Source organism: Solanum verrucosum, unplaced genomic scaffold, assembly GCF_900185275.1.
Source record: "Solanum verrucosum unplaced genomic scaffold, falcon-dt-bn FXZP01000124.1, whole genome shotgun sequence".
NCBI lineage: Eukaryota > Viridiplantae > Streptophyta > Magnoliopsida > Solanales > Solanaceae > Solanum > Solanum verrucosum.
Window position 1 is genome coordinate 89,934 of NW_026020142.1, and position 72,089 is coordinate 162,022.

General features: G+C 35.6%; 3 pseudogenes; 2 read left to right on the forward strand and 1 right to left on the reverse strand.

Moving 5' to 3' along the window:
- The first annotated feature begins 38,168 nt into the window (after nt 1-38,168).
- Nucleotides 38,169-38,670, forward strand: LOC125827527 (glycine-rich protein 2-like; annotated as a pseudogene).
- Nucleotides 38,671-49,858: 11,188 nt separating this feature from the next.
- LOC125827528 (glycine-rich protein 2-like) lies at nt 49,859-53,987 on the forward strand (annotated as a pseudogene).
- A 40-nt stretch (nt 53,988-54,027) lies between these two features.
- LOC125827529 (glycine-rich protein 2-like) lies at nt 54,028-58,273 on the reverse strand (annotated as a pseudogene).
- Nucleotides 58,274-72,089: the final 13,816 nt, after the last annotated feature.

Consider the following 72,089-nt stretch of genomic DNA (forward strand, 5'->3'; position numbering starts at 1 on the left):
GTCCGTCGCTTTTTGGTCAAAATATCTAGTCAAACATTTTAAAAAGCGACGGACAGCGTCTCTTAGTCCGTCGCTTTTTAATTAATTTTTTTTAAAATTAATTTTTGTTAAAAACGACGGACGGCATCGCTTAGTCCGTCACTTTTTTCGGGTATTTTTGCTAATTAATTATTTTATATAGATAGTGACGAAGTCCGTTGGTTTTTATTAAAAATAATTATTTATTATTTTAAAAAAAGTCAAGCCGTCCATCGCTTTTTATTAATTTTAATTGTTTAATTATTTTTTAAATTAGCGACGGACAACATCTTTATGTCCGTCGCTTCTTGGTCAAAATAGCTGGTCAAATATTTTATGAAAGCGACGGACAATGTCTCTTAGTCTGTCGCTTTTTGGTCAAACATTTTTTTTTAAAAAGCGACGGACATAGAGACGTTGTCCGTCGCTTTTTTAAAAATATATGCACTAGCAGACGCGATTTTCTCCATTTCTCCATATAAAAATAATAAAATTGAGAAATATTTTGATTTAATTTTATTTAAATCGTCTTCCGGATAATGGTTTTGTGTAAAATGAAAAACAAAAAAAATTATAATACCGACTTTCAGATGTCGGTAAAATTAAATAGTATGTAATAAATTAATATTTTCAATTAACTTTAAATAAATCGTTCTCCGAATGACGGTTTTATATAAGTTAAAAAATAATTTAGTATAAAATACCGACCTCCCGATGTCAATATTATTTAATTAACATGATTACTTTTTATTTATCTTAAAATTTAATGTGATACCGACCTCATGAGGTCGATATTTTTTATTATATCTAATTACTTTTAATAAAAGCGACATCCGGAGGTCGGTATGTTTAAAATATTCCTATTAATCATAATTTTGCTATTGTGCATAATATTTAATTTTCATTTTACACCTACGATTAATTGTTCAAAAAGTGTAACAATTTTGTATACTTTTACAAATAAAATGTTAGAATTCGTGAAATAAAAAAAAAAATATCTATAATCCATATTTAGAGTATGAAACTACGTTGATATGAATTAGGAGATAATTATACTTATATTTATAGAGTAATGTACAAATCCTATCAGTCCGTCGTCTAATCATAAACTTAATATCTCATGTCATGATGTAGTAGAGGTGAAGAGCTAACATATAATTCATTCCAGTATGAAATGCGAGATAGTATTATTATATACGTTCGATCTTGAATGGATGTCAAGTGTAGTGATCACCTCCTAATTATGATGACATGTAAATGATACTTCATCGGAGTATGAAATACATTGATTAATTTTATATATATATATATATATATATATATATATATATATTCCTCGAGTAGTTTAACAAATCAAGTCTTATATATTAGTGGTTCAGATATGAAATACATTATCAATTAAAGAAATATCGATGATCAATTAAAGGATATTTATATATTAAATTTGATATTGATAAACTTTTGTTGATCAATAAAATTAAATTTATATAATTAGAAGGTATATAATTTAAATTTATAAAATTAACTTGATCGATATATATATATAATTTAACTACACATCAACAAAAGTTTAATTTAATAAATTTAATTTATCGATCAAGTTAATTTTATAAATTTAAATTATATACCTTCTAATTATATATATGGCCAAACACATATACAACCCCTCTAACTTGTCCACATTTTTCATTTTGACACTTTATCTTAGTCTTGTTCCATTTTAACCCTTGAACTCCATTTTTTATGTTCCATTTTAACACGAAATACTATTTTTATGATTTATTTATTTTTATATATATTCTTCAATTGAAACTTCTTATTTTAAATCAACATGTGTCATTTAATTTTAGTTAAAAAATTAAAAATTAACAAAAAATAATTCTTTTTAAAAAATAATAATTTCTTTTTAAGAGTGTTATGTATTTTTGTGTGAAAAATAACCGGCGAAATTGTGTTGATTTTCTTTCTTTAAAATCACTGACAACCTTATAACAAAGTCAGTCGAGTTGTAACATTGTTTAGTAGTGTTATTAGCAATGAACAAGAGTCTTTTTTTAGTAGTGTTATTAACTAAGTCAATCGAGTCTTTTTGAAGATGAGTTTTTTTATTCGTATTGATTTATATTAAAAATTAAAAGTGAGTATTTGCATTAAATTTAGATAGCCTAGATGATAAGAAAAAATAAATAAGTAGTGTTATTTAATTTGATTGAATGTTTAAGAAAGAAAATCAAAGAACTTTCGTCAATTTATTTTCATGCAAAAATGCAGAGAAATATCAAAAAATAATATTATTATTTGAAAATTTTTATGTTCGTTCGCAAATGTTTAATTTTTTTAATTAACAGACACACGTCTATATGTGTTTGGTATATATATATATATATATATATATATGTGTGTGTGTGTGTATGTATGTATGTTAAGCACATGTTTTAAATTAGGATTCGTAAGTACATGAAGTAATTTCACATGTATAATAATATTTAGTCTACATACTACACAAATAACTAGTTTATTGACATATTTTCTTAAATTTTAAAATATAAAATGAATATTAATAATGATAATAAAGATACTCCTTATCGATATTTAATTTTTGTCCATCCATATTTAATTAATTAATAAAGTTTCTTCAACCTAAAATAAGGTGAGATTATATATATATATACTTTATTAATTCTAAAAAATAATTTATGTCAAAATTAAAAATTTCGCCAAACACGTATTTCATTTTGTCAAAATAAAGTCATTCAGAATTTAAGAACTATATTTATTCTATTTTTGTAAATAATTATTCTATTTCATTAAATTGGAAAGTTTGAATAATTAATTAATTATCTCGATTTTTATTTCAAATCAGTATTAATTTTCCAACATTTTCAACATATGGTTTAGATTTATAATGCAAAAGGATAGATATGTCTTTTAAGAAAAACAAGAATGGATCCTGCCCAAACCACTAAGCCCTTTTAACCCTAAATCCTTAATTTCTACCTCTTCATTTTCACACCAGAAGCAAAGACAAGCAGCCCCAATTTTCCTCAACCAACGATGCTGTCCCCTTCAAGTTTTGCTGAAATTCTATCCTTGATTTTGGCAAAGCTCGACGAAAACTCACCTAGTACGATTAAAGATGTGTCAAAATTAGGGCTGGGCATAAACATCGAAAAACCGAAAAACCGAACGGAACCGAATTATTTCGGTTTCGGTATTTCGGTTTTCGGTTCGGTTTTCGATATATATTTTTGTATTTTTCGGTATTTCGGTTCGGTTTTCGGTATGTAATTTTTGTATTTTTCGGTTTACCGAAATAATATTATATTATATTATAATATATATTAATATTAAATAATGAATATTATAATTTAATAATTTATATTTTATAGGTAAATTAGGTCAAAGAGACAGAGCACTTTCAAAGTTCAAACTTATCTAATTTGCCGCAGCCCGCACATCGTTCAGTTTCCCACTTTCCAGTTTCCACTTCCGGGCTCCGGCGTCGACCAGCGACCGACCGATCAGCGGCAGGCCAGCAGGCAGCACGCAACAGTCCAGCACGCAGCACGCAGCAGCTCAGCGGTAGCATGCAGCAGCAGACTGGCAGCAAGCAGCAAGCAGCAGCCGCCAGTCGACCAACACTCAGGCAGCACCACAAAAACGATGCACTACTAATTTAATTAATCTAAGGACCACTTATTTTTTGCCCATTAAGCTGAAAAATCAAACAAAAAAATTACAAAATTTTAAAAGCTCACCAAACAGGTCCTAAAAAAAAACCGAACTAAAAAAACCGAACCGAAATAATTCGGTTCGGTGTTCAGTACGTGTGGTACAAGAACAGAAAACCGAAAAAATCGAAAAAAAAAACCGAAATCGAACCGAATTACCGAATGCCCAGCCCTAGTCAAAATGGCATTTCTTCATATGAAGTTTCGACAAGAGACCTCAAAATGGTACTTCTTCACTTCCATTTTTTTCTTTTGAGCGCTTTATTTTGATTTTTTGAACATATCTTCTGTTGGCAAGAGTTTTCCGAAATGTATTTATAATTTCAAATCTGTCCCAAATCAATTGTTCGACCTAAAATTTGTAGAATCTTGATTTAATTTTTTCATGTACAATTTGTGATATGTCACCGCGAAGCTCGTCCAGCTCAGCATAGTTAGCTGTTTCAGAAAGGTAATCTTATTGCACTTTTGGATTTTTGTTTATCTCTATGTGTTTTTTGTTTAAATTTCAATATTACAATAGATTAAGTTTAATGTTTGCATTGTTCCACTGATGTGTAGCTGTAATTTCATTCTTGCCTTAGTAGTTTTAGTTCTGTGTATCATTTGTGTCGTGTAAATTATCTTAGTTTAGTTTAGTCTTTGGTTTAGTTATATAAGTAATGTTATCCCTATTTTAGTGTTCTTATTTTCAGTTTTGTTCTGTTTTTATTTCATGTAGGTTAACTTAATTATAATCTTGTTGGGTGAGATAATCTTCTTTAAAGGAAAGCTGAGGTTTGCTATTAATGTGTTCTCTCTTTTTTTCCTTTGGTTAGCATTTGTTGTAGTTCTAAAGATATAGTCTTTCCGAATTTAAAATTTTATTGCTTGCCTTCTTTAATTTGAAATAGAGTTTAGTATGATAAAACTATCACTTTCTCATTCACATACTACAACTGTTATTGCTGCCAAAAAGTTTAAGAAGCTACTAGGTTTATGGTCCACCTATTGCTCTATCTCTCAAAAATTTAACGGAACAACTTAGTAAAATCTTGGATGACACGATTAGAAACTAAGTAACAACTCTAGTCTAGGACTTTCAATTTTGTTATTGTATTGCAATTAGTTTCTATGTGATCTGTTGCTGCTCCATTTTTTGTGCTGCAACTTTAACCTTGGTCAAATAAATCAATGGACTTAGATTTTGTGCAAAAATCTCACGGGATTGTTAAGTAGTTGTACTATTTTGTCCTAAAATAGAGGTAGTGCTTTTATTTGGGTCTACTTAAGGTGATGAACAAATTCGATTACGTTGTAGTTCTTGTGATTTTGTTTTACAAGGTTTGGGAAATCCATGAAAAAAATCTGAAACAATGTTTAAACAACATGCATCTTCATACGGCAGGCAGCTAATGTGTTCAGTGTAAAAGATAATATACACCAAGCTATTTGAGATTAATAATATGAATCCTCACTATCCATGGTTATGTCTATCACAGTCTAATATTCAGCACTTTATAATTTGGTATGAGAGGTTGTTAGTTATTGTCGTGCATTTAGTCGTTTTCAATTTTGATTTCGTGCTTTACTTGCTATCACCAAAGCTTGAACAAGAGTTGTTGGGTATCTGGAAGAGAAGGCTATACACTCATATACATATACTCTTAAAATTTGGTAAGTTCAAAATCAAGATGAAGTGGGAACTATTTTATTTTTCTTATAAATTGATATATAGACTGTTTAACTTATTCGTGGAAAATCCATTGCCCTACCTACTAGTCAAACTGATTTTACTCCCTTTACTACATACTGTCTTGTTCTTGGACTGTCTTGACCATATTATAGGCATGACGAGAAAAGATGTTTGAAAAACTTGTTGTTGAAAGCTGTATTGGTATGCAATTAAGTTGAAAATACATTGGATATGACTGAAAAATAAATTAATTTCTGCTATTTTTAAAGCACCTTATTTGAATTTTTTGCTCAATAGAAGAGTTTGAATAGTTTGTTGGCAACACACTTGTTCTCCTGGACTAGTAATGGATGCTTCAAAAAAACTAAATTTAATTTAAATATTCAAATAGAAAGTAGTGGAAGCAACTCTATAAAACATAGAATTTGCACTATCAGCAATTCATCTAAATATGCAGTCTAATAGTTCTTGAATTTTTGTAGGTAATAGCTGATCTTGTTCTAAATATGCACAAAGGAAAATGATGCACCATTTTATGGAACCGTATAAAGGATTAACACTTGGCGAGGAGCTGAGAGTTTGTTAATTTCATTCGAAGGACGTATTCAAGGTGGAATGTATTCTAGCCGTAGAACTTTTTATTTTTGTTCTGTTATATGTGCTTTTCATGTGTGTGCACAGTAACTATATGTTGTGACTATGAATTATAAAAATTTACCATATCATTGATTGAGATATCTTTAGCTCTCTTTTATTTTAAATGGATTTTTGTAATACATTTGTGCAATATTACTAAAAAAATGATGTTGCCTATTTTTTTTTATATAGAAAAAGAGTATTTGTGGCGACCAGGGGCGTCACTAATCTTAATATAAAATAAACTCGTTTTAAAACATGTGCCTAATTTAATTAACGGACAGCGTGGTTTTTTCCGTCGCTTTTTTGGGTTTTTAAAAATAAAATTTCCAGAAAAGCGACGGACAGTGTCCTTTTATCCGTCGCTTTTCTAGGATTTTCAAAAAATAAATTTCCAGAAAAGCGACGGACTGCGTCGCCCTTTAGAAATTTAAAAAAAATGAAAATTAAAATAATGCAACGGACTCCGTCGCTTTTTAAAAAAAATTCAAAAAAATAAATAGTCGAAAAGCGACTTAGTCCGTCGCTAAAAGAGACGCAGTCCGTCTCTAAAAGCGATGCAGTCCATCGCTTTCTGAAAAACGACGTTGTCCGTCACTTTCTGAAAAACGACGTTGTCCGTCGCTTTTTGAAAAGCGACGAGTGACTGCGTCGCTTTTCCGTCAATTTTGACCAAAAAAGCGACGCAGTCCGTCGCTTTTGGTCGTCGTTTTTTGACAATTTTTTAGTAGTGAATTACAATAGGATATTAATCTGATTCCTCCCCCCCTTCCCCACCATTGAATCATGGATTGAAAATGAGAAAAATATAATTTTCCACCATCGTTATGTTTTTTTTGTAATGACGCCAAAGTCACCCTAGTCATGATAACACTTGTACTAATCCAATTAGGGAACCAAAAGACAAATCTTTATTCATTAATCAATTGCGGTATGAATAAATAAAGTGTGAATACTTTAAAACTCAATAAGTGAACCTCATAATCATAAAACTTGCGGAGCTATATTCAAATACACCCCATGATATGGTGTTATAGGAAAAGAGCTTTTAGTTTCAAATACAATCACATTATAACTCTCTAACACATTATATTTAAATAAATAAAGACAACGGCAAGTTTATAATTCAAAACATATAGGTCAAACACTAGCTTAAATACTTTTGGTGTATATTTTAATTCTTTTTCCATTTATAATTTTAGGATTATGCAATCTAGGTGTAACCAAACCCTTTCTCTCATTTTGATTGGTTTATGTTTGTCATCAAGCACATGAAATTTCTTGTGATGGGGAAAGACATGTTGTTTTGAACATTTAACAACTTTTGATTGGTTATGATTCTGACCAGGAATCAATACCTCATTTGAAGATAAATTTTCAAAATATAATTTTGAATCCATGGTTAAATGATGACTTAAATATAAAGTTATCAATAAAACCCTACAATTTGTAAATATTCTCTTCTCTCCTCTTTTACCTTTCTCCTTTGTTTTCTTTCCACTCTACAAAGGTTTTTAGTAGAACGATAGTGAAAACAATATCTTTTATTATAAATTCTTTTATGTATCGTGGATTCCTAAGAATCACCACTAGCACACCACCCACCCCAATTTCTACTACCCCACCACCCCACCTGGCCACGAAACAGTGGCAGCACCTCCATCCCAAACACCCTTACCCTACCAACAACAACATGTGATCAACCCCACCAACGAGAATAACTCAGCTCGTACTTTTTATTCCCAAACACCATTTTCCAATAACCGCAACAATATAATATTCCATTTCCTTTTAATTATATTTCAAGGAAAAACTCAAACCTTATCTTGATCACTCTGATAAATCAGTTGGTGCTGTTGGATTTAAGAAAAAGAGAGGTCTCGGTCGAGGAAGTCTTATGTTAATGGAAACTTTGCTTTGGGTCACTCTCTTACCCCACTGGTTAATCATGTAGATTCTAGTGTTGTTGCTTTAGAAAATCTTGTTCAGATGTTCCATGGGAGACCCTTAGGCTCCAAAAAGAAGCAACAACGATAAGCTTTCAGTAAATATGTCTTCATTACTTCAATTATGTATCTAGCTTCTCATTTGGAAATAATTTAGCTTATATACATTGATAAAATGAATAATACTATTTTTGGATATATAAAATGTAATTTACGTAACATTTTCATTATCAATGCATACATGTTAAATTAATTTGGAAACTATGAAAGCTAAATTTTTATATTGCCTTTCTGTTTCTTCAACGTTCTCCTATATATGTCCCAATTTGTTTGGTATTGGTTAATAATCCTACTTAGGTTGACTATTTTTAGGGGCCAAATATATAATATTATTCAATTTCAAAAGTTGAAGTTTAGCTTTTTGGATACATTATAGTGATTTCTTATTTAAAAAGTATCGTCTGTTGCAATTCTTGTTGTAAAAGGGTGAATTGTTTTAAAACATTAGTCAAAGTTCACTTAGTTTGAATCTTAGGTAGTGAAAAATATCAGATCATAGTGATATTGGATTTCATTTTCTTTTTTTTGGTTAGATATTGGATTTCTTGATGGCTGGCAGGTGCAATTTATTATTTTGATCTATGTAGTACCCAATACCTTTGAATATCAGGGAGGTTAAATATGTTTTTTATTACTCTTTCAGATAAAATATGGATATTTCCAGCATGATTGATAAACCTGTGATTAATATGTGTCTTTTACAAATGCACTAGTCAGCATATGTTGTGTTGCATATTGTTTATTTGCAACTGACCTGAGTTTCAAATTTCTTGTGAGAGAAAACAGAGGAAATTACTTTAATTTTGTATTTAGTTTTTTGTTGGATTCCTTTCTTGTCTTTTCAGTTGATACATCAATAGTTCATTGATGGACAGTTATTCTAGGATGAACTAAAACAATCAAAATGCTCAGACTTTTTTTGAGTCTTTTATAAGTTTGAAATTAAAGATTATCCTTTTATATTTTGATTAATTACCTGTTTATCCTTCATAATCCAAACAAGGTATTATATGGTCAATTCTTGTAACACATTAGAGTTTCATTTGTGTGTTCCTTCTGTTAAAGTTTGCTTTTAGTTACTGCAGTAACTTTTAGCAAAATAAGTTATTTAGTTTGAATAAATTTGAATTTTGAATTTTAGTTAGTTTGTTTATATTGTTGAGATATTTTAGGTTGTTTAAATTTTAAATTATGCAGATTATGTGTTTTGTGTTGTCTATTTAAAACCCCTCAATGCTTAATAAAATTATTGAAAGCTATTGAAAGTCATATCATTCCATTGAGAGACATTTTCAATCTTTTTGTGCTGCCCCATTTAAAAAAAAAATACACCAACAGTGGTATCAAGAGCTTCATTGATCTTAAGGGATCTGTGAAATCTTCCAAAGAACTACCATACATTTTTAACCCGTAAGGGCTACATTTTTTAATCCATCACGGCTATCCATTTTAACCCATCAAGGCTACCTTTCCAACTCATGCTTTTTTCAACGCATAGGCTTTTCTAAATCATTTTTTAACCAAAATAATGGCAAGCAACGATCTCTCTTTGAATGCCCCAAAACTTGACAAACTATCAAATTTGGTGAGAATAAAGTCATATTTTAAAACCTATGTGATATGTGATGTTGTGATGGAAGAAAAACCCTTACAACCTCTCTATGCAAATCATACAAAAGTTCAGATTAAAGCACTTTCAAAAAACTTCTTCACAAGACTATGTCATCGCATGTGTTTCTGAAGAACTAAATCAAAAGAAGAAAAAGAAAAAAGAAGAAATTTTGCAAGTTCAAAAACAATGAAAAAATCCAGCATGAACTACCGAAGCAAAAATTGAGGAGAAGCATTTTTTTCAATTGCAGTAACTAAAGCAAAGGAGGAGTGGTGAAGTTTGCTTTTAGTTACTACAGTAACTTTTAGCTAAATAAGTTATTTAGTTTGGATAATTTTGAATTTTGAATTTTAGTTAGTTTGTTTATGTTGTTGAGATATTTTAGGTTGTTTAAATTTTAAATTATGCAGATTATGTGTTTTATGTTGGTTATTTAAAGCCCCTCAATGCTTAATTCAATAGATTGAGAGTCATTTCAATCCATTGAGAGACATTTTCAATCTTTTTGTGCTACCCCATTTAAAAAAAAAAACCAACACCTTTTAATAAATCATTCTTCTTTTTCCATTTATTTGCTTAGGATAGATCATGATCCACCCATCTTAACGTCTTTTTTAGTTCCACTTGATTTTTTTTTTTCCAAGGCCTTCTTATGTTTAAGGAACCTGTACTATTTTTCATCTCAAATATTGCAATGAGTTACTTGGAGGATGTATTTCAATTTTTTGATCAAAGTTGGCATAATATATGCTAGGTTGAACGTAAAGTGGGTATCGAGTTTGTTGGTTGTGTGATATCACAATTTGATTATTTTTCATTTACTTAGATGTATACTTACATAGCAATTACTTTTGATTTTGATAAAAAAAACTTGTAGAGTATATCCTTTTCGTTGTATTCCTTTAGCCTTCTTATGCCTCTTACCTTTTAAATAATTATATCTTTAACTGCTATACTTTGAATACTTCAAAGTCTAATTATAAAAATTAAATGATTAAAAACACATCTGAAACATTTTGGTAGTGTTTACCTGATCTGGTGTTTGCAGTTTTCATCTAAATTATCACTAACTATTTATGCCGCGAGGACATGTTTTATCACTCTTTTAAATAGTCTATAGTGTCTCATGACTAATCAAACTGGATATTTATGAATTAAATCATTAATGTAGTTATTTCGATTAAGACTCGGATAATTAAATATTAATTAATTACACAATTGGATACTTGACGGTCTAAATCTACTATGTTTGATGATTCTATGATATGAAAATCGTATTCTAGTTTCCCTTCTCCTAGTATTTTTTCTATTAGAAGTGTTTGCTCATAAGTATTATGAATGTACTTGAAGTGGAATGAAACATATTAAACCTTCAACAAATGGCGTTATGCCCATATTACATTAAGTAGACCTAGTTAACGCTTCATTTTTCCCTTTTTGGTATTTTTTCCCTAGGACTCTATTTAGGACTCTATATGGCTACTATGAGTTCCCTATGATGTCTTTTGGGTCTACTAATGCCACTATCACCTTTATAGATTTGATGACGTGGAAGTTCAGGCCTTATCTTGATTCATTTATCATAGTGTTCATCGATGATATTCTTGTATACTCGCAGGACAGGAGTGATCATGAGCAATATTTAAGGATTATTCTCTAGACTTTAAGATATCACCGTCTTTATGCCAAGTTTTCTAAATGCTAGTTTTGTCTTGAGTCTGTTGCATTCTTGGGGTACATAGTGTTCAACGATGGCATTATGGTAGATACGACAATCATGATTGAGTTAGGTCTACTTCAGTTAATATGATTCAAAGTTTTGTCGTATTGACAGGTTACAACAAGCGGTTTGTGGAGGGTTTCTCTACTATTGCAGCACCCTTGCCGCGATTAACTCTTCTAGATGTTCCTTTTCAATGTTCCAATGAGCGTGAGTTGAGATTTCGAAAGGTCAAGGACTTGCTTACCACCGCTCCTATATTGACTTTTCTAGTTGAGGGCGAGGGATTCAAAGTATATTGTGATGCATCCGACATTGGTTTGGGTTGTGTGTTGATGAAGTGGGGCTGGGTTATTGCCTATGCATTAAGGCAACGTAAGCTACATGAGTGAAACTACCCCACTCATGACTTGAGTTGGGGATGGTAGTTTTTGCGCTTACGATCTTGATGCACTACCTTTATGGGATTCGTTGTGAGATCTAAACTCATCACATGAGTCTTCAGTATATTATGAGCCAAAGGGACCTTAATTCAAGGCAAAGCCATTGGATTGAGCTCTTGAAGGACTATGACCTATCTATTCTCTATCATTTAGGCAAGTGAACCCTTGAGCTGGAAGGCAACGAGTATGGGTAGTCTAGCCTAGTTTCCACTCGGGAGCGACCTTTAGCTTGGGGCATTCTGTCCTTGGCCAATAGCACAATTCTATCGGATATTTCAGATTTTAGGTGTATTCTGGAGTATATAACAGATCAGTCTCCCTTGCTTAATCAGGTTCGTTGCATCAGTTTGAGGATGAGACGTTGGTGGATCTTTGAGATGTGGTGTCAGAGGGTGATTTTAGACAGACTCTCTAAAATTTGGATTGGGTATTGAGATTTACTTGCCGTATTTGTGTTTCCAGTGTTAGGAATTGGATTAAATTTACACTTCGTGAGGCCCATGATCCTAGATATTCTATACATCCAGGCACCGAGAAGATATATTATGATTTGAGGCAGCATTATTGGTGGAGCAGCATGAGGAGAAATATTTTAGACTAAATTTCCCGGTTCTTGTGTTGCCAGTAGGTGAAGGGCAAGCATTTGAAGCCCTTGTGATGAGTTTTAGAGATACCCCATTCTATAGTGAAAGTAGGATCACATTACTATGGACTTTGTTGCGGGTCTAACTCGAAGATCTATAGTTGTTGAAAACATTTGGGTCATAGTTGATTAATTGACCAAGTCAGCATACTTCCTCACTGTTCAGTCTTCATTTAGCACTGAGAGGCTTACTTGTTTATATATTTGGGAGGTGGTTTGTATTCATGGTGTGCCTATGTCTATTATCTCAAATCGGGGTTCTTAGTTCACTTTTAGCTTCTGAAAGACCTTTTAGAGAGTTAGGCACCCATGTTGACTTTAGCACATCTTTCCACTCGAAGACCAGCAGACTATTGAAGTGTACTATTTAGGTTCTTTAGAACATAGTGTCTGCTTGTGTTTTAGATTTTGGAGGTCATTGGGACTAGTTATTTCCTCTGGTGGAGTTCACGTACAATAACAGTTACCACTCTAATATTCAGATGGCCCCGTTCAAGGCCTTATATTGTAGGTGTTGTCGCTTTTCAATTGGTTGGTATGAATCTACAGAGCCTAGGCTATGTGGTACAAACTTGTTCAAGAGGCCTTGGACCAGTTGCGCTTGATTCACGATAGGCTAATAACAACTTAGATTTACCTCTGTGTGTCACCCATAAATGGGGTGATAAGATTGTGGAGGCGGGGCGACCTTAGCCCCAGGTATATTTTCCCTTTTGATATCCTTTGGACAAATGGTGAGGTTGCTCAATATTGGGTGATTCAACCTGTGCAGCAAGAATAATTGAGGTTATGCAGTAGGGAGTGAAAACATTGGGGGTCTTTGTTTTAGGTAAAACTCGCATTTTGCTGGACGCCTTTGCTTAGTTTTGGATTCTTAAGTGTGACATTATTTCATGTTATTTGTGTGACCTGTTGAATAATTAGTGTCCTCAATGCCTAATTTTAATGATATTTTGATGATTTGCAGCCATGAAGGCTAAGGGACAAGGCAAGGATTAATACTTGGAATAATGGTAATTTTTTTTTAAAGAAGTGTAAACTCTACACTGGTAGTCGTCTAACCAGAAGGGCGGATTTCTCAAGTGGTTTGACCTCGCATAAAGTGACAATGCTCGCAATTAAAGATGTTCAAAGTAGGTTGGTGAAGTAATGAGCAGAATGACAACTCACTGGATGTGATAGGTGAATAGAATTACCATCACTGAAGGTGATAGGACTTGTATAATATATGAAGACTTAAAAGGCGAACAAATAGCTACTCAGTGATTCATTGAATGTGAAAGGCAGACTCAAATGAGCTTGCCAACTATAATTCAAACACCTAGCTAATGCTTTGGTTAATGTACGTTCTAAACTAGATGAAAAATATGAGAAATGCATTTTTATTTGTTATAGTCATCAATCCAGAGAATATGAACTATATAATCTAACTATTGGCAAAGTGGTTATCAACAGGAATGTTCTTTTTAATAAAGAAGCAGCCTAGTAGTGGAATGGAAAGAAAGAAGATTCAGTAGTCCATATTCCTATTCAATCAGAAGGAAAACATGCTACAATTTTTGAATCAACATGATCTGATCATTCCCCTCCTTCTAATGGTAATACTAATCTTTCTACTCTTAGTAACAACAATAACAATTTTATTCCAACAAGGTCTCATTCTCAATCTTCGGCTTCATCCAGCAAAACGCTACCGATATATTTTTCTTCATTGAAAGATGTTTATGCATCTTGTAGTTTTTCCTTGTTAGCTGCTGAACCAACATTTTATGAAGAAGCTGCAAATCAACCTATGTGGCAAAATGCAATGATTGAAGAGATTCAAGCCATTGAGAAAAACTAATCTTTGGAGTTAGTTTATTTTCCTAAAGGGAAGAATGTTATCGAGCTAAAGTAGATTTTCAAAATGTACAATGTTGATGAAAGTATCAAAAGGGATAGAGCTCAACATGTTGCAAAAAGATATTCTGTCATTCCCCGAGGCTATCCCCTGGATGTAAACACGGGACCTAGGATCATGAATGACCCCAAGCTAACCCTGAGCTGACATATCATATGCAAACTAAACATATCTATGAAAATATGAACTAATGCGGAAGCTAAATCAAATTATAACTAATAGTGGGGAATACCAAAACTAGTCTAAAATATTCAAATACTAAATAAGAGTTTAGTGATACTAAACAATCACTCAAATGCTAAAGCTGAATCTAAAACTATGTATGAAAAAACCTCTAACTGACTAGAGCTGTTGGGACATGTCACCAGCTTACCCTAAAAAAAACTCAAACTGAAATGAAAGACTCAATATGAAAACATGTCTATTGTCACTGATATTTTTGAATGTGGATCGGGAACCGATCTACGCGTGATCAGAATGTTGGAGACCTGAAACTACATTACAAAAAAATGAAGCGCAGAGTATGCGTCAGTTTTGGAAGGTACTGAGCATGCAAGATAGGATAAAGCTGGAAAAACATATAAAATGAACAAAGCATACTGAGCAATGATATAATTTGAACATGATGAAAATACTGAAATATATAGAAATGAACTAAACTGAGTCATTTTATTTCGTACCTTAAGGCGAGAAAGTTAGTTTCCAAGGGGTGTGTCTATCACTTAGTCGAAGTTAATGACTCTAGTGTTGAGACACAACCTATTCATTCAGTTTCAATCGTGAGTGGGTTTCAAGAAGTCTTTCCAGATGATCTTCTCGGAGTCCCTCCTGAGAGGGAAATAGACTTCGGTATAGATATTCTTCATGATACTCATCCTATCTCTATTTTGCCATATAGAATCGCTCTAGCCGAGTTGAAAGATCAGTTAAAAGACCTTATTGAGAAATAAACCTCGACTAGGTGACTATTGAGCGTGACCGAATTCAAGGGTGCGCAGTTCTTTCGGGCTGCCATGAATCTTTCTTGTTTAAGTCCAATCTTTTCGGACTCAGACTATTTGTTTAAGGTGTTGTTTAGTTTCGGGGTTGTACCCCTTGTTCATAGACTTGTCGTTAGTAGAGTTTTGGTACAATGACGTTCAGGTTCTAGGGGTTGTTATTCCGCATTAGTTTGGTTAGTTGTTTGTTAAAACCTTGGAGTTTATGGTGACTTCATTTTTATTGTCATTTAAACCTGCTTCCGTATTTTTAAATGCTTAGTTTTCATAAAAATTGTTAGTTTGGGTTATAGTAATGGTTATCCCACCGGAGGGTTAGTGTGGGTGCAATTTATTTGGATCTATGTAGTACTCAATAACTTTGAATATCAGGGGAGGTAAAATATGTTTCTTATTACTCTTTCAGATAAAGAATGGATATTTCAAGCATGATTTATAAAACATTGATTAATATGTGTATTGTACAAATGCACTAGTCCGTATATGTTGTGGTGTATATTGTTAATTTGCAACTGACCCGAGTTTCAAATTTCTTGTGAGAGAAAAAGGAGGAAATTACTTTAATATTGTATTTATATTTTTGTTGGATTCCTTTCTTGTCTTTTCAGTTGATACATCAATAGTTTATTGATCGACAATTCTTCTAGGATGAATTAAAAGAATCAAAATGCTCAGACTTTTTTGAATATTTTATAAGTTTGAAATTGAATATTGTCCTTTTTTATTTTGATTAGTTACCTTTTAATCCTTCATAAGCTAAATAAGGTACTATATGGTCAATTCTTGTAACACATTAGAGTTTCATTTGTGTGTTCCTTTTAATCAATCATTCTTCTTTTTCCTTTTATTTGCTTAGGACAGATCCTGATCCACCTATCTTAACGTCTTTTTTAGTTGCACTTGATTTTTTTTTTTTCTTGGCTTCCTTATGTTTAAGGAACCTTCACTATTTTTCATCTCAAATATTTGAATGAGTTACGAGGATGTATTTCAGCTTTTTGATAAGAATTGACATAATATATGCTAGGTTCAACGTAAAGTGGGCTATGGAGTTTGTTGGTTGTGGGATATTAGAATTTGATTATTTTTCATTTACGTAGATGTATACTTACATAGCAATTACTTTTGATATTAGATAAACAAAATTGTAGAGTATATCCTTTTAGTTGTACTCCTTTAACCCTTTTATGCCTATTACCTTTTAAATAATTATATCTTTAACTACTATACTTCGAATACTTCAATGTCTAATTATAAAAAGTAAATGATCAAAAACAAATCTAAAACATTCTGGTAGTGTTTACCTGAACTATCCGGTCTTCGCAGTTTTTATCTAAATTATCACAAACTATTTATGCCATGAGGACATGTTGTATCACTCTTCTTAAATAGTCTATAGTGTCTCATGACTAATCAAACTGGATATTTATGACTTAAATTATTAATGTAGTTATTTCGATTAAGACTAGGATAGTTAAATATTAATTAATTACACAATTGGATACAGTGTTTCGCTTGACGGTCAAAATCTAATATGTTTGATGATTCTATGGTATGAAAATCTTATTCTAGTTTCCCTTCTCCTAGTATGTTTTCTATTAGAAGTGTTCTCTTCATAAGAATGATGAATGTACTTGAAGTGGGATGAAACATATTAAACCATCAACAAATGGTGTTATGCCCACATTACATCAAATATACCTAGTAAAGGCTTCTTTTTCCCTTTTTGGTCTTTCTTCCATAAGACTCTATTTAGGACTCGATATGTCTACTACGAGTTCCTTATGATGTCTTTTGGGTCTACTAATGCCCCTATCATCTTTATAGACTTGATGACGTGGAAATTCAGGCCTTATCTTGATTCATTTGCCATAGTGTTCATCGATGAAATTCTTGTATACTCGCAGGGCAGGAGTGATCATGAGCAACATTTGAGGATTATTCTCCAGACTTTGAGATATCACCGTCTTTATACCAAGTTTTCAAAATGCTAGTTTTGTCTTGAGTCTATTGCATTCTTGGGGTACGTAGTGTTCAACGATGGCATCATGGTAGATATGACAATCGTGATTGAGCTAAGTCTACTTCAATTAATAAGATTCAAAGCTTTGACGGTCTAACATGCTACAACAGACGATTTGTGGAGGGTTTCTCTAGTATTGCAGCACCCTTGATGTTCCTTTTAAATGTTCTCAGGAGTGTGAGTAGAGCTTTTAAAAGGTCAAGGACTTGCTTACCACCACTCTTATATTGAATTTTCTAGTTGAGGGCGAGGGATTCTAAGTGTATTGTTATGCAACCGACATTGGTTTGGGTTGTGTGTTGATGCAGTTGGGCTGGGTTATTGCTTCTGCATTGAGGCAACTTAAGCTACATGATTGAAACTAACCCATTCAAGCATTGGAGTTGGGGGCGGTAGTTTTTACGTTTAAGATCTTGAGGCACTACCTCTATGGGATTTGTTGTGAGATCTAAACTGATCACATGAGTCTGCAGTATATTATGAGCCACAAGGACCTTAATTCAAGGCAACACCACTAGATTGAGCTCTTGAAGGACTACGACCTATCTATTTTCTCTCATTTAAGTAAGTAAATATGGTAGCGAATGCCTTGAGCTCGAAGGTGGTAAGTATAGGTATTCTAGCCTACTTTCAACACTGGAGCGATCTTTAGCTTGGGACATTCTGTCCTTGGCTAATAGGACAATTCTATTAGATATTTCAGATTCTAGGCGTATATGAGGGATTAGTCTCCCTTGCTTGATCAGGTTCGTTATATCAGTTTAAGGATAAGACGTTGGTGGATCTTTGAGATCTGGTGTTAGAGGGTGATTCTGGTGAGATTCTCTAAAATTTAGATTGGGTATTGTGATTTACTTGCTGTATTTGTGTTTCGAGAGTTAGAAATTTGATACAATTTATACTTTGTGAAACCATGATTCTTGATATTTTATCGATCCAGGCACCAACAAGATGTATTATAATATGAGGCATCATTATTGGTGGAGCAGCATGAAGAGAGATATTGTAGACTATATGTAACACCCTATATATGAAAACAGACAAAACAACAGTTTTCCAGAAACTGCAAGTGCAACCCACGGTTGCCACCCATGGACTGTAGGGTGACCCACGGTCTGTGTTGGTGGTGCATGGATGGTCACCTGCAGCCTTCTCCAGAAGCCCCCAGAAAATTCCTCTAAGTGTTTACCCACGGCGGGACCCACGGACCGTAGGTTAGACCACGTATTGTGGTCCACGTCCGTGGATCCGACCCCCAGATCCCAGCCTCTAGTCGCGAATGACGATTGACCAGCACAGACCGTCAGTCGATGGACGGTCCATCGGTCCCGTCCGTCGGTGACCCCGACAACAGATATGTCAAGGGTCTTTTGGTCTTTTCCTTATGCGTTTGACCCCTAAACAACGTAGTTTAGACCCTAAACTACGTGGTTTTGGTTAGTTTTAGCCTACAAGCATAACTAGAACTTACCTAAGTCAAATCATTCATCAAACCTTAGAAAAATTAGAACGTAAGAGGAGAAAGAGGTCAAGAACCCTAGTTCAAGAACGCAACAAGGTTCCATCAGTTCCAGCCCCGAAATCAAAAGATTTCTCCATGAAATTCATCACCGGGTACGTGGGATTTCACTAGTGGGTTCCTTTAACCCATTAGGTCCCAAAATTTTAGTCAGAGTATTCATTCCCTTAATATTATCTAGACCTAGGGTTTCTTGAATGGTAGAAATTGTTGGGTTTTAGTTGATAGAATGATCCAAATCGTATTATCATGTTGTAGTATCATTTTGCCTAGATTCATGCATAAAATCAGAACCCTAGCTATGTTCATGAATTACACATGCTAGGTCAGTAAATTCAGTTATACACATTAACATGCCTTAGTTTCGATTGCATTATTATCAGTATATTAATGTTGCATTCTTAGTTTACATGGAAGTATTTTGAGTTATATAGTATTACAGAACTTCAGTCATAATTTGTTAATTACTTAATCAATTGGGAGAAGCTTAATACTGAGTGGACTAGGGTCAGTCACCCCAAAGTTCTAGAACTACATGCCCCGTAGGTTGTAAGTACCTTCCGCGGGCATCATTTTAGTGATCACGCCAGCATGCCTCATACCTCTGGCAGGGTATATTGGGTCCTCTCGATGGGGTGTATACATGGGACTCCACATTTAGCTCATGTGGTTTTATGTCGATTATTAGTAGCTCCCATACAGTTCAGTCAGATTCCATTGCATTGACCATGTTATCAGTTTTAGTATAGTTTTCAGTCTAAGCATGTTATAAATTGGTCATTGCATTCAGATTAGCCATGTACAGTATTTCCATTATCCTTATTATGTGTAGATTATATTATTGCCTTATTGCTTGTTCAGTTATGTTATTGTTCAGTTTTACTCTATGCCTCATGCTCAGTCCCTTTCAAGTACTGACACATACTTTGCGCTACATCTTCTCGTGATGTGAGTTCAAGCCCTCAGCAGTCAAATCACACATAGAACGGTTCCCGATCTTCAGTTCAGCAACATTAATTGTGAGTCCTCATTCTCTGAGGACTAGAGACATGTTTATCTATCTTTCTTTTAGTTTTAGTTTCAGTTCGACTAGATATAGCTTGGGCATGTCCCAACTTTTTTAGTCAGTAGAGGTTTTATTTGAGACATAGTTAGTTTCAACTTTAGTCTTAGAGTTTGATTTCTCTTTTGTATTCAAACTCTCAGTTTTCTTATATTCAAATTTAGTATATGGGTATTCCCTATAATTTCAGTTTACATGATGATTTAGATTCCGCACAGTATTTATTGATTAAGTTTGCTTTAATATGCTTATGATATGCCAGCAGGGTTAGCTTACGGTCACTCGTGGTCCTAGGTTTTGTGTCCACGTCTAGGGGGTATCCTCAGGCCGTGACAAGAACTTGGTATCAGAGCATTAGGTTTAAGTGTCCTAGGATGTATGAAAAGCCGCACTAAGTAAAGTCCTTTTCATGGGTGTGAAGTTCACCACATCTAATGAGAAGGAGGCTGTAAAGTGTTTTAGGTAAAACTTCCATATCTTTGTTACTCTTAGCGTGCATAAGGTATGATCTAATTCCTTGTCCTAATCCTTCGTTATGCGCTTCAGGTCATGCCTTCTTGTATAGCTTACACAAGGAATGTGAATGCTAGGAGTGCAAATGCAGCTCCTCAACTCCCAGATCAAGAAGTTTCGAATACTAAATTTCGGAACACTCTCCAGTTGTTGGCTTAGAGTGTGACTAACCAGAAAAATCAGAAGGTTCTAGTTTCGGCAAATGCTAATGTTAGGTCAGCTACAGCTAGAGTATGTGATTTTGTTAGGATGAATCCGCCTTAGTTCTTAGGATCGCAGATTGGTGAGGATCCCCAAAACTTCATTGATGAGGTCAAGAAGATCTTTGGAGTGATGAAGGTAACTGGGAATGATCGGGTTTTGGTAGCATCTTACCAACTTAAGGATGTAACTCATATCTGGTATACTCAGTGGAAAGAGAAAAGGGGTAGAAATGCAACTCCTATCACTTGGGAATGCTTTAGTGAGACCTTTCTGGAAAGGTTCTTCCCAAGAGAGTTAAGGGAAGCAAAAGCTTAAGAGTTTATGAATTTGAGGCAGGGTTCGATGACAGTCCAAGAGTCTGGACTCAAGTTCACCCAACTCAGGTATGCTCCTCACATGTTTGTTGATTCCAAGGCTCTAATGAACAAGTTCATGTATGGGGTATCCGATCTAGTGAAAACAAAGTGTAGGAATGCTATGCTGCTTGAAGATATGAATAGCTCTAGGCTCATGATTCATGCTCAATAGGTTGAGGGTGATAGGCTTAGGGAATAGGCTACGTAGAATAAGAAGGCTATGGCAGGCAATTATGACTATGCTCAACAAAAATCGTGTAGTGGTGGAAATCGCTCGTAGTTTCAGCAGAAGTCTTAAACTTCAGCACCTTCATAAGCTAGTGTTCCATCCTCCAAGTTCTAAAATGATCAGAAAGGTAGGGCTTCAGGCTCTAAGACTCAAGGTAGTATTCTAGGCAACAGAACCTACAAAACTTGTCCAAAGTGTGGGAAGAACCATCCGGGCGAGTGTCTTGCAGAAAAGGAATGGTGTTTCGGGTGTGGTCAGTATGATCATAGGTTGAAAGATTGTCCTTCTAAACAGGGTCAAGGAGGTAACAATGGTAGAGCTCTCAGTCCACAACTTCAGAAGCACCAGAAGGTCGCCCCAACTTAGCAGGGTAATTTATCTAATACAAGTGGCGGTTAGTGCAAAAATAGGTTGTGTGCTCTCTAGGCTTTCTAGGATCAGGAAGATTCTCCTGATGTAGTCACTGGTACGTTACGTGTCTTTGATCTCGATGTTTATGGATTATTAGACCCAGGGGCTACTCTTTCATTTGTAACTCATTATATAGAAGTTAAATTCGATGTTAGTCCAAAAACTCTCTCAGAACTCTTCTCAGTCTCTACTCCAGTCGGTGACCCAGTTATAGCTAGACGGGTATACATATATTGCCCTGTCACAGTCTCCCAGAAAATCACCTAAGCAGATCTTGTAGAGTTAGAAATGGTAGACTTCAATATCATTGTAGGCATGAATTGGTTACATTCATGTTATGCCTTAGTCGATTGTAGAACTAGGATTGTTCATTTTCAGTTCCTAGACGAACCAATCTTAGAATGGAAGGGTAGTAGCGTAGCGCCTATGGGTAAATTCATTTCTTACCTTAAGGCTAGAAATATGATCTCTAAGAGGTATCTCTATCATCTAGTTTGAGTTAAGGATTCAAGCTCTGAAACCCCAATTCTTGAGTCAGTTCCAATAGTCAATAAGTTCCCAAAAGTGTTTCTAGTATTTGCCTATGGGGTGCACAAGTATTGTTTGTGAAGAAGAAAGATGGTTCTCTCAGAATGTGCATTGAGTATAGGAAGTTAAACAAGGTCACAATCTAGAATAAGAATCATACCTCCATGATTGATGACTTATTTGACCAACTTCAGGGTGCTAGTCATTTCTCAAAGATAGACCTCAGATCCAGTTATCATCAACTCAGAGTCAGAGATACTGACATTTCGAAGACAACCTTCAGAACTCGATATGGTCATTATGAATTTGTAATTATGTCATTTGGACTAACCAATGCTCCTCTTGCTTTCATGGACTTAATGAATAGAGTGTTCAAGCAGTATTTAGACTTGTTCATTATCGTCTTCATTGATGATATCCTCATTTACTCTAGGAATGAGGAAGAACATGCGAATCATTTGAGGGTTGTCCTGCAAACTGTTAAAGATTGACAGTTATTCGCTAAGTTTAGTAAATGTGAGTTTTGGTTGCAGTCAGTTGCTTTCCTTGGGCATATTTTGTTTAGCAAAGGATCCAAGTGGATTCTTAGAAAATAGAGAAGCAGTGAAACAATGGCCCAGACCTACCTCTCCTACAAATATTAGAAGTTTCTTGGGTCTAGAGGGATATTACAGAAGGTTCATTGAAGGATTTTCATCCATAGCCTCTCCATTGACTAAGTTGACTTAGAAAAAAGTTAAGTTTCAATGGTCAGATGATTGTGAGAAAAGCTTCGCAAAATTGAAAACTAGGTTGACTACAACTCATGTTTTGACTCTACCAGAGGGTTCTGACAGTTATGTTGTCTATTGTGATGGATGCAGAGTCAACCTAGGTTGTGTGTTAATGCAGCGAGGTAAGGTTATAACATATTCTTCTAGACAGCTTAAGGTGCATGAGAAGAACTATTCGAATCATGACCTCAAGCTAGCAGCAGTGGTGTTTGCAATTAAGATTTGGAGACACTTCTTGTATGGTGTTCACGATGATGTGTTCATAGACCATAAGAGCCTTCAGCATGTGTTTACCCAGAAAGAGTTTAATCTTCGCCAGAGGAGATGACTTGAGTTCCTCAAGGATTATGATATGAGTGTGCATTACCATTCTGGTAAGACTAACGTAGTAGCAGATGCTCTTAGTAAACTATTTATGGGTAGTGTAGCACATGTTGAGGAAGAAAGAAAATAACTAGCAAAAGATGTTCATAGACTTGCTCACTTAGGAGTTCGTCTTATGAGTATATTAGATGGTAGTGTAATGGTCCAGAATGGGGCAGAATCTTCATTAGTAGTGGAGGTTAAGGAAAATCAAGACAGTGATTCGATATTGCTTCAACTAAAAGGTGCAGTCCATCAACAGAGAGTTGAGGTTTTCTCCTAAGGGGTAGATGGTGTGCTTCATTATCAGGGTCAGTTATGTGTTCCTAAGGTGGGTGAGTTGAGACAGCAGATCCTTGCAGAAGCCCATAACTTTAGATATTCTACTCATCCAGGCACCACTAAGATGTACTGTGATTTGTGAGAAGTCTTTTGGTGGAATGGTATGAAAATGGATCTAGTGTATTTTGTGGCTAAGTGCCTTAATTTCCAGCATGTAAAGGTAGAACATTAGAAACAAAGAGGTATGACTCAAGATATTGACATTCCTACCTGGAAGTGGGAAGTGATCAACATGGACTTCATCACAGGTTTACCTCGTACTCACAGACACCATCACTCCATTTGGGTGATTGTTGACAGAGTTACTAAGTCTGCATGCTTTTTGGCGGTTAAGACTACGTATTCAGTGGATGACTACGCCAAGCTTTACGTTAATGATGTAGTATGGTTGCATAGGGTTCCTTTGTCTATCATCTCAGATAGAGGTCCTCAGTTTACCTCTTATTTTTGGAAGTCATTTCAGAAATGTCTTGGTACTCAAGTTAATCTTAACACAACATTTCATCCGTAGACGGACGGACAAGCAGGGAGTACAATTCAGGCCTTAGAGGACATGTTTAGAGCTTGTGTGGTCTATTTCAAGGGTAGTTGGGATAATCACGTTCCTCTTATAGAGTTCGCCTACAATAATAGTTATTATTCCAGCATTCAGATGGTCCTTTATGTGGCATTGTATGGGTGTCGATGTAGATCTCCGGTTGGTTGGTTTGAAGTAGGTAAAACATCTTTGATAGGGCTAGATTCATTTCATGATGTTATGGAGAAGGTGCAACTCATTACAAATAGATTTAAGACAACCCAGAGTCGCCAGAAATCCTATGCAGATGTAAGGAAAAGGGAACTAGAGTTCCAAGTTGATGATTGGGTTTTCCTGAAAGTGTCGCCTATGAAAGGGGTGATGAGATTTGGCAAGAAAGGGAAGCTCAGTCCTAGATATGTATGACCTTATAAGATTTCAAAAAGAATTGGTAAAGTGGCTTATGAGTTAAAGTTACCAACAGAACTAGCAGTAGTGCATCCGATTTGTCACGTTTCGTTGTTGAAGAAGTGTGTGGGTGATCCAGCGTCTATTATGCCTCTAGAAAGTGTGGCTATGAAGGATAGTGTTACTTATGAAGAGGTAAAAGTGGAGATTCTTGATTGTAAAGTTCGAAGGTTGAGAAACAAAGAAGCCGCTTTAGTCAAGGTTTTGTGAAGGAGTCAGTCTGTAGAGGTAGCTCTTTGGGAAGTAGAAGCAGCCATAAAAGCCATGTATCCTCACCTCTTTCCTTCTGATTCCATTCCAGCTTGAGGTAATAGTTTCTCTTTAGTTCTTCAGTCATTCATGCGCAGTTTCAGTCTTAGTATCATGTTTCTTAAGTTTGTACTTGCATTTTCAGTGTATTTGTATGATCTTGGAACTTAGTTCAGCCAGAAATCAGTTTCCAATGTTTAGTGGTAGGGTTGCAGCTCCTTCCATCCATTTTAACTAGATTAGTCTTCATTGGAGGACGAATGTTCCCAAGGGGAAGATAATGTGACACCACATATCCGAAAACAATAGTTTTCCAGAAATTGCAGGTGCAACCCACAGTTGCCACCCACGGACGGTAGGGTGGCCCACGGTCCATGGATGGTCACCTGCAGCCTTCCCCAGAAACCCCCAAAAACTTCCTCTAAGTGTTGACCCAAGGCTGGATCCACGGACCGTAGGTCAGACCACGGACTGCGGTGCACGTCCAGGGATCAGACCCCCAGATCCCAACATCCAGTTGCGAATGACGGTTGACCAGCACAACCGTCAGTCGATCGAAGGTCCGTCAGTCCTGTCCATTGATTACCCCAACAAAAGTTAAGTCAAGGGTCTTTTGGTATTTTGCTTATGCGTTGGACCCCTAAACTACGTCGTTTAGACGCTAAACTACGTGGTTTTGGGTAGGTTTTGCCTAGAAACATAACTAGAACTTACCTAAGTCATATCATTCATCAAACCTTAGAAAAATTAGAACGTAAGAGGAGAAAGAGGTCAAGAACCCTAATTCAAGAACGCAACAAGGTTCCATCAGTTCCAGCTCTAAAATCGAAAGATTTCTCCGGGGAATTCGTCAACTGGTACGTGGGATTTCACTAGAGGGTTTCTTTGACCCATTAGGTCCCTAGATTTCAGTCAAAATATTAATTCCCTTAATGTTATTAAAACCTAGGGTTTCTTGAATGGTAGAAATTGTTGGGTTTTTGCTGATAGAATTATCCAAATCGTATTATTATGTTGTAGTATCGTTTTGCCTAGATTCATGCATAAACTCGGTACCCTAGCTATGTAGTTCTTTTGGCTCATGAATTACACATGCTAGGTCAGTAAATTCAGTTATACACATTAACATGCCTCAGTTTCGAATGCATTATTATCATTATATTAATGTTGCATTCTTAATTTCCATGTCAATATTTTGAACTATCCAGTATTACAGAACTTCAGTCATAATTTGTTAATTACTTAGTCAATTGGGAGTAGCTTAATACCGAGTGGAGTAGGGTCAGTCACCCCCAAGTCCTAGAACTATGTGCCCTGTAGATTGTAGGTCCCCTTCGTGTGCATAAATTTAGTGATCACACCAGCATGCCTCTATACCTATGGCAGGGTATATTAGGTCCTCTCGATGGTACGTATACATCAGACACCACATTTAGCTTATGTGGTTTTTAAGTTGGTTATTAGTAGCTCCCTTACAGTTCAGTCAGATTCCATTGCATTGACCATGTTATCATTTTTCATTCAGTTTTAAGTCTCAGCACGTTATAACTTGGTCATTGTATTCAGATTAGCCATGTCCAGTATTTCCATTATCCTTATCATGTTAGGATTATTTTATTGCTTTATTACTTTTTCAATTATGTTATTATTCAGTTTACTCTACTCTTATGCTTAGTACTTTTCAAGTAATGACGTATACTCTGTGCTACATCTTCTCGTGATGTTGGTTCAGGTCCTCAACAGTCAGATCACGCATAGATCGGTTCTCAATCTTGAGTGCAACAACATTAATGGTGAGTCCTCATTCTTCAAGGACTAGAGACATCCTTTTCTTTCTTGCTTTTAGTTTTAGTTTCTGTTCTGCTAGATTTAGTTAGGGCATGTCCCATCATTTCTCATCAGTAGAGGCTTTATTTCAGACATAGTTAGTTTCAACTTTAGTCTTAGAGTTTGATTTCTCTTTTGTATTCAAACTCTCAGCATGCTTATATTCAGATTTAGTATATGGGTATCCCCATCATTTCAGTTTACATGATGATTTAGCTTTCGCACAATATTTATTTATTCAGTTTGCTTTAGTTTGCTTATGATATGCCAGTAGGGTTAGCTTGGGGTCACTCTTGATCCTAGGTCCTGTGTCTGTGTCCAGGGGTTAGCCTCAGAGCGTGACACTATATATCTCGTTGCTTGTGTTTCCAGTAGATGAAGGGCAAGCATTTGAAGCCTTGTGGTGAGTTTTAGAGATTGCCCATTCTATAGTGAAAGTAGGATCACATTACTATGGAATTTATTGCGGGTCTGCTTCGAAGATCTATAGTTGTTGACAATATTTGGGTCATGGTTGATTGATTGACCAAGTCATCATACTTCCTCCCTTTTCAGTCTTTATTTAGCATTGAGAGGTTTGCTCGTATCTATATTTGGGAGGTGGTTCGTCTTCATGGTGTGCCTATGTCTATTATCTCAAATCGGGGTTCTTAGATCACTTCTAGATTTTGAAAGACCTTTTAGGAGGAGTTAGACATCCATGTTGACTTTAGCACATCTTTCCACTCGAAGACCAACAAAATATTTGAGTGTACTATTTAGGTTGTTTAGAACATAGTGTCGGCATGTGTTTTATATTTTCGAGGTCTTTGGGGCTAGTTATTTCATTTGGTGGAGTTCACGTATAACAACAGTTACCACTGTAGTATTCAGATGGCCCCGTTCAAGGTTTTATATGGTAGGGGTTGTGGCTCTACAATTGGTTGGTATGAATCTATAGAGCCTAGGTTACTTGGTACAAACTTGATTCAAGAAGCCTTGGACCAGTTACACATGATTCACGATAGGCTCATGACCACTCAGACTAGATACTACAGTTATGTGGATCGTAGGCGTCAGCTTTTGAGGTTTTCATTAATGATCAGATTTTCATCTGTGTGTCACCCATAAATGGGGTGATAAGATTGTGGAGGCGGGGAAACCTTAGCCCCGGGTATATTTTTCCTTTTGACATCCTTCAGACAAATGGTGAGGTTTCTCAATTTCGGATGATTCAACCTGTGCATCAAGAATAATTGAGGCAATGCAGGAGGGAGTGAAAACGTTGGGGGCTCTTTGTTTTAGGTAAAACTCGCATTTTGCAGGATGCCTTTGCTTATTTTTGGTTCTTTAAGTGTGACATTATTTTATGTTGTTCGTGTGACATATTGAATAATTAGTGTCCTTAATGCCCAATTATGTCCTATTCTGATGATATTTTGATGATTTGCAACTATGAGGGCTAAGGGACAAGGCAAGAATTAATACTTCGAAGAATGGTCAAAATAATTAAAGAAGTGTAAAATCTGCACTGGTAGTTGTCTAACCAGAAGGGCGGATTTTTGAAGTGGTTTGACCTTGTATAAAGTGATAATGCTCGCAATTAAAGATGGTCAAAGTAGATCGGTGAACTAATGAGCAGAATGACAACTCACTGGATGTGATGGGTGAAACGAATTACCTCACTGAAGGTGATAGGACTTGTATAAAATATGAAAACTTAAAAGGCGAACATATATGGTACACGACGATTCATCGAATGTGAAAGGCAGACTCAAATGAGCTCGTCGACTCTGGTTCAAACACCAAACTAATGCTTTGGTTAATGTACGTTCTAAACAAGATGAAAAATATGAGAAATGCATTTTCATTGTTGATAGTCATCAATCCAAATAATATGAACTAAATAATCCAACTATTGGCAAAGTGGTTATCAACATGAATGTTCCTTTTAATAAAGAAGCAGCCTGGGAGTGGAACGGAAAGAAAGAAGATTCAGTAGTCCATATTCCTATCCAATCTGAAGGAAAGCATGCTACAATTCTTGAATCACTAGGTTCTGATCATTCCCCTCCTTCCAATAGTAATACCAATCTTTCTACTCTTAGTACAACAATAACAATATTATTCCAACAAGCTCTCATTCTCAATATTCGGCTTCATCTAGTGAAACGCCACCAATATAGTTTTGTTCATTGAAAGATTTTTATGCATCTTGTAGTTTTTCCTGGTTAGCTGTTGAACCAACTTGTTATGAAGAAGCTGCAAAGCAACGTGTGTGGCAAAATGTAATTATTGAAGAATGTTATCGAGCTAAAGTAGATTTTAAAAAAGTACAATATTGATGGAAGTATCAAAAGGGATAAAGCTCGACATGTTGCAAAGAGATATTCCCAGATACAAGGGATCGACTTTGAAGGGACGTTTTTAACAATAGTGCACTTTGAAAGAGTTGGAAATACTCTAGGCTTGGCTACTCAACTTGGTTGGCTTGTGTACCAATTTGATGTTAACATGTCATCCTGAATAGTGAATTACATGAAGACATATACGTCTCCCAGCCTGAAGGCTTCATTTCTAGTCAACGGAAGAGCAAAGTATACAAATTGAAGAAGACATTCTATGGTCTAAAGCAAGTTCCACATGCATGGTATAGAAAAAATGATTATTTTTTTCAAGAGCAGTAGTTCAAAAGAAGTGAGAATGACCCTACATTTATGTTTTGCTTCCATTCCCGTGGAAGTTGCTTTAGACCATAGAATATATATATATATATATATATATAAAAGATTTGCATGATCAGTAAATTTGAGATGTTCGATTTGAGTATGCTACATTATTTTCTTAGGCTTGAGGTGAGACAAATTTTGCATGAAATTTTATTTCACATAGAAAGTATGCTACTGAACTTTATAGAAGTTCAACTTGATGAACTACAATCCATCTCCCGCACCCATGAATATCAAAGAGAAACTGGTACTTAATGATGGTACATGTGCAACAAATGCTTCTTACTGTAGAAGCTTAGTCTAAACTACTTATCTCACAAAAGGCCCGATATAGCATTCTTTGTTAGTTTGATTTCAAGGTTTATGCATAGCATTTCGAAGCAACACCTAGCTGCAACCAAAAGGATCGTGTGATATGTTTCTGGCATAACAAGTTATAGAATTGGGTAATAAAAAAAGTATCACATTTCATATTACTTGGGTTAACTGATAGTGATTGAGCAGGTAGCTTGGATAATTGCAAGAAATTAATGAAGATTTTATTGGTCCAACTGAAATATGGTTGTGACAACGAGGAGATGATTGCTATGAAGAAAAAAAATCATATTTTTCATAGTAGAATGAAGCACATCAACATCCATTATTACTTCATTCGCGATCTAGTTGTTTGTGGAATAATCTCATTGAAATTTTGACACAAAAATGATCATGTTGCTGATGTTCTTACGAAATCGCTTCAGCACAACAAAAATGATTTTTTCTGACAACAAATTAGTATTTGTGATTTACAAGAAGGGAGGAGTACGCAGACTAATTCTTCTACTAAATTCAGTTGCCCAAATTATGTCTTTGAGTCTGGTTGTTAGGATTATTGGGTTTATGTTTTAGTTACCTAGTCAATGAACTATCTTTTTTTTTTTAGTGTATCATGTTTACCACTTTCCCCATGTTTTTCCATTATTCGTTAGTTACTTTATTTTAGCTTTAGTATTTAACTGTAAGCCTATAAATTGTAGTAGGTGTTATTGTTCAGTTGTAAGAAAATTGAGCAGTTTAAAAATATTATTTTAGAGGGTTGTTTTCTTTGCCTTTAACCTCTTGATCCAACAAGTCATAATATGACTCGTTGTTTGAGACCACTGGTCGTAGGGAGACTCGTACATAAGAATAAGCCGTTAAAATTACAATGGTCAAAATTATTCATGTGATAAATTTTCTAGCTATTTTATTTTTGGTTATTATCCTGAAGTTTTGGGGTAACATTCTATAAAATTATATTGCCAAGAATTTTCAGGACCCAAACTTTCTATAATTGAATATTTTGTTAATAGGCACATCTCCTTTAGGTTACATCATAATTATTCATTCTAATGATTTAAAAATATAAATTAATTTAAATATGAGTGTGGAACTCATACATGTGTAAGAATATGGAATCATTCTTTGGGCGAGGGCACTTAGATATTTTTGTTGAGCTTGAACTTGCACAAGTAGCAAGTATTGCGAGCATGAGATTTTTTGGTGATGGTGTGTCACAATTTGAATCTTTGAGTACACAATTGATCCTTGCATAAGTTAATTGAGTCTTGTTGTGTGCATTCATGATTTAGTCTTGTGTAGCACTGTTTGAGGCACCATTTCTAACGGCTAAACTTGAGTTTGCTTAAGGACAAGCAAAAGTTTAAGTTGGGGGTGTTGATGAGTCCACAAATTGGACTCATTTAGGGCTTTATTTGAATGGAAATAGTGTTCTTGAATGCTTGTTTTATCTCAATACCTGCTTAAAATGTTGAAGTTTCAGGTATTTGAAGTTTTAGTGGAAGCATGGACACTTAGGCGTAAAACGGAGCAAATAGGGCTAAAAAGAACAAGAAATGGAATCCGGCGGATCGCTGAGTTTAACTTGGCGAATCGCCAAAACGACATGAACCGGCCTTCGTTCCACTACGCGAAGCCTTGAAAGAAGTGGATCAAAAGGCGAGGAAATGAGCAGTCAGTAAGTCGTCGATCAGTTTCGTGAAGTAGTACTGTACCGCCAATGTTCCAAAATGCGAGGATGCTTAAGGCAAGACATTGAATGCGATGAGCTGACCAAAGGGCGGATCGCCGAGTTCATCAGCGATCTCGACTAATATCATCGAACAATCCTCCGTAGCACAGTATGTGAAAACTATAAATACTATTTAGAATTGTAGTCTTAAGAGATATTAAGTGCGGAACAATTATTATTATTATTTTTCACTTTGGAACATACTTAAGCTGATATTTTTCTCTCAAGTTTGGAGAGGGTTTTGTGGAGACTTGAAAAAAGGAGTTCTTCTTCCCCAAGTTGGAAGTGGGTCTTCTCTATTCATTTTTCTTTGCTTAATTTAAGGTTTAATTTCTTATACCCAGTTGATTTCGTTATCATGTTAGGTATAATTTCTTATTTCTTGATATGTGGTTAAAAAACCCCATTCTTGGGGTGTGATTTAGCAAATATGGGTTGATATTCTTGTTGGGTCTTGCTTGCTGATAGGTTGGATGTATTTTAATGGTGATTTCACCTAGTGGTTGTGGTTTAATCTAAAGGGTTTGTAGTTACAAATACAAAGCCACCCATGTGTTTTCGGCTTGCCCGAGAGGGAGGTCACGAAACCGAAACCACTAGACTGATGGCCTAAGGAGTGGGTCGACATGAGGTTCAGCCCGAGAGGATGAGCCCTAGTCCCATATCCTAACACTCAGCTCGAGAGAGTGAGTGGGGTAAGGGGTTGGCTGGTCTTCATGCGGCAAATGGGTGTCCGAGAGAAACGCATTTGAAACGGGGTAAGTTCCTTGAGAGGGAACTTATTTCCACTTAAAGCTTAGCCTAGTCATTATTATTTTGCACATTTCCTATCAAAAGCATGTACCCAAAAATTTATCTCAACTTGTATTGCGGTCACATCCCAAGAACCTTTCCCCATACTTTATTTTCTTGTTTATTTTTCTATTTTAGTATTTGTTACAAAACCCCCTTTGATATTTGACACTTTTGTGTCACCCCCTTTAGTTTACAATTTGTTTTATCGCAAATGTCTTTAACTACGACTAACTTGAATGAAATTCTAATTGGTTATTAATTCTCAAAACCACTCCCTTGGGATACGACCCCAACCCTCGGTTGGGTTACTATATTATCAATGATCGTAGACACTCATATCATAGGATAGTGTCGTTGGTCACGGTAAGCATCAACCATCGCGCCCATTCTAGCATTACCGATTGAAGGTAAGGATTTTTTATTTATTTTGATGCTTCACATTCTTGTTTAGGTGTTGTGTTGATGCAGGATAAGAATGTCATAGTTTATGCCTCACGTCAATTGAAGGTGCATGAGAGGAATTATCCAACACATGATTTGAACTTAGCGGCGGTACTATTTGCTCTTAAGATCTGGCGGCATTACCTTTATGTTGTTAAGTGTGAGGTATTTACCGATCATCGTAGTTTGCACCATGTGTTCACACAAAATGATCTGAATTTGAGATAGCGAAGGTGGATGGAGTTACTTAAAGATTATGATGTCACCATTCAATACCATCCGGGCAAGGCTACTGTGGTGGCATACGCTTTGAGTCGAAAGGCGGTGAGTATGGGTAGTTTAACTTGCTTGAATGTATCTAAGCGACTTTTGGCTAAAGAAATTTAGACCTTAGAGTCTAAGTTCATGCAGTTGGGCATCTCAGAAAGAGGTGGGTGTTAGCTAGTATTGAAGTAAAGGCCACTTTCATTGAGGAGATCAAGGCCAAACAATTTGAGGATGAAAATTTGGAGGAGCTAAGAAAGAAGATTTCCATAGGTAAGGCATAAGAGACCACTCTTTATGTGGATGGTGTAGCCAATTTTAAAGGAAGAATATGTGTTCCTAGAGTAGATGACTTGATTTAGAGATTGTTGGTAGAGTCTCATGGTTCGCGGTATTCTATTCATCCCGGTGTGACCAAGATGTGTAGAGATCTGAAGCGAATTTATTGGTGGCCAGGTATGAAGAAAGACATAGCGGAGGTTTTGGTGAAGTGTCAAAATTGTCAACAAGTGATGTATGAATATCAAAGGCCTGTGGGTTTACTTCAAATAATGCCAATTCTGAAATGGAAGTGGGAAAGAATAGCCATGGATTTTGTGGTTGGTCTTCCCAAGACTTTGGGGAAGTTTAATTCTATTTGGGTAGTGGTTGGTAGATTGACTAAGTCAGGTCATTTTATTCCGGTAAGAATAGATTATAATGCTGAAAAATTGGCTAAAGTTTATGTGAAAAAGATATTGAGGTTGCATGGGGTTCCTCTTTCTATCACCTCTGACCGTGGTACCCAATTCACATCCATGTTTTGGAGAAAATTGCATGATGAATTGGGAACACAACTCACTCTTAGTACAACCTTTCATCCATAAACGGATGGGCAATCAAAGAGGACTATTCAGGTATTGGAAGACATGTTGAGGGCATGTGTGATCGATTTTGGAGGGCATTGGGATAAGTTCTTACCTTTGTGTGAAGTTTCTTATAATAATAGTTATCATTCCAGCATAAACATGGCACCATTTGAGGCACTCTATGGGAGGGGATGCAGATCACCCATAGGTTGGTTTGAGGCTGGCGACGTGAAACCTTTGGAGGTTGATTTAGTGACGGATGCTCAAGATAACATGAGGGGTATTCAAGCTAAGTTTCTAGCAACCTAGAGTAGACAACAAAAAGTATGCGAATCATAAGGTAAGAGACGTGGTGTTTAAATATGGTGAAAATGCTCTTCTTAAGGTATCACCAATGAAAGGGGTGATGAGATTTGGCAAGAAGGGTAAGCTGAGTCCTAGATGCATTGGTCCATTTGAGATTCTTCAATGTGTGGGACCGGTAGAGTATAGATTGGCTTTACCTCCTAATTTATCGAGATTTCATATGGTATTTCATGTGTCCATGTTGAGGAGATGTCATGGTGACAGAGATAGTATCATTAAGTAGGACTCAATTGTGTTAGACAAGGACCTCCAATATGAGGAGGAACCGAATGCAATTCTTGATTGTGATGTGCGTCAGTTGAGAACCAAGGAGATTAAGTCTGTGAAGTTTCAATGGAAGCATCGTCCAATTGAGGAAGCTACTTGGGAAATCGAGAGGGACATGCGAGACAAGTATCCCCAATTGTTCGTCAATTCAGGTACAACTTCATTCCTTCCGTAGCCTATTTTCCTATGTTTTGTCACTCGGAGACGAGTGATAGGTAAATTGGTATCTATTGTAACGATTTGTTCCCGTCATTATAGAAATGCTAATGGGGGAAATTTGGGGCCAGAAAACTTTTTCGAAGTATTTGGATTTTCCCAACCTAGTCCAGATTTGTATAAAATCGGAGTCTTTAAGGTGTAGGGGAATTTGGTAACAATCGCATGGGTTGCTTTTGATTTTGATGACATGAGTAGTTAGATAACTCATTAACGAAGCCGTATGACTTTACAGAATTGAATTCGGGTGAGTAGAACTCCCAAAATTGATCTTAGCGTAAAGGGTATTTTTTTTATCGTCATGGGTTAGAGGTGTATTGTGAAATGGGATTTTGGCATTCTTTTAAATAGCTCACTGGTTCGGAAATGTCGCTTCGGCATTGGGGTTTTCCGCTCTGGTGGGGCCGCTGTAACGGGGTGGGTGCCGCTGTGGCGGGCCCGACGTGACTTAAAGTTGTTAATAAACCCCTAAACGACCTTATTTGGCACTTTTCAAATTTTAGAGCTAAGGAACGAACCTGAGGCGACTCCGACTCATTTTTCACCATTCTTGATGCTAAATGTAATCTTTTCACTCCCCGAATCTGTTATTTGATTCGTAGAACGTAATAGAATTGGTGAATATTGATAGGGGATGTTTTTTTTTATAGATTCTTTTGTGGAGAAAACCCTAATTTGGATAATTGTGACCATGGGTTTGATCTAGGGTTCATACAATTGTTATAGTTTTGGGTAATTAGCGATTGTTTGTGGATTCCCGTGTTATTATGATTGTTTGTAGACCAAGAACTAGCAGAACGAATCCGAAAAGGGAAGGATCAACTTTCTTAGGGTTTCAAGCTTGTTTCGCGGTAGGTGATGGTTGTGATTCTATGATTGTGTGATGTATGATTGTTCTTACTTCATTATGATACTTGTATGTATATGAATGTTGCAACGTTGATTACAGTTGTTGTATATGAGATAGATGAATGATGATTGCAATGAAATCATGACTTAAATGTATGATCTTGAAGATGTACTTGTGATTGTGATTGTGGTGGGTTGAATGGATTGGTTGCCACGTTCTGACATAACTAACTTGTATCGGTTGCCATATTCTGGCATAAAAGTGGGATCGATTGCCACATTCCGGCATAATTATTGGATCGGGTACCGCGTTCCGATATTCTAACTGTTTGGGTTTGGGTTCCATGAGAGGACCAATGATGTGATATAAATGTGAAATTGTTTGTTGTTCGGAAATGTTGATGATATTGTATATGTTGATACATATGCATGCAATAATATTGTTGTCTTGACTTGTTTATGTTGCACTAGTGGGATAGCCGCGTGATCCTACCAGTACATTGTTGTAGTGTACTGATTCTGCACTTGCTCTTGTCTTTGTTGAGTACAAGACATCTTCAAACGGCTATTCACAGACCTCGCTTAGAAGATCAGGGATCGTCGCTTCGAATTCAAGGGTGAGCCAATTCTTCCGGGCTGCCATGGAATTCTTTTTCGTCTATGTCCACCATTTCCGGACTAAGACATTTGTTCTAGTTAGTTGATTAGTTGATTAGTTTGGGGTTTTATCCCTTCTTGTTTAGACTTGGTTCATTGTTTAGATGTTTTGGTACATTCACTTTCAGGTTCTAAGTTATTCTTCCGCATTGTTTGTTATTATTGTTAGACTTTTGTTAGAGTTTATCGGAACTCTATTTTCTTTCCTTAGTATTTGACTTAATTGCCTTAGTTATTGCTTTAGTTGCTTGGTTTGGGTTGTAGTAATGGCACTCCTACCGGAATGTTAGTGTGGGTGCCAATCAGGATGGTCTGGGTCGTCACACTATCTGGTTAAGGAAATTGTTAGTGGATCTTAAAGAAGAGCAGATTGGCCCAACTGAATTATTTTGTAGCATCAAGGTGGCAATTTCCTTCTTTTCGCAATAGAACGAAGCACATCGACATCTATTATTAATTCATTCGAGATCCAGTTGTTGGTGGAATAATCTCTTTGAAATTTTGGGGTAAAAATGATCAGGTTGATGATGTTCTTACAAAATCTCTTCTTCACAACAAACATGACTTCTTCAGACAACAAATGAGAGCTTGTGATTTTGAAGAAAGGAGTTCTGTTGACGAATTCTTCAAATTATTTAATTTCCAAAAAATCAGTTTGTGAGTCTGATTTTTAGGATTAGTTGGTTTAAGGTTTTACCAAGTCAATGAATTATCTTCTTGTTATAGTGAGTAATGTTTACCACTTTCCCCATGGTTTTCTATTATTAGTTAGTTGCTTTATTTTAGCTTAAGAAGTTAAATGTAAGCTTATAATTGAAAGTATGTGTTCTTGTTTCCGTAGTAAGAAAATTTAGTAGTTCAAACATTTTATTTCTGAAATCGATTTTTTTTGCCTTGCATCTCTTGATCCAACAAGTAATAGTATGACTCGTGGTTTGAGCCCACTAGTCATATGGATAGTCAACCTTAAGAATAACCCACATTTAAAATCACAACGGTAAAAATTATTCTCATTATAAACTATTTTAAAAAAATGGTTTTTATGTTAAAGTTTTGAGGTAACTTTCTATAAAACAAAGTTGGCAAGGATTTTCATATCAAAACAATCTATAATTAAATATTTTGTTAATCGACACATCTTCTTTAGGTTACATCATAATTATCCTTTCTAATGATTTAAAAATATATATTGATTCTGTTACTTTTATCAAAAAAAAAATGTTGATTGAAAACACTTGTCTTTCATTATCAGTTGCATTCGCATAAATTCCTTTTTTATGCAACAATTTAATATAATTCACATGGTATTATTATACAATGTACGTTCATAGAAATCAGTATTCTATGAACTCATAAATTTCAAAATGTTAAATTTTTATAGACAATTTATTTTATAATCCTGATTGACTTTTATACCCTTAAAAGCTAAATTATATGTTCAAAGAGATAAAACATTTTGGATAAAAAATTATATTTAGCTTTACCTAATATTTTGAATCCAACTAAAAATTTTCTGTTGAATTGAATTTTTTATCGATCCGTCATGAATTTGATTCTAATTCAAATTAATCATATGGTGAGACTTTCATTAGAAAAAAATTATGACGTTTAATATAAATTAAATAAAAGTGTGCATATTCCCCCATGCAGTAGTAGAAATCTATTTCTTTCAACTTATTAGTTTTTACTCATACTATCTTGCTTATTTAATTTTATAAACATGTTTTATTAATTTTTTTCCTTTTAATCATAATGTTAACTTTTATAACTATAAAATAAAAATAAAAATGAACTCTAGGTGTTAGATAACTTTTTTCTGTTGTTGTTTGACACGTGCTTTTCGATCATGGTCATTTATATGATTTAAAGTAAAAGTCAATTTACATAAAATCAACTCTTTTGTAAGTTGATATAATCAGGGGAGTAGGAACAAGGAAACGATGTAGTGGCTCAATGACCAAAATGGTTTTGGTTCCGTTACTCATGATGATGGAGTGATATTATTTCGTTCATCAATCTGGTATTAGATTTGAACGCTTTGTTAGTTTAACTTATAGTTTGGTTGTTGAATTTGATGTGGAATATGGGAATTACTGCCGCACTAAGGCCATCAATGTTACTCACCCAGATGGTGCTCCTGTCGAAGGAGGATCCCATAATGGTGGAGGTGGTGGAGACGATCACTGTGGTGTTGGTGGCTGATATGGATATGGAGGTGGGAGATATGGTGGTGAGGAAGGTAGTTACGACAGTGGCAGGTGGTATGGAGGTGATGGTTGATATGGCGGAGGGTATGGTGGAGGTGGCGGTGGGTATGGTGTTGGTGGAGGTGGTGGAGGAAGTGGGTGTTACAAGTGTGGGGAAGATGGTCATTTTGCAAGGGAATGTAGCCAAGGTGGTGGATATTGCCATCTTTTGAACCTTGGCTACTTTCCTATGTGAAATGACTATCTTCCCTACAGTTGTAACACCTACGTCATGCTCAACCACTGCCACCATACCCACCGCCATATCCAACATCAGCTCCATACCGCCTGCCATTGTCGTAACCACCTTCAACACCACCATCTCTCCCACCTCTATATCTATATCAACCACCACAACCATATTGATCACCTCTACCATCACAGGATCCTCCTTTGACACGAGCACCATCTGGGTCGGTATCATTGATCACCTTAGTACAACCAGCATTCCCTGGTTCCACATCGAATTCAACAGCTCCACCATCAACTAAGGTAAGAAAACCTTTAGATCTGATGATTAATGAAACTGAAACCCTTTTGGTCACTGAACCACTTCATTGTTCCCGTGTTTCGATACCCCTGATTACACAAATACTACAAGGAGGAGAATACAATGATTATAACTTGGATGCTAGATGACAGATATAGAGAGGTTCAGACAAATATTTGGTTGATCACAAGATGTCTTTTTTCAGAAAAAGGGTTCGAAAGTGGTATTTTCTTATAAATTATGTGTTGGTGTTGCACATAACCAAAATAGGAAAAAATGGTATTCATGTTCCTACACTCTTATTCAAGTAAAAAGAGTTGGTTCTAGTTCTTTTTTTTTTCTCTAGATATTAGATTAAAGAATTATACCTAAGAGATATGATTCTCATATGGTGGACTGTCGTATTTATGTCTGAATGCATATATCAAAGCTATTTCATGTATGATATTATGGAAAATTAAAAAAATGTGAATCCAAAAAACTTTATCCTAGTTCTCTCCAAAATGAATCATATACATAAATTTGTTTCTCAGAATAAGGACACTAGATATATCTACAGAGTTACATTTTTAAGATTATAATAACAAAAGTTCTATTGGAATTTTCTCTAATTTTTCTTTATAAATATAGTATATATATGGAGAATCTAAGAAAAATCCATGTAGATGATCATAAGATTTTTCTATAAAAAATGAAAGAGGGGATTCGATGTTTGCAGAAACTAAAGAGATACACAACACTGCGAACATAGTAGTAGAAACCACAACTATTTAGACACAAGTTATGTTACCAACATACTCCTTAATGATCTAAAGGGTAATACAGTGGATTAAAAAACAACCACGATATATTTTAAGAAATAGAAATAAGATACAAAGTATCATGCTAAGAGATCATATTTTAAGAGAAGATAATAAAATTGTTGATTATCTAGCAAACATAGCACTCAACAGTGGAAATGGTGAATTCCAAAGCATATGAGAAATAAATAGTTAAGGGAAAAGGATGATCTACACACTAGACATTTGATCTATAATTGCACAATGGAGGTTATAAGGAGATGATTGAAGCTTAAGAAATGAATCTCCTTTCTCAAATTTTAAATTAGGGTTTCTTAGTTTTCCTTACAAACTTATAAAATAAGACATTTTCCTTATGTATATATATCTAGACCTTGGCGCTACTAATAAAATGGCCATCCATGGGTCAAAATCAATGAAGAGGGAGAAATGCAAATCAAAAGTGAAGAGTTATACTTACTGTTCATAGCTGAGAAACAAAGGAGCACAAAGAAGAGCTTAATAACACCGATTAGCCACATCATATCAAGATGGAAGGTTTTGTTCTAACAGAGGACAGATATTTTCAGGTGTGGTAGGTGTTTTGGAGCGATGAAGAAAAGAGGCGGAGAATAGGAAACCCTAGTACGTAGGAAAATGTCTAAGGAAGATAGCTTTTTGATTTTGTTTTATATCGAGATGGGGTTTTTCCATTTTGGGCAGCCCAATCTCTTTTGTGTAGAAAGAAGATTTGGGCACTAGGCCCAAATGTTTTTTTTTTTTGTTTAAGCTTCTTTCTCACATCAATAAAAGGCCTAAATGTTCTTTAAAAAGTGGCCATGCGACAATGACGTGGGTTTCATTCCCAACACTACCCCCCAATTTCTTCGAGAAATAATTTTTGTAATTTACTTTCTCAAGTTGTTCAAACCCAACATAAGGCTTTTAAACAACTATTTATTAAATACATCAACTTATCATCAGTTTTAGCACTTTGATATAAACATGTAATTATTATAAAATAAAGACTATGATATAAATATAATTATATAGTGAAAGAATAATTTACACAGGAAGAGAGGGGAGGGAGGGCAATTTTTATTTCACCTTTTATTCATATCTTTTCCACCATATTAAAGGGCTATTTATAAGGAAAAAGAAACATTGGCTCAAAGAATATGTGGGACCCATATCACATATTCTTGGGCACAGAGGAAAAACATATGGATATCATAATTTACAACACTCCCCCTTGATGTCCATGTAAAAGAAAAATTATAGTGAAAGAAAAAGTGTAGTACCCTGCATTGTTTGCTGCCTCATTAAAAATTGTTTGAAAGAAGCTATTTGTAAGATCATTGTAAGAAACTACTTGCAGAGCTACTTGTAAGCGGCTTATAATAACATTACGGTTTAATTTGCATAGAGGAACTTACTTGCGGAGCGGATTGTAATTTGCTTATATGCATGTGTAGTTGTTTGTAAGTTGTCTTATTGATTTCAAACTTATCACGAGAATTATGTAATCAACAACTACAATATGATGTATTTACTACTTATTGGAGTTCGTCAATAAATAATGTGTCTCGTTAAAATCTTATTAGGAAAAATCCAATGGGAAAAAGTCCTACTATAGGAAAAGAGTACGCATATATCGCAATACGCATTGAGAGTTGCCTCATTAAAACCCTTTAATAGAAAACCTAGTGGGACAAAACATTGATTATGGGAAAAAGAGTGCAGGGCGTATTTACTCCCCCGATTAAAACCTCACTTAATTTTCGTAAAGGATGTCACACAATCTTATACTTAGCCTTCCAAATGTTAATATTGATTGTGTATTTGTGACAAAAATGACATTCATGAAGATATTCCATCATGCAGTCTTTCATGATATATTATTTTCTTGTCAATTGGATATGTCCAGTTCAACCAATGATAATCAATTAATTTGTGACCTCGTCGGTGTAGACACATTTCTCATTCAAATTGTTTGTAGAAATTTCCAAGTGAAATATATTTTATTTGACTATCTTGTAGAATAATATAATATGGAGGTATTTCCGCATACAAAAAAATAGCTTTCTTGAGATCATACTTCATATTTATCAAATGATTTCCTATAGTTTCATAACCAATAAACCTTTACAAGATTTGTTAGATAAAAAAAAATTATAAATCAATATTTAATTCCCTTTGATAATCTCTATCAATAGGAGTAATGTCATATTTTCAAGCACATTAATAAAATTACTCTACCATGAATAATAATTGCAAGATACATAAAAGCATAAATTGCACTATGACATAGTACATTCTAACCATTTAAATGAAATCAAAATTGATTTTTATGTTAACCGATCTCATAAGCATTGAGGTGCTATTCAATGGAGTCGCTTTAAAACCTTTTAAATCCTTCTGAATTTTCATATAATCTTTATTTGTCTAGATAAACATGAAAATCATTTCTTATATGTATTCAAATTTTTCATATATTGTCAGACTCGTAGAAATCTGATTGCATCCATCACAAGAGAACACACCTCCATAAAATAATATAAGGACTTTTGCGAAAAAATCTTTACGTCCCAAGGGACAATCCATACTTTATATCTTACAATTTTATTTGTCGTTTTCAAGTGAAATAAAATATACTTTAATTATGTATTTTCTTTCGCCAATCATTTATCTAGCCACACGATTTGAAAGATTTGAAATCAAGATCCTCATTATTGTATATAATTTTGAGTGTTATATTATATTAAAGATATTATCGACGATTATTTGATATCGACTCTCCTATGACATAACTTATCGAGTTATCACGGCCCAAACCATCTTGATTGGCACCCACACTAACCCTCCGGTGGGATAACCACTACTACCACCCAAACCAAGCAATTAAAGTAAAAACTAAGGCATTTAAGTCAAATACTAAGGAAAGAACATAGAGATCCCATAAACTCTAACTAAGTCTAACAGAATAAACTAATAATGCAGAAGAATAACCTAGAACCTAAAAGTCAATGTACCAAAACATCTAAAGTTCAACAAGTCTAAACAAGAAGGGATACAACCCCAAACTAATGAACTAACTAAGCAGATGTCTAAGTCCAGAATTGGTGGACATAGATGAAAGAGAATTCCATTGCAGCCCAGAAGAATTGGCTCACCCTTGAATTCGAAGCGATGATCACTGTTCTTCTAAGCAAGGTCTGTCAATAGCCACTTGAAGATTCCCTGTACTCAACAAAAATCAGAGCAAGTGTAGAATCAGTACACAACTACAGTGTAGTGGTAGGATCACGCGGCTATCCCACTAGTGCAACATAAACAAGTCAAGACAACATTGTAATCACATGCATATATATCAACATATACAATATCATCAACATTTACGAACAACGAACAACTTCACATTTTATATCACATCATTAGTCCTCTCATGGAACTCAAACTCAAACAATTAGCATACTGAAACGTGGTACCCGATCCCATAGTTATGCCGGAACGTGGAAACCGATCCCATAATTATACCGGAACGTGGCAACCGATCCAAGTTAGTTATGCCGGAACTTGGCAACCGATCCATTCAATACACCACAATCACAATTACAAGTATATCTTCAAGATCGTACATTTAAGTCATGATTTCATGGCAATCATCATTCATCTATCTCATTTACAACAAGTGTGATCAACATTGCAACATTCATATACATACAAGTATCATATTGGAGCAAGAACAAGTATACATCACACAACCATAAAATCACAACTATCACCTACCTCGAAACAAGCTTGAAACCTTAAGAAATTTGATCTTTCCCTTTTTGTATTTGTTCTGCTTGTTCTTGGTCTACAAATAATCATAATAACACGGGAATCAACAAACAATCGCTAATTACCCAAAACTATAACAATTCTATGAACCCTAGATCAAACCCATGATCACAATTATCCAAATTAGGGTTTTTTCCACAATAGAATCTATAAAAAAAAAATCTCCCCATCAATATTCACCAATTCTATTACGTTCTACGGATCAAATAATAGATTCGGGGAGTGAAGAATGATGAAAAACGAGTAGGAGTCACCTCGGGTTCGTTCCTTAGCTCTAAAAATAAAAAAGTGCCAAATAAGGTCAGTTTATTAATGACTTTAAGTCACGTCGAGCTCGCCACAGCGGCACCCACCCCACTAAGCGGCCCCGCCACAACGGCAAAACCTAGCGCCAAAGCGGCATTTCCGAACCAGTGAGCTATTTAAAAGAATTTCAAAATCCCATTTCGCAAAACACCTCTAACGCATGACGATCAGAAAATACCCTTTACACTAAGATCTATTCTGGGAGTTCTACTGGTCTGAATTCAATTTCGTAAAGTTGTACGGGTTCGTTAACGAGTTATGTGACTACTCATGTCATCAAAATAAAAAACAACTCACCTGATTGTTAGCAGATTTCCCTACACCTCAAAGACTTAGATTTTGTCCAAATCTGGACTAGGTTGGGAAAATCCAAATACTACGAAAAAGTTTTCCGGTCTCAAATTTTACCCCGTTGGCATTTCTATAATGACGGGAACATGTCATTACAATAAATAGCAATTTACCCATCACTCGTCCCCGAGTGAAAAAACTTAGAAAAATAGGCTAAGGAAGGAATGAAGTAGTACCTGAATCGACGAACAATTGGGGGATACTTGTCTCGCATGTACCTCTCGGTTTCCCAGGTAGCTTCCTCAACTTGACCATGCTTCTATTGAACCTTCACAGACTTGATATCCTTGGTTCTCAACTTACACACATCACGATCAAGAATTGCAATTGGTTCCTCCTCATATCAGAGGTCTTTGTCTAACACAATTGAGTCCCACTTTATAATATAATCCCCGTCACCATGATATCTCTTCAACATGAACACATGAAATATCGGATGAACTCCCAATAAATTAGGAGGTAAAGCAAATCTATACGCTACCGGTCCCATACATTCAAGAATCTCAAATGGACCAATGTATATAGGACTTAACTTACCCTTCTTGCCAAATCTCATCACCCTTTTCATGGGTGATACCTTAAGAAGAACATTTTCACTGGATTGAAATGTCATGTCTTTTACCTTATGATCTGAATACTTCTTTTGTTTACTCTGGGGATCTAGAAGCTTAACTTGAATACCCCTCAGCTTATCTTGAGTATCCTTCACTAAATCAACCCGCAAAGGTTTCACGTCGCCAGCCTCAAACCAACCTATGAGTGATCTACATCCCCTACCATAGAGTGCCTCAAATGGTTCCATGTCTATGCTGGAGTGATAACTATTATTATAAGAAAATTCACACAAAGGTAAGAACTTATCTCAATGCCCTCCAAAATCGATCACACATGCCCTCGACATGTCTTCCAATACTTGAATAGTCATCTCCGATTGTCCATCCATTTGTGGATGAAAGGCAGTACTAAAAGTGAGTTGTGTGCCCAATTCATCATGTAGTTTCCTCCAAAACTTAGATGTGAATTGGGTACCACGGTCTGAGATGATAGAAAGGGGCACCCAATGCAACCTCACTATCTCTTTCGCATAAACTTTAGCCAATTGTTCATCATTATAATCTATTCTTCCCGGAATAAAATGAGCTAACATAGTCAATCTATCAAACACTACCCAATTAGAATCAAACTTCCCCAAAGTCTTGGGAACACCAACCACAAAATCCATGGCTATTATTTCCCACTTCCATTCCGGAATAGGCAATCTTTGAAATAAACCCGCAGGCCTTTGATGTTCATACTTCACTTGTTGACAATTTTGACACTTCACCATAAAGTCCGCTATGTCTTTCTTCTCGCCCGGCTACCAATATATTTGCTCCAGATCTCTATGCATCTTGGTCACACCCGGATGAATAGAATACCGCGAACCATGAGAATATGCCAATGATTTCTCAATCAAGTCATCTACTCTAGTAACACATATTCTTCCTTCAAAATTGAGTACACCATCTACATCAAGAGTGGTCTCTTGTGCCTTACCTATTGCAATCTTCTTTCTTAGCTCCTCCCAATTCTCATCCTCAAATTGTTTGTTCTTGATCTCCTCAATGAAAGTGGCCCTTACTTCAATATTAGCTAACACCCCACCTCTTTTTGAAATGCCCAACTGCATGAACTTAGACTCTAAGGTCTGAATTTCTTTAGCCAAAGGAAGCTTGGATACAGTCAAGCAAGCTAAACTACCCATACTCACTCCCTTTCGACTCAAAACATATGCCACCACATTATCCTTGCCCGGATGGTATTGAATGGTGACATCATAATCTTTAAGTAACTCCATCCACCTTCGCTATCTCAAATTCTGATCCTTTTGCGTCAACACATGCTGCAAACTACGATGATCAGTAAATACCTCACAGTTAACACCATAAAGGTAATGCTGCCAGATCTTAAGAGCAAACACTACCGCTGCCAACTCCAAATCATGTGTTAGATAATTTCTCTCATGCATCTTTAATTAACGCGAGACATAAGCTATGACATTGTTATCATGAATCAACACAACACTCAAACCAGAATGTGAAGCATCACAATAAACAATAAAATCCTTGCCTTTAACCGGTAATGCTAGAATGGGCGCGGTGGTCAAGAGAATATTGAGCTTGTGAAACCTCTCATGAAATTTTTCAGTCCATTCAAAGGGTACCTCCTTTGTGGTCAAGTTAGTAATGTGAGTGGTAATGGAAGCAAAATTCGTCACAAATCAATGATTGTAGCTAGCGAGTCCCACAAAACTCCTAATTTCCATCACAGAGCTAGGCCTAACCCAAATCTTAACCGCCTCAATATTTGAGAATCTACCATTACACCTTCTTTCGAAACTACCTTCCCCAAAAATGCAACCGATTTCAACCAAAATTTACAGTTAGAAAATTTAGCATATAACTTTTGCTTCCCAAGAACACCCAAAACACTACGAAGATAGTCGGTATGCTCTTTCTTACTTTTCGAATAGACAAAAATATCATCAATAAATACTATAACAAATGAATCAAGGAATGGATTAAACACCCCATTCAATAAACTCATGAAAGTTGCAGGTGCATTGGTCAAACTAAATGACATAACCAAAAACTCATAGTGCCCATAACGAGTTCTAAATGTCGTGTTAGGCACATCCTCAGGCCTAATTTTCAATTGGTGGTAACCGGATCTCAGATCAATCTTAGAGAAAAGTGATGCACCTTGCAATTGGTCAAACAAATCATTTATTTGAGGCAAAGGGTGCTTGTTTCGAATAGTGACTCTATTTAATTGCCTGTAATCTATACATATTCTCATACTACCATCATTTTTCTTAACAAACAAAATTGGAGCACCCCATGGGGAAGCACTAGGACGAATAAATCCTTTATCAAGAAGTTCTTGTATTTGAGCCTTATGCTCTCTCAATTATGCTGGACCCATGTGATATGGAGGGATAGAAATGGGATGCGTACTCGGCTCTAAATCAATGCAAAAGACTATATCTCTATTCGAAGGCATACCAGACAAATCATTAGGAAACACTTCTATAAATTCTGACACCAGAAGAATATACTCAATTATGGAATCTCAACCTCAACATCCCTAATTTGAGAAAAATAAGATAAACAACCCTGCTCTACTAGTTTACTAGCCCGAATTGAGGATATAATCTTAGCTTGCTTAGGATTGTACACCCTTTCCCACTCTAATTTTTCCCTTCCCAGAATTTTTAGAGTTACATACTTTGTATTACAATTAAGCATAGCATAATAGGGGGACAACCAAGTCATGCCTAAGATTATGTCAAAGTCACTCATATCCAAAATCACCAAATTAGCCTAAGTCTGAAATCCCATAAACAAAATAGGACAAGCACGATAGACATGGGTAACTATGACTGACTCTCCAACTGGGGTAGAAACACGAATAGGGGAATCAAGAATATCACTAATCATATCAAAATCTGAGGTAAATCTCACGGATACATATGAATTATTAGAACTCGGATCAAACAACACATTAGTCATCTGGTCACATACAAGAATAGTACCTGCGAACACCGCTTCAGATGCCTCTGCCTCATTCTTGCCCGAAAAAGCATAACATTAAGCCCTATCATCTTGACGAGCTACTTCCCTGCATTGTTGCACATTACCCCTACCTCTGTTACTATTTCCTCTACCTACACGGCCTCATTGATTACCTCCTCGCCCACCTTGTAGACGTCCTCGACAATTATTACCATTCCCTGCGGGTACAACGGCTCTAAATGGTTGCTGCAAGGACTCAAACACACGTAGATGTACACAATCTCTCCTCATATGCCCAGGTTCCCTACAATTGTAGCAAGTACGATCAAAAGATGGTTTGCTACCCGTCGAAGGCGCGACTCTCTGGCTATCCTGAAAAGTTTGAGATGGAGTTCCCGAGTAGTTACCTGTAGAGGCGGGCATAGCAGACTGAATTGGCTTGGCTACAAGTGTTGGCCTTCTGACCCCTTAGAGTAAGAACCTTGAAAGTTACCCGAATTCTTTGCCCTTTTTGCCCATACCTTAGCTTGACCAGATCACCTTACCCCCTCCACTTTCTTAACATAATCTGCCACTTCAGTAAAGCTCCTCCCAGCAGAAGTCATATGAACAGTTAATACTTGCAACTCATAATTCAATTCCCTAATAAATAATTGGGTCCTCTCCTCCTCAATAGTCACCAATTGTGTAGTATATCTAGATAAAGCATGGAACTTAGCCTCATAAGCAGCCACATACATACCACCTTGCTCTAAAGCCATAAACTCATCCTTCTTCCGATCCCTCAAAGTTCTAGGCACATACTTTTCTAGAAATAGAGCATGAAATTGGGTCCAAGTAAGTGGCGGTAAAGTAGAAGATCTGCATTCCATTTAAGCTCTCCACCACTGCTTGGCATCACCTTGAAGTTTGAAAGACACGAACTCAACCCCAAGCTGATGAACAATACCTAATTTATGTAGCCTCTCATAACAGTCTAAGATAAACTCATAAGCATCTTCAGTCTCAGAACCCAGAAACACAGGAGGCTTAAGTTTCAAAAACATAGTCAACATATCATGTTCATTACCAGTCATCACAGAACCCAACAAAGGACAGAAGAAAGAATCAGTACCTACTTTTCCATCCATCTTGGGAGTAGTGATAGCAATAAGGGGATTAGCGGGAGCTTGAATTGCTTGAATAGATGGAAGCACTCCAGGACCATCCAATCCCTTCAAAAATGACATGATATGTTGAGCTAACACCAGATCGATGGGAGGAATACCTATTGTCCAACTTCCTCAACATTCTCAACCTCAACATCAATATCCTCTTATATCTCCTTATGATGAACGGGAGGGGCCTCATTTTGAGGAGCAATTCTAGTTGGTACCTCATCTCCAGCAGGGGCCACCCTTCCACGACCTCTACCCCTAACTCTTCCTCTACCCCTGCCTCGACCGTGACCTCTCATTGCAGATTCCTCAGCTGAAGCATTGACGGGAGCTACGGGCCTAACACAGTTATAACTAGTATTAACCATCTACGGACAGAAGAGTGAAGGAGGTTAGAAATCAATTTGAATAGACAAATACCAATTTGAATCAAGTTATAGCACGAAATGAGACAAGAGAAAAATAGAAAGATTTCCTAAAGTCCTATAGCCTCTCAAAGAAAAGTAAAGGCGTCCCCGTACCGTTCCGTGAGACTCTATTAGACTCATTTCGGTACATTGAGACAAACGAACCTAGGCTCTGATGACAACTTTGTCACGACCCAGACCATCGTGATTGACACCCACACTAACCCCTCAGGTGGGAGAATCACTACTACAACCCAGACCAAGCAACTACAGTATAAACTAAGGCATTTAAGTTAAATACTAAGTCTAGAACATAGTGTTGCCATAAACTCTAACAAAGTCTAACAAAATAAACTAATAATGCAGAAGAATAATCTAGAACTTGAAAGTCAATGTACCAAAACATCTAAAGTTCAACAAGTCTAAACAAGAAGGGATACAACCCAAACTAATGAACTAACTAAACAGATGTCTATGTCCGAAAATGGTAGACATAGATGAAAGAGAATTTCGTGGAAGCCCAGAAAAATTGGCTTACCCTTGAATTCGAAGCGACGATCACAACTTTTCTAAGCAAGGTCTGTCAATAGCCGCTTGAAGATGCCCTGTACTGAACAAAAATCAAACCAAGTGCAGAATCAGTACACAACCACAGTGTACTGGTAGGATCACGCGGCTATCCCACTAGTGCAACATAAGAAAGTCAAGATAAAATTATAATCACATGCATATATATCAACATATACAATATCATCAACATTTATGAAAAATGAACAACTTCACATTTTATATCACATTATTAGTCCTCTTATGGATCCCAAACCCAAACAGTTAGCATATCGAAACGTGGTACTCGATCCCATAGTTAAGCCGAAACGTGGTAATCGACCCCATAATTATGCTGGAACGTGGCAACCGATCCAAATTCGTTATGTCGGAAAGTCGCAATCGATCCGTTCAACACACCACAATCACAATCACAAGTATATTGTCTAATCAACATTGCAATATTCATATACCTACAGGTATCATAATAAATCAAGAACAAGCATACATCAGACAACCATAGAATCACAACCATCACCTACCTCGAAACAAGCTTGAAATTCTAAGAAACTTGATCCTTCCCTTTCCGAATTTGTTCCGCTTGTTCTTGGTCTACAAACAATCATAATAACACGAGAATCAATAAACAATCGCTAATTACCCAAAACTATAACAATTCTATGAACCCTAGATCAAACCCATGACCCCAATTATCCAAATTAGGGTTGTTTCCACCATATAATCCCATATAATCTATAACAAATCCCTCCCCCATCAATATTCACCCATTCTATTACGTTCTACAGATCGAAACGAGTAAGAGTTGCCTGGGGTTCGTTCCGTAGCTCTAAAAATTGAAAAGTGCTAAATAAGGTCGTTTAAGGGTTTATTAACAACTTTAAGTCGCATCGGCCCCGCCACAACGACACCCACCCCGCTATAGCGGCCTTGTTAGAGCGATAAAATCCAGTGCCAAAGTGGTATTTCCAAACTAGTGAGCTATTTAAAAGAATTCCAAAATCTCATTTCACAGCACACCTCTAACCCATGACGATCAGAAAGTACCTTTTATGCTAAGATCGATTATGGGAGTTTTACTTGCCCGAATTCAATTCTGTAAAGTCGTACGGGTTCGTTAACGAGTTATCTAACTACTTATGTAATCAAAATAAAAAATAACTCACCCGATTATTACCACATTTCCCTACACCTCAAAGAATCCAATTTCGTCCAAATCTAGACTAGGTTGAGAAAATCCAAATACTACGAAAAAGTTTTCCGGCCCCAAATTTCCCCCCGCTGGCATTTCTATAATGACGGGACGAGGTCGTTACACAATTTCTCTTTTTTTTTTTATCATTTTCAGGTACCTAAACCTTTTCCAAGATTTTATGAAGTATTATGTTATGGTGCTCTTTCTACGGCACTTGTCTCATTATTATGACCATCGTAATAATTTTCTCTACATCTTCTACTTATTCAAGAATTTTAATTTTTCGAATCGATTTATCTATATATCATGTTTCGGGCGTGCCGTAAAGTATTTCCTTGTAGCATTTATAACTGGATTCTAGTATAGGATCATTGAGTTAATCAATAATTTGAATCTAACAAAATTTTTGCATGTTGAATTAAATTCTTCATCTATCATACATGAATTTGATACTAATTCAAATTGATCATATGGTGAGACTTCTACTATAAAAATGCTATGATATTTAATATAAATTAAGCAAACTCATGCATATGGCTCTTTGCAGAGGTAGATATTTTTAACATATGGTAATCAAAAGTATCAGATTGCTGATTTCTTAGTTTTTTTGATAGTGATTGGAAAGGTAGCGTGGAAAATCGCAAGAGAACAACTAGAATATTTTTAGTCTTTTTTGGAGGAAACTCATGAAGTTGAAAGAAACAAGATAGAGTTGGATTATCATCTCTGGAAGGAGAAAACATGGCAGCAACTTTAGCAAGTTGTCAAGCTATCTAGTTAAAGAAATTGTTAGTGGATCTTCAACAGGAGCAGATTGGCCCAACTGAAATATTGTGTGGCAACAATGTGGCAATTTCTATGTCAAAAAATCCTTCTTTTCGCATTAGGACGAAGCACATCGACATTTATTGTCAATTCATTCGAGAGCCAGTTTTTGGTGGAATAATCTCATTGAAATTTTGTGATAAAAATGATCAGGTTGATGATATTCTTACAAAATCCCTTCTTCACCACAAACATGACTTCTTCAGACAACAAATGAGATTTTGTGATTTTGAAGAAAGGAGTTGTGTTGACTAATTCATCAAATTAATTAAGTTCCAAACAATCAGTTTGTGAGTGTTGTTATTAGTATTAGTTGTTTTAAGTTTTTACCTAGTCAATGAATTATCTTCTTGTTGTAGTGAGTCATGTTTACCACTTTCCCAATATTTTTCCATTATTAGTTAGTTGCTTTATTTTTGCTTAAGAAGTTAAATGTAAGCTATAAATGGAACTATGTGTTCTTTTTTTTTTTGTAGTAAGAAAATTGAGCAGTTCAAACACTTTATTTCTGAAATCGATTTTGTTTGCCTTGCATCTCTTGATCTAACAAGTAATAGTTGACTCGTGGTTTGAGCCCACTGGACATAGGGAAACTCATCCTTAAGAATAACACACTTTAAAAATCACAATGGTAAAAATGATTCTCCTTATAAACTATTTAAAAAAAATTGGTTTTTATGTTAAAGTTTTGAGGTAACTTTCTATAAAACTAAGTTGGCAAGGATTTTCATATCAATACTTTCTATAATTAAATATTTTGTTAATAGACACATCTTCTTTAGGTTACATCATAATTATCCTTTCTAATGATTTAAAAATATATATTGATTGAAAACACATGTCTTTCATTATCTATTGCATTCGCACAAATTCCTTTTTTATGCAACTATTTAATATAATTCACATGGTATTATTATACAATGTACGTGTATAGAAATCAGTATTCTATGAACTCATAAGTTTCAAAATGCTACATTTTTATAGACAAAAATACTTTTATAATGTTTATTGACATTTATACCCTTAAAAGATAAATTATTTGTTCAATGAGATAAAACATTTTGGATAAAAATTTATATTTAGCTTTACCTAATATTTTGAATCCAACTATAAATTTTGCTGCTGAATTGAATTTTTGATCTATTAGTCATGAATTTGATTTTAATTCAAATTAATCATACCGTGAGACTTCTATTAGAAAAAATTTATGACGTTTAATATAAATTAAGTAAAAGCACGCATATTCCCCTATGCAGCGGTATAAATCTATACCTTTCAACTTATTAGTTTTTACTCATACTATCTTGCTTAATTAATTTTATATACATGTTTTATTAGTTTTTTTTCATTTAAATCATATAGTTAACTTTTACTACTACAAAATAAAAATAAAAATGAAATCTATTTGTTAGATATCTTCTTTGTTGTCGTTGGAAACGTACTTTTCGATCATGTTGGTTTATATTATTTAAAGTAAAAGTGAATTTACATAAAATCAACTCTTCTGTAAGTTGATATAATCAGGGGAGTAGGAACAAGGAAACGGTGTAGTGGCTCAATGACCAAAAGGGTTTTGGTTTAGTTACTCATGATGATAGAGTGAATATTTCATTCTTCAATCTGGTATTAGATGTGAAGGCTTTCGTATTTTAGCTTATGGTTTAGTTGTTGAATTTGATGTGGAATATGGGAATTACAGCCGTACTAAGGCTGTCAATGTTACCGACCCAGATGGTTCTCCTATCAAAGGAGGATCCCATGATGGTGGAGGTGGTTACTATGGTGGTGGGGTCTGATATGGATGTGGAGGTGGGAGATATGGTGGTGAAGAAGGTATTTACGGTAGTAGCAGGTGGTATGGAGGTGATGGTGGATATGGCGGTGGTGGTGTGAAGTATGCTGGAGGTGGCGGTGGGTATGTTGGTGGTGGTGGTTGAGTAAGTGGGTGTTACAAGTGTGGGGAAAATGGTCATTTTGCAAGGGAATGTAGCCAAGGTGGTAGATATGTCCATCTTCCGAACCTTTGCTATATTCCATTGTGAAACTACCATCTTCCCCACAGTTGTAACACCCACTTCCTCCTCAACCACTGCCACCATACCCACCGTCACCTCTACCAAATTTCCCACCACCGCCGCCATATCCAACATCACCACCAACCGCCTGCCACTGTCGTAACCACCTTCATCACCACCATATCTCCAACCTCCACATCTATATCAACCACCACCACCATATTGATCACCTCCACCACCTCTATCATCACGGGATCCTCCTTTGATAGGAGCACCATCTGGGCCGGTATCATTGATCACCTTAGTACAACCAACATTCCCTGGTTCCACATCGAATTCAACAGCTCCATCATCAACTAAGGTACGAAAACCTTCAGATCTGATAAGTAATGAAACTGAAACCCTTTTGGTCACTAAATCATCATCATCAGGACTAATGAAACTGAAACCCTTTTGGTCACTGAACCACTTCACCGTTCCCGTGTTTCGATACCCCTGATTACACAAATACAACAAGGAGGAGAATACAATGATTGTAACTTAGATGCTACAGGACAGAGATAAAGAGGTTTAAACAAATATTTGGTTGAGCACAAAATATCTTTAATTAGAAAAAGGGTTCGAAAGTGGTATTGCCTTATAATTTATGTGTTGGTGTTGCACATAACCTAAATAGGAAAAAATGGTATTCATGTTCCTACACTCTTATTCAAGTAAAAAGACTTGGTTCTAGTTCTCTCTTCTTCTTCTTTTTCTCCGAGAGATTAGATGAAAGAACTATATGTAAGAGATGTGATTCTCATATGGTGGACTGCCGTAGTTATGTCTGAATATATATATCAAAGCTATCCCATGTATGATATTATGAAAATTTTAAAAAAAATGTGAATCCAAAAGACTTTATCTTAGTTCTCTCTAAAAAGAATCACATACAAAGTGATAGATAACATACATTTGTTTCTCAGAATAAGGACACTAGACATATCTAGAGAGTTACACTCTTAAGATTATATTAACAAAAGTTCTATTGGAATTTTCTCTAATTTTTTTAAAAATATAGTATATATATGGAGAATCTAAGGAAAATCCATGTAGAAGATCATAAGTCTTTTGTATAAAAAATGAAAGAGGGGATTTGATGTACGTAGAAACTAAAGATATACACAACACTACCAACATAGTAGTAGAAACCACAACTATTTAGACACAAGTTATGTTACCAACATACTCCTTAATAATCTAAAGGGTGATACAGTGGATTCAAAAACAACCACAACATATCTTAAGAAATATAAAGAAGATACAAAGTATCATGCTAAGAGATCATATTTTAAGAGAAGATAATAAAATTGTTGATTCTCTAGAAAAAATAGCACTCAACAGTGGAAATGGTGAATTCCAAAGCATATGAGAAATAGATAGTTAAGGGAAGACGATGATCTACACAATAGACATTGGATCTATAATTGCACAATGGAGGTTATAGAGGAGATGATTGAAGCTTAAGAAATGAATCTCCTTTCTCAAATTGTAATTAGGGTTTCTTAGTTTTTTCTTACAAAATTATAAAATAAGACATTTTCATTATGTAGATATATCTAGACCTTTGTGCTACTAATAAAATGGCCATCCATGGGCTAGAATCAATGAAGAGGGAGAAATGCAAATCAGAAATGAAGATTTATACTTATTGTTCATAGCTGAGAAACAAATGAGCACAAGGAAGAGCTTAATAACACCGATTAGCCACATCATACCAAGATGGAAGGTCTTGTTCTACCAAAGGAAAAACATTTTAAGATGTGGTAGGTGTTTTGGAGTGATGAAGGAAAGCGACAGAGAATAGGAAACCCTAGTACATAGGAAAATGTCTAAGGAAGATAGCTTTTTGCTTTTGTTTTATATAGAGATGGGGTTTTTCCATTTTGGGCGGCCCAATATCTTTTGTGTTGCAAGTAGATTTGGGCACTAGGCCCAGATGAGTTTTTTATTTGTTTAAGCCTCTTTCTCACATCAATAAAAGGTTTAAATTTTCTTTAAAAAATGGCCAAGCGGTCATGAAACTTTATCAAACGGCAATGGCGTGAAATAATTTTGTAATTTACTTTCTCTAGTTGTTAAAACCCAACATAAGGCTTTGAAACAACTATTTATTGAATACATCAAGTTATCATCAGTTTTAGCACTTTGATATAAATATGTAATTGTTATAAAATAAAGACTATGATATAAATATAATTGAATAGTTCAAGAATAATCTACGCAAGAAGAGAGGGGAGGGAGAGATATTTTTATTTCACCTTTTATTCACATCTTTTCCACCACATTAAAGGGCTATTTATAAGCAAAAAAAACACTGGCTCAAACAATATGTAGGTCCCATACAACATATTTTTGGGCACAAAGGAAAAACATGTGGATATCATGTTTTACAACACTCCCCCTTGATTTCCATGTAAAAGAAAAATTATAGTGAAAGAAAAAGTGTAGTAACATGCATTGTTTGCTGCCTCATTAAAAACCGCTTGAAAGAAGCTATTTGTAAGATCATTGTAAGAAACCACTTGTAAGAGATTTATAAGAACATTATGATTCAAGTTGATTATAGGAACCTACTAGCGGAGTGGATTGTAATTTACTTATATGCATGCAGAGTTGTTTGTAAGTTGTCTTATTGATTTCAAACTTATCACGAGAACTATGTAGTCCACAACTATAATATGATGTATTTACTACTTATTGGAGTTCGTCAATAAATAATGTGTCTCGTCAAAATCTTGTAACACCCCATAACTAGAAAGAACTAGAAAGAAGTTTAAAATTGGAAATAGTCATTTTTGGAAAGAATATAAGAATCTGGAAATTTGTTAAGTGTATTAAAGTTGCGTTTTTAGTCAACTTTAAATGACCATAACTTCTAGCTCAGGATCAGTTAGGTGTAATTCCAGATATCATAGGAAAGAACTTGCAATAATCTTTCCAACGCCGCCAAGTATGAACAATTCCAAGTTCGTATGAGTGAGATATACCCATTGGAAGTTGGGTTGTTCGGAAAAGGAAATGTCCAATCTGGATTTTTGAAGAGTGTTTTGGTCTTTTCCTTACCCAATTATTTTATTTCATTTTAGGGTAATTAATTGGGATCTAGACTGATCTTAGTCAGAAGAAAGGAGGAAAAGAAGCAAGAATCGTCAAGATCTTCACTAATCGCTTGTGGATTTCGTCAAGGGGTGATCCCTAAGAGGTATGTGAGTTCACACAACGTTGGTTTCGTTCACCCACACGCCAAACATGTTTAATTCAGCGTGAATTCATCCTAAAAATTGAAAGTTTGAATGTTCTTGATGTGTGTTCTTTAATTTACTTTCGTTCTAGAATTTGGGATGATTTTGAGGAATTCTTGAGGGCTTAAGGTCGATTTTAGAGTTGTTTTGAGTTAGCTTCTTGGGTACATTTGTTGGGTATCTGAATCTAAAGAGGATTTAGGAAGAAGAATCAAATTTTGGCGAATTGGATTAGGAAACGAAGAAGGAACAAGTTGGCAGAATCTGGGTATCAGGTCCGCAACTTGTTCCGCATAATTGAAAATTTCTTCTCGCGTCGCGTCGTGGTCACGGACCATTCTACCTCAAAATAGATTTCACGACTAAAAATTTAATAACATCTCCACGTCGCGGACCAGCTTTCAGGCAGTGATTTCTTGAACTTTTCTCATGTTTAGCTGTCTTTAAACACTCCTAAACATCATGAGATCTTTCCTATCAAAAATCACAATCTTTGAATCCATAATCAAACTCAAGGATAAGTTAAGAGTAAAGTGAAGAGGAGTTAAGAGTAAAGTGAAGAGAAGTTAAGAGTAAAGTGAAGAGAAGTTAAGAGACAAGTCAAGAGAAGTTCATAGAGTCTTTCAAAAGTCTTTTACAAATGTTTTAACTTTGTTTTAAGACTTGAGTTTAGAGTTGAGTAAAGAGTAAAGTTTGAAGTTCATTTCTTCAAAAGAGTATATCGGGACTATGTATTCCCAAAGAGTAAAATGTTTTCACATTTGAACAAGAAAGGAAACCTTGATTTCCAAAGAGTCTTTGAGTTAATTTTCAGAAAAGAGTAATCACTTTCTAAATGAAGCAAGAGAGAAAACTTTTATTTCCAAGATAGCTTGTGAGCTATGTTTTTTAGCACACAATTCTCAAATCATAGAAAGAAGCATGTTTTTAAACATAAGAGCTATTATCATATTTTGGTAGTAGTATTGAGCACTAATATGGGGATGAGTTCAGACAACTCACAGTCCCCACAAACCATGTAGTCACCATGGGTAGAAAAGGGTCATACTTTTTAGATGATTCCTTTAGTGATTTTTAGCATAGATTAGTGGATCCACTTAGTAGTTCAGGTTTTATACCCTCGACAAGGTACAAAAGGGCCCTGGCAGTGTGAGGCAAAATGTTGTATCGTCACAATAGCTCTTACGTGATGGTTGTCGATTAGAGAAACTCCCACAGAAGTAATTGTATTCTTATATACATAGTTTATTTTATCTTTACATACATTTCAGAGTTATAGTGTATCTCTAAATACACACATAGTTGACATCATGTTTTAAACAAATTTTCTTTATATTGCATTTGTCTTAAACTGCTTTATATTGAAATGAGTTGAGTTATGTTGGGTTGAGTTGAGCTAGGTAAGTTCTTCAGTTCTTTACAAGCTTATGTCTTGTTTTAGAATTCCCCTCGCATACTCATACATTCAATGTCCTAATGCCATTTGGCTTGTATCTTATTATGATGCAGACACGGGTAACTAGGATCGGCATCCAACGCATTGTTGATCCAGTTGAGCATTCATAATCTTGTGGTGAGCCTTCTTGCTTTCGCAAGATCCTTTTTTTTTGCTTTCAGTTTTATTATTAGTTTATTAGGATGTCGTGGGTCTTGTCTCGATATCTATCTCAGTTGTTTAGAGGCTTCATAGACAGTCAAATGTTAGTTATTAAGTTTCTATTTCCTGTTTTAATTGTTGAGACTTGAGTTGCCACTTTTGGCCAGTGAATGTTATCTTGATACATTCTAAGTGTTTATTGAGCAGTTCAATTTACTTTAAAAGTACTTTTCTTCATGACTTAAGTCTTCTGCTGAGTAAGTAAGTCAAGCCAAAGGTTCGCTTGAGGCCAACAATGGTTCTCGAGTGCTAGTCTCGCCGAGTGTCTAGGCTCGAAGCGTGACAAACTTGGTATCAGAGCACAAAGTTTAAGAGTCCTAGGGAGTCTATGTAGCCATGTCTATAGAGTGTTAGTTAGCGGTGTGAAGCGCGCCACATCTATAATTATAATGCTGCAACATTTAGGAAAATTTCTCACTTCTTTCACAATCATTTTGTGCGTTAGAGTTTGATCTCTAAGAAGTTTCTTCTAATTCGTTCTTGCACGTCTTTTTAGATAATAATACATCCATGAAGAGTTGTTAGAGTTTGTCCTTCTAGGTGTAATGTTGAACCACAAGAACAAGGGGTACCTAATGCACCAAACGTGCAACCCTAAGAAGAAGTTACCAATGTTGAGTTCCATGAGGCTATCTGGATGTTGAGCCAAGTTGTGACCAAACAAGATGGGAAACAAAGAGGAGAAGTGACTGATACTTTGAGGATCCGAGAGTTATTGAGGATGAATCCTTTAAGTTTCACAAGATCAAGCACTAATGAGGTTTCGGAGAGTTTTATTGATGAACTGAAGAAGGTATTTTAGGTTATGCATGTTGTCGATACTAAGCGAGTTGAACTAGTTGTATATCAACTGAAGAATGTTGCTAGGACTCTGTCTGATCAGTGGAAGGAGGGTAGAGCTGAGGATGTACCACATGCTAGTTGGGCTTGTTTTGAGGAGGCCTTCTTGGGGCATTCTTCCCCCCGAGAACTGAAAGAGGCAAAGGTACGGGAATTTCTTACCCTCAAGAAGGAGTCGCTAAGTGTTCATGAATATGGGTTGAAGTTCACCCAACTATCCCGTTATGCTCCGGAGATGGTTGCGGATATGATGAGTAAAATGAGTTAGTTTTATGCTGGGTTGTCCCGTCCATCAAGTAAATAGGGCAGGGCAGCGATGCTAATTAGGGACATGGATATATCAAGGTTTATGGTCTATGTGCAGCGGGTTGAGGAAGAGAAGCTGAGGGATAGGGAGAAATTCAGAAACAAGAGAGCTAAGATAGGGAACGAGTACGGATAGTAGAAGAGTAATTGTTACTCAATCTTACTCAACTCAAGGAATACTCCAAACTACTCAAACTTACTCAACTCAGAAGTACTCAAGGATAAGATACTCAACTCAGAGATTAGATACTCAACTCAAGGATATGATATTCGACTCAAAGATATGATATTCGACTCTGGATACTCAATTTTGAATACTCAACTAAATATGACTGAACTCATTTCAATATAAAGCAATTTAAAACAAGTGCAATATAAAGAAACAAACTGTTTAAAAACATGCTGTCAAATCTGTGTGTATGCAATGATACAACATAACTCTGAAATTTATATAAAAATACAATAAACTGATGTATATAAAAATACAATAACTTCTGTGGGAGTTTCTCTAACCGACAACCATCACATAAGAGCTATAGTGATGATACAGCGATCTACCTCACGCTGCCAGCGCATCCTATACCCGGCCAAAGGTATAGGACCTGAACTACTAATGGATCCACTAGTCTATGTGAAAAGGGTTCATCTAAAAAGTATGACCCTTTTCTACCCATGATGGCTACATGGTTTATGGGGGCTGTGAGTTGTCTGAACTCTCCCCCATATCGGTGCTCAATACTACTCCCAAAATATACTAGCTCTTATGTTTTAAAAACATACTTTTTTTCTGCTGATTTGAGATAATTGCTCAAAAACTTAGCTCAAAGGCTATCTTGGAAATCTCAGTTTCCCTGCTTGCTTCATTTAGAAAGCTATTACTCTTTTCTGAAAACTAGCCCAAAGGCCCTTTGGAAATCTCAGTTTTCGTTCTTATTTAAATGTGAAAACATTTATAAACTCTTTGAGAATACTTAGTCCTCATATACTTTTGAAGAAAAAGACTTCAAACTTTACTCTTCACTCTTTACTGAACTCAAAACTTAAGTCTTAAAACAAAGGTAAAACATTTGTAAAAGACTTCTTAAAATGTGGTTCGTGTCGAATGATGGACATGAACGACTCAATGCAAGGTTTTCAATAACCACAGATAGAACTCAAATACTTGGAACTCAAGAACTTCAATAATACTACTCATTTCAAGAATGCTCAACTCAGAGGGTTCATGCGGAATTATAACCATGAACGACTCAACTTAAGGACTCAAAGATACTTCTCTTCTCAAGACTGCTCGACTTATAAGATTCATGCGGAATTATGGGCATGAACAATTCAACTCAAAGACTTTGTGGGTAACATGTAATAGTCCCATGCTTAGAAATATAATCTCAAAGGGGATTAGGAACTCAATACTCAAGACTTAGAACTTGAAGATACTACTCCTCTCAAAGATACTCAACTTCTGGAGTTCATGAGGAATTTATGGGCATGAACGACTTGACTCGTAGGTCTACATAACATTATGAAACGCATGTATGTGAATCTTCTCATTCTCTGACTTACTTCCTCAAAACTTAGTTCAAATCGATAGTTGATCTCAAAGGATTCACAATTGAACTCAAAGGCTTTCTTGAACTCTACTCTTAACTCTCTCTTGAATTTGAATTATGAATTCAAGAGTTATGATTCATGATATGAAGGATCTCAATAACAATATAGTTATTCGATAATTAGGAATAGAACTTTTAAAAGAAATATGAATTCAAGAACTCAAAATCAACTTATCTCAAGAATACTCAAATCTAGGGAAAGTATCCTAGATTACTCTTTTTCTGCTCTGAAAGTAGATGTAGGGCGTGAGGACGAACTAGTCCAACACTATGATAGCCTTACATACCTAGAAGAACAAGATTCTTGAAGAATCTTGAAGAAGAACTTGATTAGAAGCCTTGAAACCCTAGCTTGAAGGTAAACAATCAAGAAGACCTTTCTTGAGATTCTTGAGTTAGTTTCTTAAAATCTCTATAGCCAAAAATTATGATTTTCATGAGTGAAGATGAAAATCTTATTGTTTTGAGCTTTTTATTAGTCAAGAAATTCGTTGATGGTTTTCTTGGAGGTAAAAAGACAAAAACCGATTATTTTCAATATTTTCCCGTCGGCTAATTCGTAACAGCACTGTATAGATTACTAAAATAGTCATAACTTTTTACTCAGATATTGGATTGACGTAAAATTGGTGGGGTTGGAAAGTAGATTCAATTACCTTTAATTGGATAGGTTATGGCTCACGTAACTCTTAATATTCTAAGAGATATGGTCGTTTAAAGTTGACCTAAGCAGAATCATACTTCAAAACTTAATGAAACTTCAAGAACTTTTATCAAGAACTCATCAAGAACTCTAATCTTTAAATTTCAAGAACGAAATTACGCTGAATAAATCATGATTGGCGTGTGGGTGAAAGAACCCAACACTATGGAAGCTTACATACCTCTTAGGGATCAAACCCTTGGCGAAAATCCGCTACAACACGCAAGAATCTCGACGAACGCTTGATCCTCTCCTCTTTTCTCCTCTTCTCTCTTCTTTTCTCTTCTTGAACTCTCAACTAAAACCCTAGGCCAATTTTAGGATTATAAAACTGAACCTAATAGTATTAGACCCTTAAAATATTACTAAAAACGAATTAAATCTGGTTGGTTAAGGAAAAGACCAAAATACCCTTCTCTATTTTCGGCTAACCTTCCTTAACTGGACAGCCTATCTTCAAAAGGTCATATCTCACTCATCCGACCTCGAAACATAGCAAACTCTGCGGCGTTGGAAAGATAATTCAAAGATCTTCGCTACGGTATTTGGTAGCACACATAATTCATCATGAGCTAGGAGTTATGGTTGTTTGAAGTCGACCCAAAACTCATACTTAAGCATAACTTGCAAAATTTCAGATTTTGCTATTTCCAATTTAATTCTTTTTGAAACTCAAGGTGCTACATCTAGTGACCTTAACACTTAAGAAATTTTAAACTCCTTGGTAAAATCTCACTCACTACGAAGAACGGTTCGAGTCTTAGTTCAAAAAATTTCTGGGGTGTTACAGTAATGACAACCGGTCATCCTCCCAACAGAAGCAGAAGGGACCTGCTCCATCATTTTCTAGTGCATCTACACCTAAGAACAAAAGTGAGTAAACTAGTCAGAATTTCACAGCCAAGCCTGTCTATTATCACGGTAGTATAGCGCAATGGGGTAGTAAGCCTCTTGTCTGCTCTAAGTGTAATCGAAACCACTCAGGCACTTGTCGTGAGGGCTCCACTGGTTGTTTCAAGTGTGGCCAGAATGGGCATTTCATGCGAGAGTGTCCAAAGATCAAGCAATGTAATGGTAATAGAGCCCAGTCTTCTTCAGTTGCTCTACTAGATAGAGTTGTACCTAAAGGGGCTACTTCCGGTACTGGCAGAGGGCCAAACCGCCTATATGGTATAACCAGTCGCCAAAAGAAAGAGGATTCTCCAGATGTTGTCACTGGTATGATCTAAGTCTTTGACTCTAATGTTTATGTTTTTCTAGACCCAGGAACAAATTTATCTTTTGTAACTCCATATGTTGCTATGAATTTTGATGTTATTCCTGAGAAACTTAGTGAACCATTCCGTGTTTCTACACCTGTAGGTGAGTCCATTCTTACAGAGAGAGTCTACTATGATTGTCCTATTTCAGTCAATCACAAGAGTACCATGGCTGATGTAATTGAGTTAGACATGGTAGATTTTGATTTCATTCTTGGTATGGACTGGCTTCATGCATGTTATTCCTCAGTTAATTGTAGAACTCGACTTGTCAAGTTTAAGTTTCCAAATGAGCCAGTCTTAGAGTGGAAATGCAGTTCAGCAGTGCCTAAGGGTCGTTTAATTTCGTACCTTAGTCAAGGAAGTTAGTTTCTTAGGGCTGTGTCTATCACTTGGTCTGAGTTAATGACTCTAGTGTTGAGATACCTCCTATTCAGTCAGTTTCAGTAGTAAAAGAGTTTCTAGAAGTCTTTCCAGATGATCTTCCTAGAGTCTCTCCTGAGAGGGAAATAAACTTCGATATAGACATTGTTCCAGATACTCGTCCTATCTCTATTCCTCCATATAGAATGACACCAACATAGTTGAAAGAGATTAAAGAACAGTTGAAAGATCTCCTTGATAAGGGTTTTATTCGACCAAGTGTCTCACCTTAGGGAGCTCCGGTCTTGTTTGTGAGGAAGAAGGATGGTTCCCTTAGGATGTGTATAGATTACCGTCAGTTAAACAAGGTTACCATCAAGAACCAATATCCTCTCCCAAGGATTGATGATCTTTTCGATCAACTTTAGGGTGCCACCTATTTCTTGAAGATAGATCTCAGATCTAGCTACCATCAGTTAAGAGTAAGGGAATGTGACATTCTAAAGACAACTTTCAGAACCTGTTATGGTCATTATGAGTTTTTGGTCATATCCTTTGGTTTGACCAATGCACCTGCAACATTCATAGACCTTATGAATAGAGTTTTCAAACCTTATTTAGATATGTTTGTTATTGTTTTCATTGATGACATACTAATTTATTCAAGGAATGAAGAAGATCATGTTAGTCATCTCAGAATAGTTCTCCAGACTTTAAAAGATACGGAGTTATATGCCAACTTCTCTAAGTGTGAGTTTTGTCTTGAGTCTTTCGCATTCTTAGGCTACATTGTGTTAGGAGAGAGAATTAAAGTTCATACTCAGAAAATAGAAGCAGTGCAGAATTGGCCTAGACCCATATCTCCAACTAATATTAGGAGTTTCTTGGGTTTTTTTGGCTATTACAGAAAGTTCGTAGAGGGGTTCTCATCTATTTCATCCCTTTTAACCAAGTTAACTCAGAAAAAAGTGAAGTTTCAATGGTCTGAAGCTTGTGAGAAAATCTTTCAGGAATTTAAAAAAAGGTTGACTACTGCCCCAATTTTGACCTTACCAGAATGTACACAAGGTTTTGTGGTGTATTGTAACGCATCTAGAGTTGGTTTGGGTTATGTGTTAATGCAAAATGTCAAGGTTATAACTTATGCCTCCGAACAGTTAAATGTTCATGAGAAGAACTACCCAACCTATGACTTAGAGTTAGCTGTCGTAGTATTTGCTTTGAAAATATGGTGTCATTATTTGTTTGGTGTGCATGTAGATGTGTTAACCGATCACAAGAGCCTTTAGTATGTGTTTACTCAGAAAAAGGTTAATCTCAGACAGAGGAGGTGGTTAGAGTTACTCAAGGATTATGACATGAGCATTCTTTACCACCCAGGTAAGGCTAATGTTGTTGTTGATACTTTAAGCAGGTTCTCTATGGGTAGTACCGCCAATGTTGAGGAATAAAAGAGAGAGTTAGTGAAAGATGTGCATAGACCTGCACGCTTGGGAGTCCGATTAATCTATTCCACAAAAGGAGGAGTGGTGGTGATGAATGGGGCTGAATTATCATTAGTATTAGAAGTCAAAGAGAAGCAATACCAAGTTCCCATTTTGCTTGAATTGAAGGAAAATGTTCATAAGCAAAAGTAATGGCTTTTGAACAACGGGGAGATGGTGTGTTGAGGTATCAAGGTAGATTGTATGTACCTAGAGTGGATGAAATCCAAGAGAGGATCATGGAGGAAGCTCATAGCTCAAAAAATTCCATTCATTCGGGTTCTACAAAGATGTATCGCGATTTGAGAGAGGTTTGTTGGTGAAGTATACGAAGAAGGGCATTGCATAGTTTGTTGCTAAGAGGCCGAATTGCCAACAAGTTAAAGTAGAGCACCAAAGGCCCGGTGGTATGGCTCAGAATATAGAACTTTTGGAATGGAAGTGGGAGATGATCAATATGGATTTCATCACAAGTTTGCCAAGGTCTCGTAGGCAGCATGATTCTATTTAGGTAATTGTGGATCGAATGACCAAATCAGCCCACTTTTTGCCGGTAAAGACTACCCATTTACCAGAGGATTATGCCAGGTTATAAATTCAGGAGGTGGAAATACATCATGAGTCCCTCGTTTGATTATATCAGATAGGGGTGCACAATTTACTTCACAGTTTTGGAAGTCATTCCCGAAAGGCTTGGGTTCAAATGTGAACTTGAGTACTATTTTTCATCGTCAGACATATGGTCAGTAAGAGCACACTATTAGACCTTATGGGATATGTTGAGGGCTTGTGTGATTGATTTCAAGGGTAATTGGGATAATCACTTACCTATTATTGAGTTTTCTTACAACAATAGTTACCACTTTAGCATCCAAATAGCTCCTTATGAAGCTCTTCATGGCAGAAGATGTGGATCTCCTATTGGATGGTTTGAAGTTGGAGAAGCAGGATTGATAGGACCAGATTTAGTTCATCAAGCTCTTGAAAGGTGAAAGTGATTCAAGAGAGGTTGATAACGGTGCAGAGTCATTAGAAATCCTACACTGATGTTAGGAGAAGGGAGTTAGAGTTTGAAGTAGATGATTGGGTGTATCATAAAGTATCACCCATGAAGGGTGTTATGAGATTTGGTAAGAAGGGGAAGCTTAGTCCCCGGCTATTGGCCCAAGAATATCAAAAAGGGTAGGTAATATAGCTTATGAGTTGGAGCTACCACAAGAGTTAGCCGCGGTTCATCCAGTCTTTCACATCTCCATGTTATAGAAGTGCATGAGTGATCCTTCATTGATCATACCAACTGAAGATATTAGCATCAAGGATAGCTTATCTTATGAGGAGATTCTGGTTCATATTGTAGATCGCCAAGTTCGCAAGTTGAGGACTAAAGAAGTAGCATCAGTCAAAGTCCTTTGGAAGAACCAATTTGTTGAGAAAGCTACTTAGGAAGCTGAGGAAGATATGAAGAAGAGATATCCACATCTCTTCGAATCCGGAGAAATTCCAAACCAAGGTACTAATTATCTTCTTAGTACTCTTTAACCTATGAGATTGCATGTTTTATTTGCATTGCTTGTTGGGTGTTTGAGTTGAATGTTAGATGTTACACCCTTAAGAGTAAACTCATTCAAGGACGAATGTTCCAAATGGGGAGATATTGTAACACCACATAACTAGAAATAACTAGAAAGAAGTTTAAAATTGGAAATAGTCATTTTTGGAAAGAATATAAAAATCTAGAAATTTGTTAAGTGTGTTAAAGTTGAGTTTTTGGTCAACTTCAAACGACCATAACTTCTATATCGGATGAGTTAGGTGTGGTTCCAGATATCGTAGGAAAGACCTTCGAATAATATTTCTAACGCCGTAAAGTAAGCGCGATTCTGAGTTCATATGAGTGGGATATCCCCATTGGAAGTTGGGTTGTTCGAATAAGGAAATGTCCAATCCAGATTTTTAAAGGGTGTTTTGGTCTTTTCCTTACCCAAATATTTTATTTCATTTTTGGGTAATTAATTGGGGTCTAGACTGATCTTAGTCAGTTTACACCTTTGGAAAAACAGTAAGGGTTTTGAGAAAAGAGAAAAGAAGAGGAGAAAGGAGGAAAAGAAGCAAGAATCATCAAGATCTTCACGAATCGCTTGTGGATTTCGTTAAGGGGTGATCTCTACGAGGTGTGTGAGTTCACATAGCGTTGGATTTATTCTCCAACACACCAAACATGTTTAATTCATAGTGAATTCATCCTAAAATTTGAAAGTTTGATTGTTCTTGATGTGTTTTCTTTAATTTACTTTCGTTCTTGAATTTGGGATGATATTGAGGAATTCTTGAGAGTTTAAGGTTGATTTTAGAGTTGTTTGGATTTAGGTTCTTGGGTACATTTGTTGTGTATCTGAATCTAAAGACGATTTGAGAAGAAGAATTGAATTTATGTGAATTGGGGTTAGAAAATAAGAAAGGAACAAGTCGGCAGAATTTGGGTACCAGGTCCGCGTCGCGGACCTGTTCCTCAGAATTGAAAATTTTTCATCGCGGAACGGAGCGGTCACGAACCGTCCTGCCTCATATTTGATTTCGTGATCAAAAATTTAAATACTTCTCCGCGTCGCAGACCAACTTTCAGGCAGTGATTTCTTGATCTTTTAGTTTAGCTATATAAAAACACTCCTAAACATAATGAGATTTTTCCTATCACAAATCAGAATCCTTGAAACCATAATTCAATTCAAGGATCAGTTAAGAGTCAAGCCAAGAAAAGTTAAGAGCCAAGTCAAGAGTAGTTCATAGAGTCTTTCAAAAAGTCTTTTACAAATGTTTTAAGACCTGAGTTTTGAGTTGAGTAAAGAGTAAAGTTTGAAGTTCATTTCTTCAAAAGAGTATATCGGGACTATGTATTCCCAAAGAGTAAAATGTTTTCACATTTAAACAAGAAAGGAAACCTTGATTTCCAAAGAGCCTTTGAACTAGTTTTCAGAAAAGAGTAATCGCTTTCTAAATGAAGCAAGAGAGGAAACTTTGATTTCCAAGATAACCTTTGAGCTAAGTTTTTTTAGAAATTATCTCAAATCACAGAAAGAAGTATGGTTTTAAACATAAGAGCTAGTATCATATTTTAGGAGTAGTATTGAGCTCTGATATGAGGGAGAGTTCGGACAACTCACAACCCCCATAAACCATGTAGCCACTATGGGTAGAATAGAGTCATACTTTTTAGATGATTCATTTAGTGCTTTTTGGCATAGTGTAGTGGATCCATTTAGTAGTTCAGGTTCTATACCCTCGGCAAGGTATAATGTGGCCCTGGCAGTGTGAGGGAAAATGATGTATCATCACAATAGCTATTACGTGATATTTGTCGGTTAGAGAAATTCCCATTGAAGTAATTGTATTCTTATATACACAGTTTATTGTATTTTTACATACATTTAAGAGTTATAGTGTATATTTGCATACACACAGAGTTGACATCATGTTTTAAACAGTTTTTCTTTATATTGCATTTGTCTTAAACTTCTTTATATTGAAATGATTTTAGTTATGTTGAGTTGAGTTGAGCTAGGTAAGTTCTTCAGTTTCTTTCAAGATTATGCCTTGTTTTAGAATTCCCCTCGCATACTCGTACATTTAATGTACTGATGTCATTTGGCCTGCATCTTATTATGATGCAGACACAGGAAATTAGGATCGGCATCCAGCACATCCTTGATCCAGTTGAGCATTCAGAGTCTTGTGGTGAACCTCCTTGCTTCCGGAGGATCCATCTTATTTCTTTTAGTTTTATTATTAGTTCATTAGGATGTCGTGGGTCTTGGCCCGACATCTATCTCAGTTGTTTAGAGGCTTCATCGACAATCAGATGTTAGTTATTGAGTTTCTATTTCCTGTTTTAATGGTTGAGACTTGAGTTGCCTGTTTTGGCCAGTGAATGTTATCTTGATAAATTCTAAGGGTTTATTGAGCAGTTCAGTTTACTTTAAAAGTACTTTTATTCATGAGTTAAGTCTTCCGCTGACTAAGAAAGCTAGGCCAAGGGTTCGCTTGGGGCCATCAATGGTTCTCGAGTGCCAGTCCCGCTCAGGGTGTAGGCTCAGGGCGTGACAAATCTTATTAGGAAAAAGCCAGTGGGAAAACGTCCTACTAAAGGAAAAGAGTACACATATCTAGTAATACGCATTGAGAGTTGCCTCATTAAAAACCTTTAACAGAAAACCCAGTGGGATAAAATATTGATTACGGGAAAAAGAGTGCAGCGCGTATTTACTCCCCCGATTAAAACCTCACTTAATTTTCATAAAGGATGTCACAAAATCTTATACTTAGGCTTCCAAATGTTGATATTGATCTTTTTGACAAAATGACATTCACGAAAATGTTGCATCATGCAGTCTATCATGATATATTAGTTTCTTGTCAATTGGATATGTCCAGTTCAGCCAATGATAATCAGTTAATTAGTGACCTCGTCGATGTAGACACATTTGTCATTCAACATGTTTGTAGAAATTGCCAAGTGAAAGATATTTTATTTGACTATATTGTAGAATAATATAATAAGAAGGTATTTCCGCATACAAACAAATAGCTTTCGTGAGATCATAATCCATAAAATAATGTCAGGACTTTTGCGACTTAATGCCCTAAGGCACAATCCATACTTTATATCTTACAATTTTATTTGTCGCATAATAATCTATTTATACCCCCACTAACATTATATTCAAAACATTACTTTTACAAGTGAAATAAAATATACTTGAATTATGTATTTTCTTTCGCCAATCATTTATCTAGCCACACAATTTGATAGATTTGAAATGAAGATCCTCATCATTGTATATAATTTTGAGTGTTATATTATATTAAAGATATTATTGACGATTATTTGATATCGACTCTATTATGACATAACTTATCGAGTTCTCTTTATTTTTTCATCATTTTCAGGTAACTAACCCTTCCCATGGTTTTATAAAGTATTATGTTGTGGTGCTCTTTCTACGACACTTGTCTCATTATTATGACCATCGTAGTAATTTTCTCCGCATTTTCTACTTTTTTAAGAAGTTAAATTTTTCGAATCAATTTATCTATATATCACATTTCGGGCGTGCCGTAAAGTATTTCCTTTCCAGACCTTTCCTTGGAGCATTTATAATTGGATTCTAGTATAGGATCATTGAGTTAATCTGACAGATGACTTAAATATTTTTTCAATAAAGATCATACCAATAACAGTAATAATTCATTATGTATAACTTATTTTCTAGTTGCTTATCATCCCTCCCTCTAATGTTAGAGAATCTAAACATTTGAGGACTCATATTTGTGCATTGTTGTCCCGACCCAAAGTACACCCTAGACATAACATGGCATACAGGACCCTGATAGGCCTTACACAAGCCACTTAACATACATTATACAAGATAAAAGAAGTAAAGAGTTCAAAAGATATCATTTCATATTTCAAAGAATTATTGCAGTAAATTAGAAGTCTTACATCATTTCCTAAACTACGTGCCCCCGTTATTACTTCATTCGCGATCTAGTTGTTTGTGGAATAATCTCATTGAAATTTTGACACAAAATTCATGTTGTTGATGTTCTTACGAAATTGCTTCTGCACAACAAGAATGATTTTTTCCGACAACAAATTACCGTTTGTGATTTTCAAGAAGGGAGGAGTACGTGGACTAATTCTTCTACTTAATTCAGTTGCACAAAATATGTTTTTGAGTCTAGTTTTTAGGATTATTGGGTTTATGTTTTACCTAGTGAATGAACTATCTTCTTATTTTAGTGTATCATGTTTACCACTTTCCCCGTGTTTTTCCGTTATTCGTTAGTTGCTTTATTTTAGCTTAAGTATTTAATTGTAAGCCTATAAATTGCTGTAGGTGTTATTGTTCAGTAGTAAGAAAATTGAGCAGTTTAAAAGTATTATTTCAAAAAGTTCTTTTCTTTGCCTTTCATCTCTTGATACAACAAGTCATAATATGACTGGTTGTTTGAAACCACTGGTCGTAGGGAGACTCATACATAAGAATAAGTCGTTAAAATTACAATGCTCAAAATTATTCATGTGATAAATTTTGTAGCTATATTTTTTTTTTTGGTTATTATCCTGAAGTTTTGGGGCAACATTCTATAAAATTATATTCCCAAGAATTTTCAGGACCCGGACTTTCTATAATTGAATATTTTGTGCAGATCTCCTTTAGGTTACACCATAATTATTATTTATAATGATTTAAAAATATAAATTAATTTAAAACAATTTACTTTAACTGGTGATATCAAATTAATTGCATTCTTTTTTCAACTATTTCATATAATCTACATGATATTATCGTAGAATGCCAATTATAGAAATCAATTTATTATAAACATAAGAATTTCAAATGTTAAATGTTTATTGAAAAAAAAATTCTTTAATATGTTGATTGACTTTTCTACCATTAAAAGCTAAATTCAAAAAGATAAAATATTTTAGGTAAAAATTTATATTTAGCTTTACCTAATAATTTGAATCTAACTAAAATTTTGCATATTGAATTAAATTATTCATCTATCATACATGAATTTGATACTAATTCAAATTGATCATATGGTGAGACTTCTACTATAAA